The 72,089-nt window shown below is 37.2% G+C and overlaps 3 protein-coding genes across 3 annotated transcripts; 1 reads left to right on the top strand and 2 right to left on the bottom strand.

Annotated features, from left to right (window-relative positions):
- Positions 1-27,049: 27,049 nt before the first annotated feature.
- LOC132561650 (temptin-like) lies at positions 27,050-35,266 on the top strand. The gene is made up of 3 exons (XM_060226352.1): positions 27,050-27,259; positions 27,520-27,679; positions 35,172-35,266. The coding sequence occupies exons 1-3, from the start codon at positions 27,050-27,052 to the stop codon at positions 35,264-35,266; spliced, it is 465 nt and encodes a 154-aa protein (XP_060082335.1).
- Positions 33,508-34,576, bottom strand: LOC132561648 (uncharacterized). Its single transcript, XM_060226350.1, has 2 exons — positions 34,082-34,576; positions 33,508-34,034 (listed from the first exon to the last, which is right to left on the bottom strand). The coding sequence occupies exons 1-2, from the start codon at positions 34,437-34,439 to the stop codon at positions 33,508-33,510; spliced, it is 885 nt and encodes a 294-aa protein (XP_060082333.1). The 5' UTR covers positions 34,440-34,576.
- A 6,744-nt stretch (positions 35,267-42,010) lies between the features above and the next one.
- On the bottom strand, positions 42,011-46,952 carry LOC132561649 (evolutionarily conserved signaling intermediate in Toll pathway, mitochondrial-like). Its single transcript, XM_060226351.1, has 5 exons — positions 46,889-46,952; positions 44,724-45,430; positions 44,148-44,371; positions 43,380-43,593; positions 42,011-42,915 (listed from the first exon to the last, which is right to left on the bottom strand). Exons 2-5 carry the CDS (start codon positions 45,400-45,402, stop codon positions 42,656-42,658), a joined length of 1,377 nt encoding a protein of 458 aa, XP_060082334.1. The 5' UTR covers positions 45,403-45,430; positions 46,889-46,952; the 3' UTR covers positions 42,011-42,655.
- Between the last annotated feature and the right edge of the window lie 25,137 nt (positions 46,953-72,089).

The following is a 72,089-nucleotide window of genomic DNA, read 5'->3' as shown; positions in this document are numbered from 1 at the left end:
CCCAGCAGACCGCCTTTGAGACCTTGAAAGAGAAACTGTTGAATCCCCCAGTTCTGGCGTATGCTGATTTCACTAAGCCATTCATCCTCCATACTGATGCCAGCGGCCTAGGTCTAGGCGCGGTTCTGTATCAGAAACATGAGGATGGCAAGAAATTGATTGCGTATGCTAGCCGTTGTCTAAGGCCAAGCGAGCAGAGATATTCGGCACATAAGCTGGAGTTTCTTGCACTCAAGAGGGCAGTCACGGACAAATTCCATGATTATCTCTATGGTTATTCATTTGAAGTTGTGACCAATAACAATCCTCTCACCTATGTGCTTGAAAAGGCCAAGCTGGATGCCACCGGCCACAGATGGGTCGCTGTCTTGCTAATTACAATTTCACCATGTCGTATCGTGCTGGGAGTAATAACACAGATATGGACGGTCTCTCACGCATATCCCAAGCCATTACTGATGTTGTCAATGCTATATGCCAATCAGCTGTCAATGTCGCCCCACTTGTAGAAAGTGTGTCTGGGGATCCTGTGCCTTACCCGGCCAGTGAGAGTACAGGCTCCACAGACTAACTTGCTACCATAGACTGGGCCAAACAGCAACATCACGACTCCGATCTTGCGAGTGTTCCACACCTGAAGAGAACCGATTTTCATCCCAGGGGGAAACGACTCAAGGATGAAAGTCCATATGTCCAGAAAGTGCTCAGAACTTGGAACACCTGGAGTTTACATGACGGTGTCCTGTTTAGAACCGCTTCTCTTGACGGTCAGAAAGTTAAACAGCTTGTCCTCCCAAAGCATTATTACCATTCCCTCGCCCTAAAGGGTGTCCATGATGATGTGGGTCATCAGGGAAAGGAAAAAACTCTTTAGTTGGCTAAGCAGCGTTTCTATTGGCCTGGCATGGAGAAAGATGTGAACGAGAAGATAGAGACTTGTGGTCGCTGCGTAAGAAGGAAATCCCCAGTCAAGCCTACCGCAGCTTTAGTACCCATACAGACGACAGATGTGAAAATATTCCAGTGATAACCGATCACTTTACCAGGTATGCCCAAGCTGGGCCTTGTAAGAACCAACAGGCTACAGCTTTTTACGAGACGTTTATAGTGTACTACAGCTTTCCTGAACGGTGACACAGTGATCAGGGCCGCAACTTTGAGAGTAAAGTTATTAAACAACTCTGTAAGTTGGCCGGGGTTAAAAAAAACTAGAACCACTCCATACCATCCTATGAGGAACAGATCAGCGGAAAGGTCCAACCCCTGACCATTATCACAGAGGGTGAGTTAGGTCAAAGCACAGACATAGCGGAGTTACTGGGCGACTCAAGTACACCTGAGTCTGAGTCAGGGCTCCATGAGTCAACAAGGGAGCCTGAGTCAATAGCCGGCCTTGATTCGAGCCCACCAAACTCTAATCACACAGATAGAGTCAGTCCTGAGGTTCAGGAACGCAGACGGGTCGGTTACGTTAACCACCTGACTTGTATGGGCAATGTGTGTTTGTCCTGCAAAGTCATTCAGCAGTCTGGTGTAGACCTGCCGAAAGTTGTACTCGCACCGGTAAAGTCATTTTATTAAATATCCATTTTTCATTGTTTTAAACCCATATCAAGGAATGTTTTTAACTTATTGACTCAGTATTTTCATGTAATCCGTGAGGGTCTACACCCCTGATGGTATTGGATTAACCAAACCTGCGGTGCAATCTTTACGGGTTATCGAGTATATTGTAGCGACGCGTGGGTCGCTTCGTGTCGTTTTCCGGAATTTAGTACAACCCTGTCCGAGGAAGCGAGGAACTCTGGGAGAAAAAGTGACGTCACAGCCTCTTCCTTTGGAGGCCAAGATACGATAGGTCGGTATTGAAATTCGGGCAGGGTAATCTGTTAGATTTTTGCGTTGTCAGCGCCCATCTCTTCCCTAAAATGTTATAAAATGGTTTACTAAACATCAGTTGCCACCTACAACCCGATAGGTTTGATTTCCGACCGTGTATTTTGGTATATATTTCGATTTATGCGGACTTAAGTTTTGGCTGGAACCTCGTGTCGTGATTGAGGGGAACGTTCGCTAGCTGTTGAAATTTTGTTAAATAGTGGATAATTCGAGAATTAGTATTCTCGGGGAGTAGTTTTCTCTCGTTCGGTGAGGCTGATTTTGTGTGCCCCCCTCGCCAAGACGAACGTAGGAGAAGGCGGTAGTGTTGAGTTGGACTTTGTAAATTTGGAGTCGGTCACGTGGCGGAGATTTGTCCGTTCGGCGAGGTTTGAGACTCGCCCCGAGGAACGGTGTCAGATTCCGTGGGCCGAGAGTTAATTTAGCTAGAGAATTTCGACAGCCACGACATTGGTTCCTGCCTGATAGTTAGTTTAGGTAAAAGTTTGTTTATTTCAGGTGGCTTCTGTACATTGTTATGGTTAATTAAAAACACTCACTGAGCCGGTTAAATGTCTTTCATGCTAAACTTTACTCTTGTAAAATATATAATAAATTGTTGAATCTGTTTAATTCTTCTCGTCATTATTGCCAGTACTTGGTCGAAATTTGTTTGTGAAATCTGCAAGCGAAAGCGGCAGTCGAACCCATTGGGCACTTTTATTATTGTAACTACAGAGGTGACGTCCGCGGGGCGGCCACTAGCGGGTCGCGAGACGTCGTTCGTTACAATATATTGTACAATTAACATATAATTTCTTATTTTTAAACACTTCATAAGTCTTATCAAATCAGTACCCAAGGGTTTACGTACGATTTTATGTAGCGCCAGGAGGCTTTCATCAAACTGGGGGAGTGTGTAATCCATGTACCTGGTACCCTCGATGTGTACTGGATCCACTGTACTAACACCTCATATGTCACGTGTCATGTTGTTTACGTTCACTTTGTATACAAGTGCGTGCGTGTGATGGTTGAATGGGGTGAGAGGTGTGAACGGAAGGCACGCGCGGACCGGAGCCCTGTCACGTCCCCAACTCAGCACTCGTGAGTCATTCCTCTCCTGGACACTGAGGAGGTCAGGTCCAAGCCACATCTTCATGTACGTCTGTGCCCTGGTTTTACCGTGATATATTAAAGCATTGACTACAACAAGACTTTTGACTATTAATTAAACCAACAACGGTCTACACATGCCTATTGCTATAATGTTCTTAAATGCGCATATTTCGTTTTTATATTGCCATAGCTGCTGGGAGGACAAAATCCTTACCACTGTGATACCATCTGTGACTTAAAAGTGGGATGGATTTTCCCTCTTTAGTTAGTTACGTAATATCCCTTGTATATTAACCCTTGTTTGTTGATGTGAATTTTACGTATGATTATTTTTTTGTTGTTTTTTTCACCTTGTATACGTTTCACTCTTTGTTGATACTGTCCAAATGTGCTGACACCGTTGCATAATTTTTTCTTGTGTCGATAACGTCATCTTTTTTCTCCTTGGGTGTTGATGACGTCATCTTTTTTCTCCTTGGGAGTTGATGACGTCATCTTTTTTCTCCTTGGGTGTTGATGACGTCATCTTTTTTCTCCTTGGGTGTTGATGACGCCGTCTTTTTTCTCCTTGAGTGTTGATGACGTCATCTTTTTTTCCTTCAGTGTTGATGACGTCAACTTTTTCCTCCTTGAGTGTTGATGACGGCATCCTTTATCAGCTTGTGAGTTTATGACGTCATATTTTTTTCTCTTTGAATGTTAATGCAGACCTCTGTTTTATCAGTTTGCGTTGATAAAGTTTAATACAAGTATACATATGAATGTTTAACTTTTCTGAAGCAGAAGACGCTTACTCTTCCGGAACGCCAGGTCTTATTCTCCTTGCACTGTATCAGGAGTCTCCATGTTAAACTCTCTTTTGTTCATATTTTGTCTTAGTTTTATGGAATTCGAGTTTGAATTATGATTATGTTGCGATGTTGCCCGGAATTCTGCGAACATATATATATGATTCACCGTTCCAACTCCGTCCGTCCGTCCGTTTGTTCGTCTACCTGCCATGTATCTTTAGACCGTCCCTATATATTTCTGTTACCGTTACTTGTTTAATGGTGCTGATCTTTTACATTGGATTTACATTAATAGTGTGTAACTAAGTGTGGGTAGTATTTTGATTTACCAATTTATGATTTATATCATGATGTTGAGACTTTCCGTACTGCGGCATTCTATTAATGGTGTTATTTCTAATGGTTAAAATTCTCACAATTTTTCTGAAATGTTATTATTTTACCATCAAAAATTGTGTGTAGTATTTAACATTAGGCGATAGGAAGCCTCTACATTTTACGATAAAGAAGTACAAGAAATTTGTTAATTATAACGAAGATGTCGTTGGTAGACTCCATGTTACGTTTCAGGGGTTTTAGTGTTTGCAATGTCATGCTGACATTTCTATCAGTCGATTCTTGTTTATTTCCTACTTTTTTTAATGTTCCATTGTACAAGTTAATTATATATGTTAATTTATACATAGCTAGTATTAATTAACCCAAATTGTTTGATAAATCACATATGTTTCTACGACTTAATATGAAAATATTTTTACATCCGACAACATCTATAGATTTATTATCATTGGTAAATCATAATAGAGTATAGTCTCAATTTTTATATACTTCCAGGCTGATACACAATCAATCCGTCTACCATTGTGTAAATATAGAAGTAAATGACGAGAGAAAAACAATGTCTGACTCATTTCAATTTCACACTTCGCACGACACCAAGCCGTCTAGCCAAGCAACGCTGAAAGCCTTTGAACCGCTCAGTCTTGGCGACACCTCGAAACCACACGTAAAAAAATTCAAATGGACGAGATACTGACAAAAAATCTAACCCAGGCCTATGTATCCCATGCAAAAGTTAGCTAAACGTGTGTACTTCATTTAATTAGTGTGCTTGTGACGATTATATAGACAATGGCGAGAAACTCCTAGAAAAGTTACTAATGAAGTGGAAAAAAACACTTGGTGGGTCTTCATTAGGCTTCATATGCCGCAGTGCGTGGCTACTGATTGCAACGTATTACACGTGTGCCACAGATTACTCTGCTACACAACAGTTTGGTGTTCCCTTCATTATAATATTCACATGCTAAGCAAGAGCAGCATCTGTCAGTATCTCGAATGTATATTAAACTGTTCTATGATATTATTTGACATAAGTGAATAAACTTCCAGACTTTAAAAATTTGTAATTTTTGTAAATATCTATGATTTTTTTTAGCTACCGTATCTCTTGTTTATTTCTTTATCTATTTATTTCTGTTACCTGTCAAACGAGTAAGTATATTTTACTTACTAGTATTTCAGTCATAAAGTTTGGCTCTTCTAAACATGCTGAGTATCACATTATAAATTTCTATGTACATACCGTAAAATTGTATATTTTCGTGGGGTTGAATTGTTTTTCAGTTTGTATATACTTTGTATATATCTTTTTAAATATCAAACATTTTTATGTCTTTCATTCTGAAGTGTCATTGATGTTTGGGACTAAAACATTTGAGTTCTGGGCTTGTGCTTTTCTTGTGGGACCCACTCGAAGTAACTGGAGACGTCAAGATTTTAGAAATGATGATCTGGACTCACCAAGGAAAAATTCTACAAAAATTACCGAGTTTAATATACCCCCATTGTCATCGACAACACACTTTATCTAGTGTATTAAACTTACGTGTCGTTAAGCTTATTAAAATGATTTTAGACAAATACAAGTCCATTGTGGGTCGTATACCGTTTTTTCAATAATTTTGCTTAAAATGTTCGATGGTAAAACATTTGATCTGATATTAAATGTAAGATACTGATATAAGTATATTGAATTTACAATATTCTGACATTCTAGAAACGATTTGAAAAGATACAAAGAAACTTTTTTTTTTCAAATGAGTGCTATTGTTTGTTCCAGAATTGACAACAATACCAAGTACATCACAACAAATTTCTAATCAAATGGACAGCGTTTAACAGTGAAAAGGTTCAAAACCAAAATCACGTATTGAACATCTGAAACTTACTTAGTGTTTCATGAGTGTTCACACAATATACAAAAAAAAAAACACTTTTCAATTTAATTCTCTTTTTTTGTTTGTTTGTTTATTTGTTTGTTTGCAATGGTTAAATGAAATTAAGAATATAATCTGCAATAAAAATAAATTCATTATAACGATTTGTTTTCTTCTTTCTTTTAGACTAACTCGTTGAACTAACATTTACACAAAGACTCGACTGATAGGCCGAATTTTGCATGTTTTTTTATTTCTACTTAAAGCCTAACATAATTACAAACGTGTATCAATTCGGTATTAAGAACCATAAGGACCAATATCATTTAAAAAAGGAATACAGTTCATTCTGTTTTTAATTTGAATTAATCTTGTGTCATAAATCATAGTTATTTTGCATGCACTTTATCATGCACTGAATATGAAATGCTAAATTATGTAAAAATGTCAATGTTAGTTGAATATGTGTTGAAGAAAAGTGGAAAAAAAATGAATATGATTTGTATTGGAAGTTTTAGTTGAGAGAACCTAGCGAGAAGGCATGCAGTCCATGGATAGGACATGTTTTGTGAAAAGGAAAAGGAAATGCAAACGTCTTTATCGTCAAATATCTAACGCGATTGAAATCTTGATCACAATGTTAGTCAAAGTATCTTAATTCAAATTCTGCATAAATCTTAAATGTCCCCCTTGTCAACCATTTGCAACACGTGTGCACAGCGATTTTAGATTTCCAAGATTTAAAGTTATATCAGTGTTTAGTCATGTATAACGTCAGTATAGTATAATGGAAATAAGTGTGATTTAGGCTTGTTCGCACAAAATTTCTCTTAACTTTGCATTGAGATTGCGCCAAGACAACGGTTTATTTATTGTTTATTCAAATGGTTTGATATTTAGCATGAGAATTGATAAACCAAGAACAAAGACAAACAAAATGGCGCTAATATAGCATCCATTGCACTTTTAGCATGTATACTTACATAATCAGATCCTCGATATCTTAGAGTGGCAATTAGAAAAACGGAATAAAATGCACAAGAATAACAGTGTCTATATGACTTGTAACGTAAAAATGATTTACACACAACGGTGGCCGTCTTTCTTTATACACTAGATATGTACTAACCTAGCCGGTACTTCGGTAGATATCATCTTCCGATGATTAGCTTCACACTATGTACAAAGCAAAGACATAAACGTGCAGAGGATACAAAAACGTACAGAGGATACAGAGAATACAAAAACGTACAGAGGATACAAAACCGTCAGAGGATGCAAAAACGTACAGAGGATACAAAAACGTACAGAGGATACAAAACCGTCAGAGGATACAAAAACGCACAGAGGATACAAAAAGTACAGAGGATACAAAAACATACAAAGGATACAAAAACGTACAGAGGATACACAGATGATACAAAAACGTACAGAGGATACAAAAACGTACAGAGGATACAAAAACATACAAAGGATACAAAAACGTACAGAGGATACACAGATGATACAAAAACGTACAGAGGATAAAAAAACGTACAGAGGATACAAAAACGTATAGAGGATACAAAAACGTACAGAGGATACACAGAGGATACAAAAACGTACAGAGGATACAAAAACGTACAGAGGATACACAGAGGATACAAAAACGTACAGAGGATACACAGAGGATACAAAAACGTACAGAGGATACAAAAACTTATAGAGGATACAAAAACGTACAGAGGATACACAGAGGATACAAAATCGTACAGAGAATACAAAAACGTACAGAGGATACACAGATGATACAAAAACGTATAGAGGATACAAAAACGTACAGAGGATACACAGAGGACACAAAATCATACAGAGGATACACAGAGAATACAAAAACATACAGAGGATACAAAAACGTACAGAGGATACAAAAACGTATAGAGGATACAAAAACATACAAAGGATACAAAAACGTACAGAGGATACAAAAACGTACAGAGGATACATAAACGTACAGACGATACAGAGGATACAAAAACGTACAGAGGATACACAGAGGATACAAAAACGTACAGAGGATACAAAAACGTACAGAGGATACACAGAAGATATATAAATGTACAGAGGATACACAGAGGATACAAAAACGTACAGAGGATACAGAGGATACAAAAACGTACAGAGGATACAAAAACGTACAGAGGATACAAAAACGTACAGAGGATACACAGAGGATACAAAAACGTACAGAGGATACATAAACGTACAGACGATACAGAGGATACAAAAACGTACAGAGGATACACAGAGGATACAAAAACGTACAGAGGATACAAAAACGTACAGAGGATACACAGAAGATATATAAATGTACAGAGGATACAAAAACGTACAGAGGATACAGAGGATACAAAAACGTACAGGGGATACACAGAGGATAAAAGAACGTACAGAGGATACACAGAGGATACAAAAACGTACAGAGGATACACAGAGGATACACAGAGGATACAAAATCGTACAGAGAATGCAAAAACGTACAGAGAATACACAGAGGATACAAAAACGTATAGAGGATACAAAAACGTACAGAGGATACACAAAGGATACAAAAACGTACAGAGGATACAAAAACGTACAGAGGATACATAAACGTACAGACGATACAGAGGATACAAAAACGTACAGAGGATACACAGAGGATACAAAAACGTACAGAGGATACAAAAACGTACAGAGGATACACAGAAGATATATAAATGTACAGAGGATACACAGAGGATACAAAAACGTACAGAGGATACAGAGGATACAAAAACGTACAGAGGATACAAAAACGTACAGAGGATACACAGAGGATACAAAAACGTACAGAGGATACACAGAGGATACAAAAACGTACAGAGGATACATAAACGTACAGACGATACAGAGGATACAAAAACGTACAGAGGATACACAGAGGATACAAAAACGTACAGAGGATACAAAAACGTACAGAGGATACACAGAAGATATATAAATGTACAGAGGATACACAGAGGATACAAAAACGTACAGAGGATACAGAGGATACAAAAACGTACAGAGGATACACAGAGGATACAAAAACGTACAGAGGATACACAGAGGATACACAGAGGATACAAAATCGTACAGAGAATACAAAAACGTACAGAGAATACACAGAGGATACAAAAACGTATAGGATACAAAAACAGAGGATACACAAAGGATACAAAAACGTACAGAGAGGATACAAAAACGTACAGAGGATACAAAAACACAAGGATACAAAAACGATACAAAAACGTACAGAGGATACAAAAACGTACAGAGGATACAAAAACGTAAACGTACAGAGGATACACAGAGGATACAAAAACGTACAGATACAGGATACAAAAACACAGAGGATACAAAAACGTACAGAGGATACAAAAACGTACAGAGGATACACAGAAGATATATAAACGTACAGAGGATACACAGAGGATACAAAAACGTACAGAGGATACAAAAACGTACAGAGGATACACAGAGGATACACAGAGGATACAAAAACGTACAGAGGATACAAAAACGTACAGAGGATACACAGAGGATACAAAAACGTACAGAGGATACATAAACGTACAGACGATACAGAGGATACAAAAACGTACAGAGGATACACAGAGGATACAAAAACGTACAGAGGATACAAAAACGTACAGAGGATACACAGAAGATATATAAATGTACAGAGGATACACAGATGATACAAAAACGTACAGAGGATACAGAGGATACAAAAACACAGAGGATACAAAGGAACAAACAGAGGATACACAGAGGATACAAAAACGTACAGAGGATACAAAAACGTACAGAGGATACACAGAGGATAAAAGAACGTACAGAGGATACACAGAGGATACAAAAACGTACAGAGGATACAAAAACGTACAGAGGATACACAGAGGATACACAGAGGATACAAAAACGTACAGAGGATACAAAAAGACTACAAAAACGTACACACGATACAAAAACGTTCAGAGGATACACAGAGGATACAAAAACGTACAGAGGATACAAAAACGTACAGAGGATACACAGAGGATACACAGAGGATACAAAAACGTACAGAGGATACAAAAACATACAGAGGATACAAAAACGTACAGAGGATACACAGAGGATGCAAAAACGTACAGAGGATAAAAGAAAGTACAGAGAATACATAAACCCAAACTTTTAATTGCGTGACTTATCACACGTTGTAACCCGGAAATGTACATAACTTTATCTACTCAAGTGTCAAATCGTCGAGTCCTTGATTTAAATACTGTGATTTTTAATCAATAAAGTTTCTTATTCGCATTTTAACTCAGCAATTGAACTCAACGGGGAATAGATATCAAGATTGAAATTAAGAACAGAAACAATCACAACAGTATGAGCAAAAGTATTTGTTGAAAATGTTTCGAAAAGAAGACAAATGTTTCTCTGCAATGTCATGACTGCTACTTGTCTTAGGGGACAATACACACTGTTAAGCATAGTCGACAAGTCGTTGACATCTTAACTCAGATTGATACGCACCGACATATTTCATACCTGATTTAAAAAAAAAATAGAGCATATTAATGTAAACCGTTTATTGTACGGTCCATCTGCCGTAGTGCTACTTAACTATTCCTTTATAGTCCATGTATATGTATACAAAACCTAGCGATCCTTGTGTAACTGATCAACTGGTCACAGTACATCACCACCACCTCTAAACACATTACTGCTACATCACCACCACCTCTAAACACGCTACTGGTACATCACCACCACCTCTAAACACGCTACTTTTACATCAACACCACCTCTAAACACGCTACGTGTACATCACCACCACCTCTAAACACGCTAAGTGTACATCACCACCACCTCTAAACACGCTACTGCTACATCATCACCTACTTTAAACACGCTACTTGTGCATCACCACCACCTCTTAACACGCTACTGGTACATCACCACCACCTCTAAACACTTTACTTGTTCATCACCACCACCTCTAAACACGCTACTTGTACATCACCTCCACCTCTAAACACGCTACTTTTACATCACCACAACCTCTAAACACGCTACTTGTACGTCACCACCTTATCTAAATACACTACTACTACATCACTACCACCTCTAAACACACTACTGGTACATCACCACCACCTCTAAACACGATACTTGTACATCACCACCACCTCTAAACACGATACTGGTTCATCATCCCCACCTATAAACACGCTACTTGTACATCACCACCACCTCTAAACACGTTACTTGTACATCACCACCACCTCTAAACACGCTACTTGTACATCACCACCACCTCTAAACACGCTACTAGTACATCACCACCACCTCTAAACACGCTACTGGCCCATCACCACCACCTCTAAACACGCTACTAGTACATCACCGCCATCTCTTAACAAACTACCTGTATATCACCACCACCTCTAAACACGCTACTGGCACATCACCACCACCTCTAAACACACTACTGGTACATCACCATCACCTCTAAACACACTACTTGTACGTCACCACCACCTCTAAACACGCTACTTGTACATCACCACCACCTCTAAACACACTACTTGTACATCACCACCACCTCTAAACACGCTACTTGTACATCACCACCACCTCTAAACACGCTACTTGTACATCACCGCCACCTCTTAACAAGCTACCTGTACATCACCACCACCTCTAAACACACTACTGGTACATCACCACCTCAAAACACGCTACTTGTACATCACCACCACCTCTAAACACGTTACTGGTACATCACCACCACCTCTAAACACACTACTTGTATATCACCATCAGCTCTAAACACGCCACATGTACATCACCACCACCTCTAAACACGCCACTTGTACATCACCACCACCTCTAAACACGCCACTTGTACATCACCACCACCTCTAAACACGCTACTGGTACATCACCACCACCTCTAAACACGCTACTGGTACGTCACCACTACCCCCCACCTCTAAACAAGCTACTGGTACATCACCACCACCTCTAAACACGCTACTTGTACATCACTAAACACTGGTACTACATCACCACCACACTCTAAACACGCTCTACTTGTACATCACCACCACCTCTAAACACGCTACTTGTACATCACCACCACCTCTAAACACGCTACTTGTACATCACCACCTCTAAACACGCTACTGGTACATCACCACCACCTCTAAACACGCTACTTGTACATCACCACCACCTCTAAACACGCTACTGGTACATCACCACCACCTCTAAATACGCTACTTGTACATCACCACCACCTCTAAACACGTTACTTGTACATCACCACCACCTCTAAACACGCTACTTGTACATCACCACCACCTCTAAACACGCTACTTGTACATCACCACCACCTCTAAACACGCTACTAGTACATCACCACCACCTCTAAACACGCCACTTGTACATCACCACCACCTCTAAACACGCTACTTGTACATCACCACCACCTCTAAACACGCTACTGGTACATCACCAGCACCTCTAAACACGCTACTTGTACATCACCGCCACCTCTTAACAAGCTACCTGTATATCACCAGCACCTCTAAACACGCTACTGGTACATCACCACCACCTCTAAACACGCTACTGGTACATCACCACCTCAAAACACGCTACTTGTACATCACCACCACCTCTAAACACGTTACTGGTACATCACCACCACCTCTAAACACACTACTTGTATATCACCATCAGCTCTAAACACGTTACTGGTACATCACCACCACCTCTAAACACGCTACTGGTACATCACCACCACCTCTAAACACGCCACATGTACATCACCACCACCTCTAAACACGCTACTTGTACATCAACACCACCTGTAAACACGCCACATGTACATCACCAGCACCTCTAAACATATACTTGTACATCACCGCCACCTCTTAACAAGCTACCTGTATATCACCAGCACCTCTAAACACACTACTTGTATATCACCATCAGCTCTAAACACGTTACTGGTACATCACCACCACCTCTAAACACGCTACTGGTACATCACCACCACCTCTAAACACGCCACATGTACATCACCACCACCTGTAAACACGCTACTTGTACATCAACACCACCTGTAAACACGCCACATGTACATCACCACCACCTCTAAACACGCCACTTGTACATCACCACCACCTCTAAACACGCTACTTGTACATCACCACCACCTCTAAACACGCTACTTGTACATCACCACCACCTCTAAACACGCTACTGGTACGTCACCACTACCCCCCACCTCTAAACAAGCTACTGGTACATCACCACCACCTCTAAACACGTTACTTGTACATCACCACCACCTCTAAACACGCTACTTGTACATCACCACCACCTCTAAACACGCCACGTGTACATCACCACCACCTCTAAACAGGCTACTTGTACATCGCCACCTCTAAACACGCCACTTGTACATCACCACCACCTCTAAACACGCTACTTGTACATCACCACCACCTCTAAACACACTACTTGTACGTCACCAGCACCTCTAAACACGCTACTGGTACATCACCACCACCTCTAACCACGCTACTTGTACATCACCGCCACCTCTTAACAAGCTACCTGTATATCACCAGCACCTCTAAACACACTACTTGTATATCACCATCAGCTCTAAACACGTTACTGGTACATCACCACCACCTGTAAACACGCTACTTGTACATCACCACCACCTCTAAACACGCTACTTGTACATCACCACCACCTCTAAACACGCCACGTGTACATCACCACCACCTCTAAACAGGCTACTTGTACATCGCCACCTCTAAACACGCCACTTGTACATCACCACCACCTCTAAACACGCTACTTGTACATCACCACCACCTCTAAACACACTACTTGTACGTCACCAGCACCTCTAAACACGCTACTGGTACATCACCACCACCTCTAACCACGCTACTTGTACATCACCACCACCTCTTAACAAGCTACCTGTATATCACCAGCACCTCTAAACACACTACTTGTATATCACCATCAGCTCTAAACACGTTACTGGTACATCACCACCACCTGTAAACACGCTACTTGTACATCACCACCACCTCTAAACACACTACTTGTACGTCACCAGCACCTCTAAACACGCTACTGGTACATCACCACCACCTCTAACCACGCTACTTGTACATCACCACCACCTCTTAACAAGCTACCTGTATATCACCACCACCTCTAAACACGCTACTTGTACATCACCACCACCTCTAAACACGTTACTTGTACATCACCACCACTTCTAAACACGCTACTTCTACATCACCACCACCTCTAAACACGCCACGTGTACATCACCACCACCTCTAAACACGCTACTTCTACATCACCACCACCTCTAAACACGCTACTGGTACATCACCACCACCTCTAAACACGCTACTGGTACATCACCACCTCTAAACACGCTACTGGTACATCACCACCATCTCTAAACACGCCACTTGTACATCACCACCACCTCTAAACACGCTACTGGTACATCACCACCACCTCTAAACACGCTACTGGTACGTCACCACTACCCCCGCCCCCCCCCCCCCCCCCCCCCCCCCCCCCCCACCTCTAAACAAGCTACTGGTACATCACCACCACCTCTAAACACGCTACTTGTACATCACCACCACCTCTAAACACACTACTTGTACATCACCACCACCTCTAAACACGCTACTTGTACATCATCACCACCTCTAAACCTGCTACTTGTACCTGTCGTCCGGGCGTTATGGGACTTCTATACTTGGTCCTGTGGTATGTGCGATTGAGGTGCGAATAAATCACAGGTCAAATTTGTCTCTGTAGGTCATTTCTACGTCATTAAGATAATATACAAGTAAGTTATGCATAAAAAATCAATTCATTTTAGGCCTCCTGTTCAGAAACAAATACTTCGTTTTTATTGATCTAAGATCAAAAGAACTCTTTCGAAGTAAAAATAAAATGGTGAAAAGCATCATATTGTGAAAGTGTAACATCTTTTTCAGAGTTAAATGTTACTGTTTAAAATGCAAAGTGGTTTTTTTTATCATCCGGAATTTTTCGAAAAGTAATATCTTCCTTTTTTTAAGAATGTAGAGAACAATTCCACAGGTGTTCCAATTACTAGAAGTGATAATACAGCCCGATTATCAGCATCGTTTTTACAAATACAATACACCTATATAGATATAGAAGATAGATCGAGTGATATATAACCGACTCACAATTTCATTCTGGGAAGTGATAAATTTTTAGTTTATCACGTCTCACTTGATGCGATATCAAAGGCTAGAAAGATACGGTATATCAGTGGACCATTATACATATCTGATGATAAAAACATATACCGCAGATGTTCTGCTTGTTTTCCTAACAGCTATGATGTAAGTCTTCCATTTGGATACAACTGAAGCATGTAACCTACGTTTTAGATATTCAAATAGATATATTTAGTAAATTATAAAACTTAAAACGATAAGATTTCTTTTTTTTTTCAACTTTTTCATTTTAATATAATGTATCAACTTTTCATACTATATGATCTGTCAAACGTGGAAATATTTAAGTGCTTTTGATATCACTTTTTACACAACTTAAGATTGAAACTGATTAGACCATCTGGCCGGTGTATATAATCATATATATATATATGTTAATTCGACAGGTAAAAGAATTTAATAGAAGGAATAAAATGTAACAGCATTATAATTCTTTAAATTTTCATAGCTTCGAAAAAAGCCTTAAACATTTATATAGTATTCATAGCTATATCTACAAACCACCTGAAAAGATTGTAGATTCTTTCTGATACCATAGACGTGAACGGTTTTCCCAGCATATAAAGTGTTTTACATGAGAAGCTCAGAAGATTGGATCAGCATAACTATTAACGGAGAAACACTTAAACGCAATTATAAATATATTAATCGCTGTGTTAATTTATCACGTTTTAATCAACGATTAAGTCAACACTATCACGATATCAGGAAAACTTTTAAACATCGTGTGTGGAGTTTTGTTGACAATTGCAATAACCTAACGAAATAAATGTCTTATCTAACGTTAAAAGGTGTGCGGCAACCTAGACTTATTGATCAGTTTAAATTAAAAAGATTATGCCGGTGTGCAGCACTGGACAGAAAGCTACCGTTCATCTACTAATTTGTGTAAGTGATTTTACGTCCTCTTAGACAGATCTGTCGGCAGAGGATCAGACATATGAAACATCATAGGAAGAACCGAGATGTATGGTTCGATCCCTACCTGGGTAGTTTTGTCTCTCAGGGAACTAAAAGCAAAAATCATCCTGTGCTGTTGTGTCCTTGGGAGAGACATTTTACCCATATTGTTCGTCATATCATGTGGTGGATCTCCCGCATGGTGTTCTGTTATGTAATTTACCATTTACAATAACAGTCAAGTGTTGTATGTTAATACGTAAGACATCGCATCATCTATGATATTTATGACGTCATATGAAACAACCCGATGACGGCAAATCATTGTTAGATAGCGGTGAATAGAGCATTTCGTACAGAAAAATGCAAGAAATTCTATCAAGATCAAATATTGGTAAAGATGCGAGAATCTTTCTTTTAAATGGAAATTTTAAATGGCAATAGTAACACCACTCAGAAGAACAAAAACTCATCATATTGGCTGTAAATGTATTTGGTGTAAGGCATGCTGCCAAAAAACAATCTCAATCGTCATTAAAACTTGCTTTCTGTACAGTGACAATATATTCCAATTTCAGTGTATCGTCAAACTCTTTTTGATAACGCGGAAAGTTCACTGCCAGGTATAGAAATCAAGCATGTATAAAGACAGCGTATGATAATAACTGATATATCTAAAAGTGCCTTCAAGACCACAGCTACACGCGGTATATCACCGTAATGACAGCGTAATTGATTGTTAAACAGATGTATTAAATGTTCAATCAAATAATTTGACAAGTATAAACGGTAAAAGATATGACTCACAACCTTGGTATGGTATATAGACAATTAGGATGTCAATGGTATAAGTAAGACGTCACATTTAAGACCGATGTGCGCCGACGTTAACGCGTGCGTAATGAGGAGATACTATTTCAAAAGCTACATCAATGAAATCGATAATATTATACAGAACTGTCGGCGAGAACGTCATCCGCTTTTGTTTGAAGGTGTTGGTAAAGTCTTGACAGTTGACAGACGATTGAGAACATGAGACAATACTTCACAAAACATGGTAGATTGTTTCAGTAATAAAAGCAATGCGTAATTGATTATTTGCATTCTATCAATTCTACATCAAAGGACACGGCATTGACTTTAATTAGACGAGGAGAAACAGTGGCGAGTTTGACAAGTTTAACCACCATCGTTGTCAGAACTGTTATTTCCGCATCACCTAAACGTTTGTTTTGTATAGCTGATAACTTACATTGAAAATAAATTTCCGCATCACCTAAACGTTTGTGTTGTATATCTGATAACATACATTGTGAATTAACTATATTACTGTCTAAAGTCTAGTAATTATTATTTAATTGTTAGAGAGCGGGTTTTTTCACCATTGAAATATTGTCATGCATTTGAAGTGCGAAAAAGTGTCAATGTTGAAAGAGATGATACATAATGATCAATGAAATTAACTCATTTCACCATTCCTAGATTAATTTGCTTTATAAAAAATGAACGTGTAGTAAATTAACAAGCGATAAGGTCACACAGAATGAAATAATCGAAAACAGGTCAAAAGTTTTATGAAAGAACACGGGAACAAAATTGCGTCCAAAATCGGGGAAGTCATGTTACTTTATTGCTAACAGTGTGTAAAAGGAGCGTGTCGTTGAGGTTTGTGTGTAATGTTAAATACAATCAGATGGTAGAGCCGGTCGATCATCATGCCAGAGACCTGAGTTCGATTCCTGGATGGGGTTCTTGACATGAATGTGTATTTTCCCTGTTCGTTCACAAGTTTACGCAAATTCATATACAGATGTGGGTATCCTAGAATAAGTGTAGACATTTCTATGACGTAATACGAATTTGAAAATATAGATAGTCTTTCACAATAATGACCTACAGAAAGACCTTTTTCTATCTTTAACCGTATATGTATGACGTTGATGTTACTTAAGATTCTCTGTAAAATGCTGTAATTAGATTCCTAGCCATGTTTAGTACTCCTCAATCTCTATTTATCTATATATCGTTATAGTATCGCTTATATTTGATCCATTTTATTGTTCGTTTTCTCTTCAGTCATTCCATACATCTCTATTACCGTTTCAATTTCTCGGTCAATACTGTGTATCTGTTTCTCGGGTTCACCTTTCCACATATCTACCTCAACAATACATCTATTTTGCCATAGCAAAACAATAACGTGATCACTGCAGCTGCAATGTTTAGTGAATACACTAAAACCTAATCATAACATCCGCCATCGAGCCATCATATTTTTTCTTCTGCTATTATCAGAAATAAAAGTGAGATGAATTTGGTATATATATTTGAAGAAGTCAACATATTGGTAAGTAAAGCTAAAACGAATAAGATTCATAGGATAAGATGTTGTTGATGAAACTAAATTCCTTGTGTTACAGCTTGTCACTGGTTTACCGTCCTACACTAGTAGACAATCTTTATATGATGAAACCGGTTTGGAAACTTTGGTCGAGAGGAGATCCCGTAGAAAGCTCGAAGTATTTTACATTATGGACTCAGAAACGCTGAAAATTATATCCTACCTAACAATAGACTCCACTTGTCTAATGCTTCTTTTTTCCGTCTACTATTAAGCTATGGAATCAATGACCTATCAGTGCTATTCAAAGTGAAACACTCTCATCGTTCAAAAAATATGTTCTAGACATAGATCGGTCACGAGTTCCAAATCATTTTCTACTAGGTGATAGACAAAAATAACATCTTTCAAACCAAATTAAGAAATAATGCTAGTGCTCTTAAAACTGATCTATTTCGAGTAAGTCTATATATTAACGAACGTTGTACATGTGGCTCGCCTGTTGAAGATACCTATCATTTCTTTTTTTATCTGTGATAATTATATTGACCAACGAATACAGTTGGTTCGTCAACTTAATGAATACATACCCTTACACTTACATTTACTCCTGTTCGGTGACAATTCTCTTTCTGAACAAGAAAACCAAACCATACTTTTGCATACTCAGCAATACATCCATGAAACAAACAGATTCTTGCAAGCATATTTCTGAATTTCTCTATCCCGCTCTTCCTCACTCTTCTGAAGTCATTTATCTTCTTATTAATACTTGTGAATGATATCACTGATATCTTCATAAATGAAATGCGATATTAACGTCTAGAATTAATGTAATTATTATAAGGGAAAACATTTGTAGAAGTGTTCCATGTACCTGCTCCTTCTATATTCCAGAAAGCAACGAGTGACAAGGAGAAAGTAAACAAAGCATGGAAAGTGATAGACATGGACAAGTTGTGAGTTTAGACATGTGGACAGTGTATCGCCTGTTTCGCTAGCATGGAGAAGGAGCAGATACATGATCTACATATATACAAAGTATAAAGCTCGTGTCATATGAGTTTTCTGTCGTAGAAATAGGTTTACTGGTCGAAAGGTCAACTGTTGCAACACTCGATGCAAAAATTCTTGTATCTTGTCGTGAGTCTTAGCCCATGTGATGTGACAGGGTGGCAAGCCCTGATCCTGATATCGCGTCCAGGTTAGGAAATGGCGCGTCATTCGTAGAGACACTAATTTTACATGACCTTGGTTATTTCATTAGCGTAAAACACGTGTTTAACCAAATTGAGTAGTTGGAAACAACGGTAAAGAATTCATGAAACGGTCTTGAAATTAAATTATCACGTTCACATTATAGTTGAAATATTGGGTGATCTTGCTTTATCTTATTTTTTGTTTTCTTCCAAATAAACAGATCGTTTTATAAAATTTTTAGTATTCAGCAAAATAAAAAGGGAGAACTGCATGTCTCGCTCTATCAGTTATCGTAACCTTGTTAAACATATCAGTTACCGTAACCTTGTTAAACGTATCAGTTACCGTAACCTTGTTAAACATATCAGTTACCGTAACCTTGTTAAACGTATCAGTTACCGTAACCTTGTTAAACATATCAGTTACCGTAACCTTGTTAAACATATCAGTTATCGTAACATTGTTAAACATATCAGTTACCGTAACCTTGTTAAACATATCAGTTACCGTAACCTTGTTAAACTTATTTTGTTTAAGCCTTATGAGATTTGCATTAAAAAAGAAATATGACAACACCCCTTGACTGTTTTTTACACTTCAAAAACACTTAAAAATTACACACTCATTCATGCATTGATTTAAATGTCAGGGGTAAAACTGGATCTACACTTGAATAATGTTACATTTTAAGGAAAAACAAAAAGAATAAAGCACAGGAAAGTCAGATTTTACAGGGATCAAAGAAAGACAACCCTCAAATATGTTTTACTTGTATTTTATTTTGGTTTTTTGTCGTTGAATTATGATCGAAGGGAGATTACTCGAAAAATATACGGTAATGTAACAGCTTAAATTTCTTTGTAGCAGAAGCCAACGAATATACCATTCTTTGTGAGATTTTTATCGAAAATAAGCCTCAATGGACCGACAAGAATATTATTTAATTACTCAACTCGAAGAAATAAATAAGAAAAGTTCAGTTTCATGACTTCCAAGACCTTGAAGCTTTACAAGTTGAGCTATTAAATTGCCAGTGACAATCGAACCCAGTCTTTCTACATAACAGGAAGGCGTAACTTACAAAAATAAAAGAAAAATTCCAAAAAGAAAACTTATATAGGTTTAGACATTTATAAAGAAAAAATTGTTTCCATTTTACACAACAATGAAATTGTCTTTTTTCGCAGTTTAACAAAAACTACAGAAGATTCAACATCACAACATTATTTATACCCATCCAATTTAAGATTAAAAAGTCTATTTTAGTATTTTTAACAATCAGCCCTTACATTAAGGAAAACAGGGGCCGATAGAAACTAAGATAACTCTTGTATTTTTTAATCAGATGGTGATGCACATATTTTGTTGGACATGATGCAATACAAAAAGGTACTTATAGTCAACGAAACACACATCAAGTTACATCCAGAACAATCATCGTGTTCAAACTGTTTTCATTACGCTGATAGAAAGAAAGGAAGACACTTAATGTTTTGTTTCTTGAAATCATAAAAGAGTAATTTGAACAAAATGTCGATGCCCGAGCAGAATGGCTCATTCAAGAGTTCAGATATGAGATTATTTAAAGTAAGAAATGAATGAAATATTACACTCCAAAACATAATGTCTTTCGGCCTGACAGCGGAACACGAAATATACCGGAAGCAACGTCCGTCCATTTGTAACGACATACAGACTATACCGGAAGCAACGTCCGTCCATTTGTAACGACATACAGACTATACCGGAAGCAACGTCCGTCCATTTGTAACGACATACAGACATCAAATCGTTCGCAAGAAATGTTCAACTTTAGGAAGAAACAGCAGTTCTTAAGCATGATAACGAAAGAGACCAAACATTTTCATGGGGTGGAAATGAATTTTGCTCATGCTGGACAAACACCAGTGTCTCACACTTCGCTAGGGATTAAAATTTGTTATTTGTCGAACAATGGGAATCTATCCTGTACTAACGACTTTATCAGATTGTCGAACCTTTGCTTTGAACCATGTACTCGACAACTTGAGTAGCATAAAACTTTACCAGTATAAAAATGAGAACGTTAGTTCGAATTCCTTCTCTGGTGCTTTTTTCTGTTTCCATGGACAGATGTAGCACGATACACTTTTAGCAGCGTGTGATTTCCTTGTTTCACCTTAGGGTTGGGAAGGGGAAATTCCCGTTCATAACTAAAACCTCATGTCAACAATGCAACGAAAACATATTTGAAAATAGCTTAGCCATTGGCTTTCTATTCGTTGTTAGAGGGGAGGGGGATCTCAAACTTAGGGGTAAGATTATTATTACCCAAGTCCCGTGTTGGCAAACATATAATTTTTTCTTTCAAGCTTCATTATTCTCCTTCACTACATTGTATTTTTCATCACGACATTTTCTGATTCGGTAAAAAACCTGATCAATTCATACCTAGGAGATCCATGTCCGGATAAAGTTTATGAAGGCATAAGTCATGCCGTATTTCATCGCTGTAAAAACAGGATACGAAATTTCATTACTAATTGTTACCAATGTATAGTTCCCCCGTAACGTCGATGCCGATATTGTAGATATTCATCTGGAAACGTTGACGTCTAATGGAGTTTCACTTTAATAAGGAAATCTTTATATAATTACTTTGAGATCATGTGATAACTTTAAGCACAAATATCCTACTAACCTGTCAAAAGCAAATTAACAAATATCAACCAAAAATGATACAAAATATGTATGTCTTTCCTCTACCATATACATTGTACGGAAGCAAATCGATCTAGTGAAACATTAAAATTGTTACTATGAATACAGAAATCCTTTATTTTAATGACGTTTTGATGCGAGTAAACAAAAAAACATACCTTTCTGTAATTATTTCAATTCATATACGTCACTAGTTAGAAAGAAATGTACATGTTTCGCTGGACAGCTGAGGCACGTGCACGGTCTTAACATTTGTGTCGTCTGCTTCATGGAATCACTTGCCGTATCTTCTTTTAACAGATCACATTGAACGACAAACCTCTCAACAGTATGAAAAGTTAATAAAAACAAACAGTAAATAACTAATACAAAACATGTAAAACATATTTTATCATTACAGAAAGCAAATCTTTCCATGATCAAATTTTTAAAAAATGTGAAAAAAAAAAAAAAAAAAAGATAACAACATTGGATCATTTTCAGATAAAATTCATGAAATAATTAAAAGAAATCAAACAGGAAAAAAGGAACTTTTAAATACGTGCTGAAATTTTGATACAGTTTGGTTAGTCTCTATTAAAGAAGTATATATTTCGTTGAACAGTGAAGCACTCACTTTCAGACGTCCTCCTCGAAGAGACGTACTTCCGGTGTCGTAGATATTCCTTACTTCAAATGCCATCGGAGAGGTAAAATTCTGTGTTGGATAGTGTCACACTAAATTCAAACAGCTTTGATATCAACAATGGTAAAGGGATACTGCAATCCGGAGACGAGTGTTCTGATCCACGTATGTGGGCGTGAGTTCGAATACCACTTCTGACATTTTAAAACACGTTTTAAATCACTTCACTGTTGTTTTTGTTTTTAGTCATTCAAGACTAATTATATTACGATTAATGATAATCGCTATTTCCATGGCATCACCATAGATAAGTCTTTCTAAACGAAAAGTGTAACCACTTTTTCTCGGGTTTATATGTCTCTGTACAGATATTTTCGAAAATTCTACATTCTTGTTTTCAGATGATAATGATGGATTCTTGAATTTTTTTTTTTTTTTTTTATCATAATTAGATTATTTTATCAATTCTTTTAAACAATATGCCTTTATCGACTTATTTATCAATATAGACGGACTTCCGTACACAACAATGTAAAAGTCATGCACGAAGAAACCATGGAAAGATCGGACGTTCGAGTGTCTTTTTTCACTGCAAACATTTTATTGACTAAGACAAGACATAAATAACATTACAGACGTGTCCACACGCAGCAGTGCTTTCACACTTACACACATCATTCACACTTTTCATATTATCAGTGTCAATATGAAATACATGTACACACATATACACACACATTTTTAGCCATACATGTTCATATTTCAAACCAAATAGTGAATTACAAGCACTTTCTTGACTAAGAAGCAAAAACAATATCAGTCATTTCCTAGCCATGATAAAAATAATAATGTAATTTATAACAACATATCACATGAACAATAATAAAATACTTCATTTGATATATATATATCATATATCACCATAGCTAACAACGGAAATTAAGTGCCTTAATTATTCAGTTATTTATTATTTATTTATTTATTTATTTATTTTAACGGGTTTTACGTCCACTATTACGACCTTTCGGTCTCTCAGCGGTCGATAATTATTCACATTCCTTGTCGCCTTAATATATCATCTGTTACCTTTGATATCTACGCGGTCAGGTAAGAATGGTGTCATTAGCTATCTAATTTACAAACATGAAAACAGGAGGTGCGCGACCTCTTCCATCAACATTTTAAGGATAGGTCGTGTCGCTAAGACAGTGTTTACTGTTTGTACGAACTGAAAAAAACAGCGGTCGCTGAAATCAACCAGATGCTGTGAAAATCCAAAATGTTCAAATAGCAGGTTTTAATTTTCAAATAAAACTTGTGTAATGCCAGCAAAGCCATTTATGTATGACATCTCCTGTGATATAATGAAGTCTTTAAACATGATGTTGGACACAAGAATAAAAACAATGAAAAACAAAAAACAAATTAAATGATAATAACATAACGAGAACAAATCACAAAAACAAAAAGGATGAAAACAATTCAAAAAACAAGAAAAAACGGCTTTATCATCGATAAAGTTCAAACACCTTTCGAAGGGAGGAATGACTGGAGAAAGTGGGGCTATGTAAGAAAGGAAAACGGCTTGACGGAATGACGGAACAATTATCGAAGGAAAAAAGATTTAAAAGTGGAGAACCCTTAAAAGATATTCATAGAGAGTTGTTGAGGAAGGCATTCACGGAAACAGGGATCAATTCAAGAACATTATCTTTATAAAAGATAGGACCTAACTGAAGTATTATGGATATATCAAAATGATACAAACATCAGTTATGTCATAACCACAATTTCTTTCATTTGACAATCCGTTAAACGGCCCGTATATACTCATCAATGTCAGACGAACGTAGTGTTCCAGTGGTTTAGGAAGACATTTTAACTGAAACATGAAAGTATTAATGGATTGAAGTGTTAAAATATCAAATCCATTAGGTTCACAAGAATCAAACGTTGGTTAAAATACTTTATTTATTTTATTTATTTACTTATTATATAAGCCATTATCGATATAGTAGACAGATAAGACAACGTTCTGCGGACAAAAACATGGAATTCTAGTGAGTGACGAACAGATGTGGACTTGCTGACTTTCTTATGAATAATAAATATTTATCTATGTCTAAAAACGGGAGATTTCTGAAAACGTACATCATATATAAGTGCCAAACTTGATTCAGAGAATAAGTCCGATGTTAATGTTCGTCTTGGAATTTATGGACAAGCTTTTTGGTAAAATACAATAGTATGTCCTCGTTATTTCTTTCTATCTGAAGTCTTTATCATGTTGATCCAGAAAGAGTGACTCATCGTCGAGGTGAAAGAGCTTTTAAAAGACGAAATAAAAAGGAAGCAAGAGGGAAGAATCAGTCTATTTGCTTTCTTAATTGTCTCTTCTAAGCATTTTATAACGACGCTTTACACACAAAAAATATGATGGCTGGTTTGTGCATCTATATAGTTGAATTTACATATGCACAAATCAGCAAATTTTCGAATGACAAAATGTCAATGTACCTGTTGTATTTAAAAAATACGGCGACAAACATGACAACAGAGATCACCTATTCCATATATATCATTGTCTATGCTAAGTGGTATTTGCAATATATATGTATACACAATGTGGTTTATGACTTACATATTAATACGTTGTAAATCTTTTTCTGCTTGTTTACCGGAAATGTATTTCGTCTTGTTATGATGACAAACTTGATAAAGACATTAGCGAAACAGATTTTTTGTTCCTTGAAATCACAATTTTAAATTATTTTCCAATCACATGTCTAAAAAGCGCCCCAGAGGATGGGACCTTTCAATTGACTGGTTAAAACTTTCTGACGTCACCGAGGTCTTCCTTTTAAGTGACAACCACTTCATTACTCACGGGACTGTGTATTTTAATCACAGCATTGGAAATGGGCGGAAGAAAAAACATTTTTAATGAGCAGTTAATACATATGTTCGGAATATCATTATGTACGTTAAAAATGCATTACAACCATATAAATGCTTTTCTCACACATTTTAAAATATGTACGGAATGACATTAACGTTATCAATGGTTATCAGTTCCGACAGATAATCTGTATCGATCGGAAATATTAGGAAATTTTCGTCATAATTCGAATTGAAGTCGCGTCGAATTTTGGCTTCCGATAATTACAAGTACACAATATCAGGGAGAAATCCGCTAAGGTATAACAGGTATTAATGTTGTTGGAGGATACTAAGTTAATATATGCCTTGTTTATTATCAAATGATTAAACAATATAAATTGTAACGTGTACTTACATATTGTATAAGCCGTTTCTCAAACTTTCCGAATATCAGCAATCAGCCGACGTTTTCCGGTTTGTTTTTATCGAAAAGGATAAACATTATATATATATATTGTCAGTATATTTTATAAAAGTATGCACATTTCTATTTACTAATAGGCTAATTTAGTAGTACATTTACATTATCAATACTGAGAAAGAGGGAGAGCGCATGTGATTCACAACTGCGTTGTATAATATATATATTTACAATAGCACAATAATTTGGAGGATTTGACTTTTGTAAACATGACAGAAGCTTAGAAAAATACACAATTCGACTTCAAGTCAAATTCATTTCATACTGAAATATGAAAGTTAAAAAGAAATGATAGTGTTCGAAAGTCTTCAATTTGAAATTACAAAAGTATCCTTTTTCTGATACATCGATTTCAATGTATACCTTCCCATCCAGTCATCTGTTGTTGTAATGAAATGTAGACGAAAAAAATCCACCAGTGATGTCATTATCCATTCATCGAGAATGTCAATTTCATTTGCGTCAATTTCAATATCAGCACACGATACTATTAATAAAACATTGTGAAACAGACATCGAAGTTCATTTTAAAACAGCAGCAGTAAGGATGACTCCTCAACAACTTGTTCTCCATTTTCTCTGCTGTATTGTTATAGGACTATGTGTAGCTTATCCGCCGTTTAAAAATTATATACCGAATTCCAGGCGTGTACCTGATCCTTGTCGTACAGAAATAGTTGATGGGAAAACTGAACTTCACTATGTTAAAGCTGTTGGCCATTATGGAATTAATTCGGCTAGAAATCCTTTCGGATTGGTAAGTTTTAAAAACTTATTTTGAAACAGAGAAAGAGAATTTTGGCAATGTTTACTTAAAGCAGCAAATACATCAAAATGCAAATTTGCCGGCAGAGAGACAGAAAAAAGGGTCGATTTGCATTTAGTAGTGTATATTATTATTAACTTATTGCAAATTTTTAACTGTCAGTTAAAGAATATGGCAATTCATCGTAATCATCATTATAAACAAGTACTTTTGTATATATAGTTTCATTAAATCTGTACGGAATATTTCAGGATTTCAGAAGGACAAGAGGAAATTGGACTATTCTGTGTCGATTGGATTCTGACGGTGATGGCTTGTACAATGGTTACGAGTTGGGAGATGTGAGGTGTATGTGGAAAGCATATTATCCAAGATCATGGAGGTCACTCAGAGCCCCATTCAGCCATCCAGGTCAGGCCACTTCCTGTACACGTTCCTATTTCCAACAGGTCCAGTGTTCTACTGGAAATATTTTTGAAAGTTAATTAGCTATTGATCATTGGGGTTTAAGAAGATGTTTCACACACCAACTTTGATTACATAAATGATGAAAACTACTAATCCACATCAGCTATACGCTTTCATTAACATAGTCTTTATTCCATACCAAAAAAAAAAAAAATAATGACATAATCTGTTCAAACAACTTTCAAGAATGTTTCAGTTTATTGCCGACACTGACTCGCCTTGAGACAGAGTGGAAACTGCAAGTACATAACATGCATACATTTCGAAATACGCTTTACATAATTGTATACAGAAGTTCGGCAGCATGCGAAAATACATATTGTTGAAAAGAGCATGATTGTCATGACACAAATTGAAGTTATTTGGAATGTTCTACCATTGATTTACAAGATTATATATAGTTTTACTAATTAATTACCCTATAACGATCTGCAGGCAAGGATTTCTTGTGGAAGCACATGTTGTTTTCTTACATTTTTCATAAACCGGAAGAAGATGGTAAGTGCATATGAGTAGAGCCGGACGGACGAAATATCCGGAAAGTGTGACGGCACATAATCAGTCGATAAAGATACAAAAGAAATTGGTTCCGGAGACAAATAAGGATAACTTTCATAAATCTTGCCTGCAAAGATATGTATACAACGCCTGGTCGATTTCAAATTTGTATTTGTAGACTGGACAACATCTTACAAGTTAGTCAGAACATACTGAACATACGAAATATCCGGAAAGTGTGACGGCACACTCCCGCCCCATTGCTGCAGCAATACTTAAAGTTCTTGTACAATACAAATTTAGAATTCTAACTATAACAAATAAACACAGTAATGAGTAGATCAATATGACTAAATTCACATATCCAAGTTCGTAATCAACACCGTGAAATGTTCTAGGTTTAACACAACTAGAGTAAATGATCATACAAATTTCAGATAGCAATGTCACATCTTTAGTAAAAACACAGTCAATTTAATGGTAGCGAAGATGGCCATACTTGAACCACTAAAGGTTCACGAAGCACTTAACAGGTAGACGAGTTCCGAGACTGGTCTAACAAAGGTTGTTGGATTGTCCTTTCGAGTGATCATTACCTCAACCTTTCTAACTAGTCCATCACCACTCGGGAATGTATTCACAACACGTCCGATTGGCCACTGTCTCCGATGAGCACATTTATCCTTCAAGAGAACGACGTCATCCAGTTTCAAGTTGTTGGTCTCATGCTGCCATTTTTGCCTAGCTTGAAGCTGATTGAGGTACTCACGAGAGAACAACCTCTTCCAGAACTCATTGGCAAGAGCTTGTACCAGAGACCACTGTGCCTTATACATGTCTTTCAGCGTCAAATCACCAAATGGTTCATGCGGATTGCAGGTCTTTTGGGTGAGCAAGGAAGATGGAGTTAGAATGCTGGGACACTCCGGATCTGATGAAACTTGCGTGATTGGTCTGCTATTAATGATTGCAGCTACTTCGTACATGAGTGTAGATAGAACATCATGGGTGATGCACTTGTTCTTATGTTGAAGAAGCATGGAGTCAAGAATTCGTCTGGACATCCCGATCATCCTTTCCCATACCCCACCCATATGAGATGAATGAGGGGAGTTGAAAATCCAGGTAATTCCAGACTGATAGAGGTGTTGCTTAACGGCACCATCCTCCACGTTGATTGCATTGATTTTCAGGTGGTCAGTACAGCCAACAAAGTTTGTTCCGCGGTCAGAGAGGAACTGGCATACTTCACCACGGACGGAAGTGAATCTACGCAGTGCGTTGATAAACGCACTTGCGCTCATGTCCTCAAGTACTTCAATATCGACTGCCCTAGTAGAGAGGCAGGTGAACAACGCCGCCCAGCGCTTGGAATTTGCAGCACCTCCCCTGGTTTGCCTGGCAGTCACTTGCCAGGGGCCAAAGACATCTACACCAACATATGAAAATGGAGCGGATGGTGTTATGCGAGAGACAGGGAGATCCGCCATCTTCTGCGTTCCAAGACTGCCTCTCATTTTACGACAGGTAACGCATGCGTGGATACATGAGGCGATAAGCCTCTTTCCTCCAATTATCCAGTACCCAGAGGACCTAACGACCCCTTCTGTAAGATGGCGGCCCTGATGTTCTACCTTCTGATGACAGTTGCGCACGATGAGTAGACCAACATAGCATCCTTTGGGGATGATTATCGGATTACAATCAGTCGAGAGTTGGGATTCATTGGCCTTGTTCAATCTACCTCCAACACGAAGAAGTCCGTGGCTATCAAGAACAGGTGTCAAGGAGAGTATGGAACTGTCCTTGGGAAGTTTCCTGTGTGACTGAAGGCATTCGATCTCCTTCGTAAAGTGTTTCCTTTGAACACTGAGAAGAATGAACAGTTCTGTTTCCCGTTTGAAGTTCGCTTTCTTGTGTTTGGAGCACTTGTGCCAGCCTTTACAAGGGTTTTCAGATTTCTTGAATGACCTCGCTAAGTGAATGAGGTAGGAAAGGCCTTGCACGAGCGAATCCCATTCTGAGTGCCTCTCAAAGAGGGTCGTAACGTCGAAGTTTCCTCCATCTGTTACCGAAGTTTTGGTCACTTTCACTTCGGGCCGGACGTCCTTATCTGATACTGGGTTGACAAGAGGGAATGATTCCTTTGCGATGGCGTTTATCTCACCTGGGCTTTCTTGAAGGAATTTGGGTCATAAGTCCACTGCTCTGGTTCAGTAGAGTTTCTTATCCTCTGGACATGATTTGCAACAAACACATAAAAGCGCCTTGTCGAGTTGAAGATGTAGCCCAGTACTATACGGCTATCGGTGTACATTTTAACCTTGTCAAAGTTTATCCCAAGACTAGAGACAACTATGTCCTTGATCTGCGTTGCAAGTACGGCGGCGCACAGTTCCAAGCGTTGGACGGTGTGTCCTCCTGTTGGTGCAAGCTTAGCCTTCCTAAGCACAAAGGAGACCTCCACGTCTCCTCCCTGGCTGACAGTGCGCAGAAAGGCTGCCGCAGCAATGGCATTTGTTGAAGCATCGGAAAACACATGTAACTCTTTTACCACCTTTCCTTCAACACCAGTGCCGTAGCATCGAGGAATGTATAAGTTCTCTAGAAGACTAAGAGAGGACCTCCACCTTTGCCATTCCTTCTCCAGTCCTGTTGGCAGAGGGTCATCCCAGGCAATTGTAAGATCCATAATTTGTCTGCAGAACATCTTTCCTTTGATCGTGATAGGCGCGAGAAGGCCAAGGGGGTCGTAGAGACTTCCGATAGAGGACAAAACTCCTCTTTTGGTGAATGGTTTTTGTTCCTCGGATACTTTGCAGGTAAACGCGTCTAGCGCGATATTCCAGAAAATGCCAAGACTACGTTGAAATGGAATGTCATCTGCCTGGAGACTAAGGTCCTTGAGGTTTTCGGCGATATCGTCAGAAGGGAAGGATTCCATAAGGTCTTGACTGTTTGATGAAATTTTATGGAGACGGAGTCGACCTCCCTCCCAGAGCGCCTTTTGAGTTCTTTTGAGGATATCTATAGCACACTCAGCATCAGGTACAGACAATAGACCGTCATCTACATAGAAGTTGTTATGAACAAATTCGCAGCATCCTCTCCATAGCCTTGTTTGACCGAGTCAGCCGCCTTGCGTAAACCGTAGGTGGCAATGGCGGGGGATGGAGAATTTCCGAAGGTGTGGACCTTCATGCGGTATTCGATGATCTCCTTATCCAGATCATTGTCTTCATGCCAGAGAAATCTCAGGAGGTCCCTGTCTTCTTTCTTCACATAGAAGCAGTGAAACATTTGCTTAATATCTGCCATAAATGCCACTAGTTCTTTTCTGAATCTTAAGAGGATAGCAAGGAGGCTGTTCGTAAGGTCTGGCCCTTTAAGCAGGGTGTCATTTAAAGAGATACCTTGGCATTTTGGCAGAGGAGTCAAAGACAACTCGGAGAGAGTCTGTTTTCTTGGCGTGGTAGACGCCGAATATTGGCAAATACCATCGTTCACTAGCACCGTTAGCGCCAGCGGCTGTTTCTGCATGCCCTTTAGACAATATTTTCGTCATGAACTGTACAAAGTGCTCTCGCTTTTTAGGGTTTCTTTTTAGGCTAGCGGTCAAGGACTTGGCTCGCTTCATGGCCTCATTCTTGTTATTCGGAAGGGCTTGTCGTAGAGGTTTCAAAGGAAGAGGGGCTTCCCAGTGCCCGTTGTCATCTTTAACCATTTCTGTAGCCATGATGTTGAGAAACTGGTGGTCCTCTATAGATAGTCCTCTAGTTTCATTCGCGAGGGTCCTTTCAAACAGGCAGTTGGCTTCCAATGGTGCTTCTTTTGTGCTGAAGTAATTTCTGCAGGATTCAAAGACTGACGCACGACCGTTGATAAGCAGTTGGGTTTTGATGACGTTGACCATCTCTGACCAATGTGTACCTCCTCCACAAGATTCCCCGATAAGAACCCATCCTAAGCCTAGCTTTTGAGCAAAGGGGGTGTTTCTAGGGCCCAAGCACCCTGTAGGCATCAACCATGTCCCTGCCAACGAGGATCGCGGTAGGGGCGTCGTAAAGGTGAGGTATCTGGTGTGCAACATCGATCAAATGAGGGTAGTGCTGTGCTATATCAGGTACAGGGATTTCTTCCCGATTGTTCGGTATGTCGTTGCATTCGATCAGGGTAGGGAGGTCCATCTTCGTTTGGCCATCTGCTGATTCAGCAACATAACCATGGACTCTTCTTCCAGACATAGTAAATACTCCAGCACAGGATGTTAGGGTGTACTCCATTTCATGTCCCGTCTCACCAAAATGATCGAGGAACTCTGATGTAGCGAGGGACTTGTTGCTCTGGTCATCAATAATGGCATAGATGTACTTAAAGTTTCCAGGAGATGTGTTATGATAAACCTTGATGAGCACAATCTTAGCACAAGATCTTCCAGAGAATTCCTTGCAATTCAGTTTAGTACACTTTGTCTGGACTTCCTCACTGGAGCTGACTGACATGGAAGTAGGTGTAGACGTACTATTGGATGGAACATCTGGTCCTGACATGTGCAGCGCTGTGCAGTGCTTTGGACTCTGACATCTTTTGCAGGAGACTGACTCCGGGCAGTTCTTTGCAATGTGCTGGTTTATTGCACAGCACTTGAAGCATACACTTTTCTCTTTCATAAACTTCTTTCTCTCCTCTATAGACTTCTTTTGAAAGGCTTTGCAATCGTTCAGGCTATGGGAAGTGTATTAAGTGGGCAGAGAACTTCTCTTACTTCCTTTTGGGTGACCTCTGTCTTGTGGACTGCAATGGGCTTTGACTGATATGAAGTCACCAAAGGGTTCTTTCTTTTCTCAGTACCGCTTACTGCTTTACTTTCTACCTTAGCTGCATAGTCGAAGCTTGGACCATTTGCTCTAATGGCGTGATCGCTGATAAACTCAACAAATATGCTGAATGGGGGATACATCACACTGTTTTTTCTTTTATGACGGCCAGCATGTTCAGTCCATTTGTTTTGAAGGTAAACAGGAAGTTTGGTGACTATCGGGTTGACTCCCGCTGATGTGTCGTAGAAGGACAACAGAGTTTTGTAGGTGTCTTGTTCCTTAATGGAGAGCACTTTTGTCTAAGCGACAGTTCTACCAGCTCTGGAGATCCGTACCGCTGTTCAAGTCTAGTCCATATTTTGGACAGCGCAAGCTTAGGATTGGCTGCATTGGCTATTCGCAGGCTCTCTGCGTGACGCTTGGATTCCGGGCCCAGATATTTTACTAGCAGGTCTATTTCCTCATCAGCACTAAAGTTCCTCGGATATTCCTTTGAAGGGTCACAGGAGGGAAGTAAGCAAACATATCAGGAGGGGGGAGATAACTAGGGATGAACTCTGAGGCCTGAGCTCGCAGTTCTGACTCAAAAGGTGTGTCATAGTTGGTTTCATGGAGTGAGCTTACACTAGGTACTTGCTTACTTCTCAGATTCTGGGATGGGCCTGGGCTCTGCACATAACTGAATGGTTTTGGTTGGGATGGTCCATGGCTGTCAAGGTATAACTCAACCTTGCTGCGTGATGAGAGCTGTTCACCTGGGAGTTCGATACTTGGTGGGGGCAAGTTTTCATTAAAATATTCATCCAACACCTTAAGCTTCGCTGTTGCCTCTGTGTATTCCTTTTCTGTCTTTATAATCTTGAGCTGTGCTTGTTTCTCAGCTGCCTCTCTTTCTAATAGGGCCTCTTTCTCCGCATACATAAGCCTGACCTTTGCGGCTTCGGCCTTAGCCTTAGTACGAAGGTATTCTGAGCTGACATCTGACCGAGTTGAACCCTGTGATGATCTATGAGATCTGTGTTCTAACCTGGTCTGTGGGATGATCTGTGTGGTGAGTACTGGGACCATCTTTCATCTCTATCAATTTTCTCTGAAGGTAGTGTTTCTGTGTGTTTCTCTGGGTTAGTCGTGGATGGGGGTGCAGGTTTCAGCAATATTCTCTGTTGTACAATAAGGTCTTTTCTCATTTTAAGAGTATTTAATACATATTTGTGTGTAGCAAGTTCCTTTAGACTTTCTTCTGTTCTAGCTCTTTTCAGGAAGTTCATAAAGTCTGAAGACAGCTTTTCATAGTGCATGAATGTTGAGTTGATATCTATAAGAGGGGATGTTGGTTCATTCAGTAGGGCGTCAATACAGCTTCTTGTTTTGAGAAGGGATGTCATGTGCTTCTGGATGTGGATTTCATACAGTTCCGTCCCTCCACCCGTAAGGTTTCTAACCCTGGATTCATTAAAATCTCGACTTACCACTTCATCTGTCTTTTTTTTCTGTTCGTTTCTGGCCGCTTACAGACGATCGCAGGTTTCCACTGTGCAAACAACTTTCAAGAACGTTTCAGTTTATTGCCGACACTGACTCGCCTTGAGACAGAGTGGAAACTGCAAGTACATAACATGCATACATTTCGAAATACGCTTTACATAATTGTATACAGAAGTTCGGCAGCATGCGAAAATACATATTGTTAAAAAGAGCATGATTGTCATGACACAAATTGAAGTTATTTGGAATGTTCTACCATTGATTTACAAGATTATATATAGTTTTACTAATTAATTACCCTATAACGATCTGCAGGCAAGGATTTCTTGTGGAAGTACTTTCTTTCATTTTTCATAAACCGGAAGAAGATGGTAAGTGCATATGAGTAGAGCCGGACGGACGAAATATCCGGAAAGTGTGACGGCACATAATCAGTCGATAAAGATACAACAGAAATTGGTTCCGGAGACAAATAAGGATAACTTTCATAAATCTTGCCTGCAAAGATATGTATACAACGCCTGGTCGATTTCAAATTTGTATTTGTAGACTGGACAACATCTTACAAGTTAGTCAGAACATACTTTATTGCAAGTCTTGTTTTCTAAATTGTTTGTTGTGTGTCGTTTCAGGAATCACAGAGGTATTCAATAAAACATCCAAACGTTACGAAGTAGTTCCTCAGCTACGGATGGCGCTTTGTTCAAGGAGATTTCCGTTAATATAATATAATGGCTCAAGCTCAAGGAGATGTAGAATTGCTTGGTGTTTCTATAAGCAACAATATCAACACGAAAGAGTATCGGTCAAGTAACAGCCCATATAAAAGAAAGGAGTATTCTACAACAGAATGGAAAATTCACGACATTCGGCTTCTGTTCAGATTAGGAATGTTATTGATATATCATTTAAAATGTACCGTCTGTCGGAAAGGAAAAAAGATTCAACGGGTTATTTCACATTGTTACATTCTTTATACCTCGAGGAGAACAAAACTCGACGAGAAAAAGACAACTAGAGTGAAGTCATAATGTTTATTGGTAAAATCGGATCACTGGGACATCTAGTATAGGAAACAACAATTGTATTTAGTGTGTGGAGATCAGTAGTTTTAGCATTCTAAGGGAAGATGAAATTTGTAAATGGAAAAGGACATAACAATAAAAACCCTCATAAATATTTCCAGTCTTCTTAAAATGGAGTGAATGTTTATCATTTGACTACAAGCGGATTACAGACAAATTAATTAGTGCTAACATCACATAATTTACAGTTGTTAGCATAATTTCTGTTTCGTCTTCTACTGAAGAACTCTGTTTCTTTCCTGACTATCCTTAAATCATTTTCTGGTTAACAGTCTTACATCTTTGTTACAACTCTATGTGATAAATAAAAGACACCATATACATTTGTGTTTACAGAGCACATGTTTCTTCCTGAGCCTCCGAGGAAACGAAGATAATAGTCTTTGTAATATAACATATAACATTAATTAGATTAAATTTTAAATATTATTTCTTTTTTATGTGTCCGATACTTCTCGAATGTGATCTGAAACTGTATGGGTAGTTTCCTTTTTTCACTTTTATAATTATTATTTGTTTGCTCACTTTTTGTCATCCAAACCTTAAACTTTCAATTGTCCAGTTCAACGAGACCATGTATGCTGTATAAAACTTCGATACCATTGTGATAACTTATAATTGACATTAAGCTTCTGATTTTTGACAAGACGGCTATTGTTAGCCTTCAAAAATTGCGAGAGAAAGATAAGGATGTTGTTGATGAAAACAAATCTCCAAACGGCATGTGACTGTAGAATATCCTATCTCACAAAACAAAATTGCGCCAACATTTCAGAACATTTCGCAGGTCATATGTAAAAAATCATTATAAATATTTAACTGCATTGATAGAATTAAATATTTATTTGTGAAATAAAGTGTATATATGAAGTGTAATATTGTCAGTAGTCTCACTATCCCCAATTGACAAGGGGAGGTAATCAAATTGTCTCATTTGATGTCAATCGGGAATCTACGGAAACTGCCGAAGGTTCCCGGTTAATTTAGTGTCAGCAAGTTAGTCAATAGGCGAAGGAGTGAGTCAGTGTTAATCACAGGATGAGTTCATGAGTGACAAGTAATATAACATTTAATGTGTTTATGTAGATTTGGTATATAAGGTTCAATACAATAATACATGCATTGTTTGTGCTCAGGTAACTACGGCATACCCCCCCCCCCCCCCCCCCCCCCCCCCCCCCCTCCTCCCCAACACACACACATCAACACATAGAGAGACACGCCTCCTGATAAATCATCTTACTTTGATAAATCATCTCATACTATTTCACAACATTCCTTTCCTTCGCTAGGAAAGACAGACGACCATCAGTCAAATGGAAAGCTCGATTCTTACTGCCATTCTTCGGAAAAGCCTAATAATAACCGGAAAGCACGCGATAACCTGAACAAATCAGTTTATCCAAACGCCATTTTTGTTGTTGTTGTTATTTACATGTATTTGTTTGAAGCTAACTTTACAAGGTTCGAATAATTAGCGGGAAATATGACAGCTAATTAGTTGTCACAGTTAACATGTATTGGTGGATTTTGTGCGGTACACAAGGTAGATGTTAGCGGAGTTTTTGTGAAGTGTGTCACGGTGTGTGTGTGAATAAGTCCGACTCACTTTGCAGAGATATCTTAAAGCAGTAACTGGTGGTTGCATCACTGAACAGTTTGCCTGAAATCTGTCAAGATAATCAGCGATCCCACATTTTGGTTACGTCAGCAGCTCGTGTAACTATCACATCCTTGTTGTCACGCTGGTTTGTTTGTTAGACGGAAGACCTGTACAGCCTGAGGGGCGACAGACGTAGACCACCAAGAGTAACTGTCTACTGTCACTATGTAATAGCTATCGTTTTTGCTACCTACTTTGTCATTTCAACAGTCTCCCGAACCTTGCTAAGTAAGTCACCAGCTAAGTTGTGAGTTGTAATTTCAGCATGCCCGGTATACTGATCAAGTGATTAATTAATCAAACTTTCTAACGATGGTATCCTTTAATAATATTACTCAGGACTTAGACCAAAGGATAGGCATTTTGACTAACATATGCTCAGATCAGACACCAGCCCGTCAGAATGTTTCCTGTATGAACGAAATGAAGGGAAGTAACTATTGCGGATCAGCATGAGCTATACTAGAGGATAGCTTTCAACTCCCTACATGACATAAAACGTAACCGGGTCACCTTCCCTACTACATCTGGATTTTCTCCTGGTCCAACGGTTTCCTCACACAGATGGATATCTCTATGCTCGATGGGTAATTTAGAGTCTAATTAGTTGGATAATTTTAGTGACCAATGATAGCTGGGATACAGTTGGACACAGAGAAGTCCGACAAATGATATAAGATTGTGGAAATTTCCATTTGTCGTGGCTGTTACCGCAAAACAGATGGTGCAACTAGCTTGACACGTCAGTGTCAATACGACGAGATCAACATGAAGGCATTCCGCAACAAGACCTTTTTGACGCGCTGACGGGGTGCATTACTTCATCGGGGTGCATTACTTCATCGGGGTGCATTACTTCACCGGGGTGCATTACTTCATCGAGGTGCATTACTTCACCGGGGTGCATTACTTCACCGGGGTGCATTACTGCATTACTTCATCGAGGTGCATTACTTCATCGGGGTGCATTACTGCATTACTTCATCGGGGTGCATTACTTCATCGGGGTGCATTACTTCATCGGGGTGCATTACTTCATCGAGGTGCATTACTTCACCGGGGTGCATTACTTCACCGGGGTGCATTACTTCATCGGGGTGCATTACTGCATTACTTCACCGGGGTGCATTACTTCACCGGGGTGCATTACTGCATTACTTCATCGGGGTGCATTACTTCACCGGGGTGCATTACTTCATCGGGGTGCATTACTGCATTACTTCATCGGGGTGCATTACTTCACCGGGGTGCATTACTTCATCGGGGTGCATTACTTCATCGGGGTGCATTACTTCACTGGGGTGCATTACTTCATCGGGGTGCATTACTGCATTACTTCATCGGGGTGCATTACTTCATCGGGGTGCATTACTTCACCGGGGTGCATTACTTCATCGGGGTGCATTACTGCATTACTTCATCGGGGTGCATTACTTCACCGGGGTGCATTACTTCATCGAGGTGCATTACTTCATCGAGGTGCATTACTTCACCCGGGTGCATTACTTCATCGAAGTGCATTACTTCACCGGGGTGCATTACTTCATCGGGGTGCATTACTTCATCGAGGTGCATTACTTCACCGGGGTGCATTACTTCATCGGGGTGCATTACTTCATCGGGGTGCATTATTTCACCGGGGTGCATTACTTCACCGGGGTGCATTACTTCATCAAGGTGCATTACTTCATTGGGGTGCATTACTTCACCGGGGTGCATTACTTCATCGGGGTGCATTACTTCACCGGGGTGCATTACTTCATCGGGGTGCATTACTTCACCGGGGTGCATTACTTCACCGGGGTGCATTACTTCATCGGGGTGCATTACTTCACCGGGGTACATTACTTCATCTGGGTGCATTACTGCATTACTTCATCGGGGTGCATTACTTCATCGAGGTGCATTACTTCACCGGGGTGCATTACTTCATCGAGGTGCATTACTTCACTGGGGTGCATTACTTCACCGGGGTGCATTACTTCATCGGGGTGCATTACTTCACCGGGGTGCATTACTTCATCGGGGTGCATTCTCGCAATGTTGATAAGCCAGCATAATATGGTAAATGTACATCCAATGGAGTAACCTATGTATAATTGTCGATAGAGCTCGCTAAAAAATCTAAACCAAACATGTACGTTATGTAAGGGTATTCAATTGACACCACATATTTAAACCATGCCGTCATCCTCAAATTATCATTGCCCATTCTTAATTACAAAAGCAATAATCTACTTGAAAAGTTAAAATTTATTTTTAATTTATTTCAATTCAAAGGTTATTTATGAATGAAAATAAAACATACGCTTTAGATAAATTGAAAACTTTGACACACTTATAATAAATTATAACTGGTTTTTTTTTTTTTTTTGTCTAATTAGCATAATTGTTTTAGAAACTATACATTTGTAAATATCAAACAAATGTTTTGTGTTGTGTATACATATTTTACTACATAAATGTCTTTTTTTCACATGAGATTATATATGAAACGAGTCTTAAAACATTTTACGCCGAGCCTTAGCGAGCACAAATTAAAACTTCGCGACGACTTTCATAGATAGCTCATTTGAAAATCTCATCTCAATCTTATAACCTCGAAAAGTTATTTTAACAGGTTTTAAAGTCAAATATGCAGAAAACTAAGGAAGAGTACATTGCAGTATTGTGACTGTTAAGTAACGACAACTCCGGTAGAGATCGCATTACAACATCACAAACGATTTCTGAATAAAACAAAAACAAGAAACGCTCCAAGGTATTTTACATTAGTGATATATGCAAAAACAGTATGTTTCCTTGATAACAGGCCGATCATAGATAGATATACTAATCAAGTAGAATGTGAATAAGATAAATCCATATACAAATGCGATTTCAGAATCTTAATACTTGTGTCAACGAGCTTATCATACTTATAGCATAAATTAACATTTTCAATTAAGCATCACAGACAATTGCCAAGTATTTAGACTAATTTGCACAGGTAATCAATCATGTATTTATGCGCGCTGTTTTCTGGGAATACACATTATCCTCGATCTTATATTAAGTAAAAGCGTTCACTTGGTGTAAAATGAAAACTACGATCTTTCTTTGTTGTTTGTTGGTGACTTCTGTCTCGCCCCACCCACAATATCATTCCTATGTCCCTAACAGTATGCACGTGCCTTACACGTGTCCAGGGGCTGGGCCCAGCGAAACATTTCGCAGGATTGGACATTGGCCGAATCTCTTCGACAGGAATTCATTTGGACAGGTATACTATAGAAAACCATGCTTACATTATCTAATTGTGGAGATCGTTCGTCCAGGCGTCCGTTCTGTGTACTGTAACAATTTTAGACATAATATATCAAAATCAATATGCTAGTATAGTTCAGTTCCACCATCAGGCTATCACACAAATCGGAATGAAGGGGCCCACAGACTCTAACATAACAAATCCTGAAAAAGCTGAATCCTATCATCAGAACATAGGTTTACAGAATACACTTTCATTTGTTTTCAATTTGTCATATATGTTATGAAGGAAAGTTCCTATTGACCCGTCGCACGGAAAATATTCATCAGTTTTTTTATAGGTTTTCTCTAGTATTATGATAAGCTTAAAATCTATCTATATGATTCAAAATATTTTAAGTAAATTTTCCTGAGAATCCAAATGATTGTCAGTCTTTCCAATCGTGTACTACAGACTTTTTCCTTAAATTGGACGGAAATCTGTGACCTTGACCCCGACAACGACAACAGAACAAATGGTGAGGAACTCGGTGACCCGAAATGTCAATGGTTCCGTGATGACGTCACCACTGACAAATATCTTATCAATGCAACAAGCCATCCGGGTAAGTATCTGGACAAAAATTCTCAGGTTCAAGGGAAGCAACTCCCAATAACTTAAAATTTACCAGGTAGTACAACCTTCAGTTCTTGCCAAAATAAAATTAGGAAAAAGTCATTAATCTTAAATTGGATTACCGAAATTTGCACCCTATATCAATGTCTTGGATGTTATCAATGTGCTATTTGTTAATTTGAATACATATTTGAAGTTTGATCAATCCCGAGCAGACAAAACGAGACTGGATACATCCGCTGCATTGGATTTAATTTCAGAACGGATTAAACCAATTAAGTCGATCTTTCCGAGCAGATGAAATAGAAAATGTCATGTCTCACAGTAGATATGTGCGAGTATTAGCGTACATGGTTGTTTCGGTCAACACATGCCGCATAGTACTGATGTTTGGTGTACTGTCAAACTTTACATGTAAAGAATGTAAGTACATACAACATGCCATTTCCAGATAAATGAAGCTTCAACTATTTTGAAAACATGAAAGAATAAGGTTTTTAATGTATTTAAAAATGGAATATTAAAAATGTTATTTTTTTACTGTAAAAATTCCAGCCCTTTGAAAAAGTACACCCTCTCAAAGATGGAAAATCCTGCATTATAATGAGATGTTACCTAGTGTTATAATTTAAATTCCTAAAACGCTTGCTTCACTTCTATTTATTCATTGACAACATGTACTGATGTTGCAGGTATTCCAGAAAAACTCATTGATGGTAAATACCTAGTGTTGGAAGAGCTGAGGACCAGGGCTTGTCCAGTTGCTTTCTTTTTCTTCTAAACATTCCAACATCAAAACTCTTAGACTAGTTTCAAAAAGAAAAATGAAAAAATCAACAGAAGGATTACTCTTCAAAAAACTTTACCAATACACAATGCTTTTTATTGTTATCATTGCTATGTCCTGATCACATGATTATTTTATAGTGTGAATTTCACAGCTGCATTCCAATAAAATTCTCTAAATAGATATGCCTCATTGTGGGACATATTTTATTGTCTTGTTTGCCACGATTATCTTCCTTTGTAAGAGGCTTATTTGCATATGACATTTGACTTAGAGCTAAAAGAAAGAAAAAACACTTGCAGATGTATTGTCATCTCAGCAAGGATTTATATACAGTGGAGAAATGACCCCCAAATATTTAAATATGTCAGCAGTTTCCCTATTCACATCTTTGATCCACAATCAATTTTTCACCCGTTTCACCTTCGAATGATGAAACATATGACAATCATTATTTTAATGACCACTGGCCATGGTGGTTACATCAAGCTGACCTGTGACTTATGATATCACAAAATAAATACTTCTGACTTGACATCCACAACTTCCTTAGTTATCTTCCCTTTTTTCCTTGGTTAACTCCATCCAGTTGTTTCTCTAGGAGATCCTAGGACAAGATTTTGAAGATCTATCTGACATATCAACATCAGATGACTTCATTTCTGGGTTATGTCCCCTTCTTTCTTTACTAACCTTCATTTAATGTTGAACACTAGTCACTAGGTAGGTTGTTGCTCCGCTACCTGACCTGTGTGTGTTTTTATTGAGAACAGAATTGGGATGTGTTCTAGTTTGGGATTGGTTTTCTGGAGGTAACGCACCCATGTTACAACAGAGTCTCGAGAAGTGGTTCCTGTTACACAAGTAGCCATCACTATACCAGTGTCCTGACTATGGATGCTGGGAGAAACGAAGATGGAACAATCTTCCTCATTTTCTGTGAAGTAAGGGTTCAGCCCTGACCAGTCAACCTCAGAATCTGACCAAAAGAAAATTTACAATTACTGATCTAGATCCCTACAAATAGAATGATGGACTGTACAATAGTGTAATTATTATTTTTTTCTTGGTGATAATTAACTAGAAGTTGGTAACAATTATGAAAATTGTACCACAATAACCATTGCAACTTCAAAATCCAAGGGTTCTACTTTCAATATGATTACTGTTTAGTCAAAAACGCTGATTAACCAAAGATAATAAAGCTATTATGAACACCTAGCCACAGTGGTAGTCACTTTAATCTGTCTCTACTTTAGTTAGACACAGAATGTGTGCAAGAACCGGTCTACACAGGTACTTCCATGACCTTTGCGAAAATTCTTTCCAGAAAAACAGTGCTGTGGTAAAGAATGGTTCAAAGACTGTTCTTGATGAAATTTTTTTATTCAATTTTCTTCCTGTGTAATGTTTCTTCCTTGAGAAATTTTTTAATAATCTTACCATCATCTACATCTCCTGCTGGTGTGTGAGGTCTACCTTGGTCAGATTTTAACACGAAGTAAAATAGTTGTTTATCTCGAAGCCAGATGCTGAAGCTGCCTTCTACCACTAGAGGGATATCTGGAGGATGAGCATTAATGAGATCTGCCTGTTCGGGACTCTGTGCACCCACAATGAAAGTGTCCTCCAGGGGGTTTTCTTCAACTTCCACAGTCTACAAGTGGAGATTGACAGGCAATGTGTATTTATACCACCAATTTGAAAAGTAATATGTATTTTACAGTTGAACAGAATAGACTTGTTTTTCACATTATCAGAATATCAGTGAAAAACATCCATACAATCAATAGATACAAAATTTAACAAGGAAATCATTGACAATTCTTTTTATTAAATTTTGAAGTACTATTACCAGTATATCAAAAAGATGTAAAATTTCACAATGGAACCATAAAGAAACCATTAAAAATTTCCTTTTGCTAAATCTTTTAAGAAATATTACATTCAAAAGAAGTGAAATTTACAGCAGAAATCATAGAAATTTCTCTATATTAAATTTTCTAATACTGAAATAAATTAGTGCATCAATTTAGAGGGAATATAGCACTTTCCTTGACACAATATTCTACCTACACCAAACTTTACAGGTAACATGTATATCATGGACTCCAACTGAATTTAGTAAAACCACTTGTTATAAATCACTGTATGTTCGCAGAAGTTTAGACAAATTAGTATAAAATCAGGATTGGTTGTTTGTACATTTACCTTCCAGACAGTTATCTTGTTGTTGAGATCAACTGCCATACGTCGTAGTGCTAAGATGGCCAGCTTTATAGGGTCATCCGGCAGGTGGAAGGGTATCGGGTAAGGATTAGCATGGCGGAACTTTGGCATCCAGTACATCATACGCAGGTACTTCCTGACCACATAACTGCTACTTCCAAATCTCTCGTCTATCATTTGTTCCATCTTCTCATCTGGTATCACACCTTAAATGAAAAGAAAAAAAAAGCATTCCTCATTCTTTAGAAGATTATGATTCACTGTATATGTTGGTTGGCATATGCTCAACAACATGTTTTATTCTGTTACAGTTTCCTCTATGGCAATCACAACAGACTCATATTTTGATGGTACACTGGAATCAACTCATCGTAATATTGGATATTATGATATCCTGGTTATTGCGATATTTTTTCCATGTTCCAAATATTCTTTATGTATTGATTGTATTAATGAATGGTAAGTCAACAGGAGCTTCTTAACTTTATTATAAAAAAAACCCCAAAACTTTTGGAATTATCTTGCCAATGGTCAATTTGTAATTTGTATCAATCTTACCATTGTTCTGCATTTTTTCCAGTATATCTATGGCACACTGCTGTTGCTTTGGAAAGTGTCCAAGCTCTGCCATCCACTTTGACTTTGGAAGATACTTCTCTTTCGGAAAAGTCGCTAACATGGCCTTGTAGACTTCCCTATCCTTATGTACTCCCCACTCTTTCATAATATCTAAACCGGTCATCAAAAACTCTACAAGGCCTCTTTGGTACACTTTCTCCCGTTCTTCATATAATTTCAATGCTTTCAAAAAATTGGTTTTGTTTCTACCCAATTCTCCCACTTCTTTGAATATATAGGTAGACAACTGAAACATTTTCCTTTCTTGATCAGTTATTACAAATTTTTTTGGCAGAATTCTCATGTCTATTGGATTTTTCCAAAGGTCTGGGTGTTCTGAAGGTGTTTGTGTTTTAGGTTTTACAGGGGGCAATTGATCTTCAGTGAGAATTTGGACCTGTCCAGAATCGTCTTTCTTAGATAACTCTGCATCTGACGACTTCTTCTGATGGTCATCTTGTCGGATTTCAGGCTGATTGTCTTGTTTTTCTAACATCTTTTCACCCGAAGCTAATTCTACAGATCCTCTGTGAAACTGACCTGTCAGTAATTTACACCGTTTCAACATCATGTGAAACTGTGATGCACTGAACTTTATACCAATACTACGTGGAAACATGGTTGATCTGCTTTTCTGCTAAATAAACCTGTAAATAGCAAGATTTAAAAGAAGATGACAACAAAAACAATTTTACAAAAACATTTAATCATGGTGAATACCGAGATTTGTCAACATATAAATGGCCAAGCATTCACTGAATATCACCTGCAATCCACCGTGAAACAAATTCACAAAAAGACTACAAAGTGGTAATGCTGTTTACACTAAACAGTAGGAATATCAAATGAACTTTTATAAGTTTATTTTATTTTACAAAATTTGATGGTACCTTCATTCAATCCCCCAATTAAAAAAAAATTAATGACCCTTAGATAGCAATACAAAAGACTGATTACATACATGCAGGTGCAGCATATGTTTTCATAAAATTAATTCTATCATGCTAATGTGGCCAAAACAAAATTACAATTTAGTACCCTTTAACCAACGAAATATAATACAGAGGGATAAGAAACTAGGCCCAGTGGAGACATCTCTGGCATCAGCTTTGAACTTTTGAACTGTGAAGAAAGCTAAGACCCTTTTCCATCACACTTTAAATTTATGTTTATCTTACCATGCCACATACGTTATTTAGTGTGGACTTTCCAATGGCCAGCCATTTTTCAACCAATAAGAAGAGAATCTCATTTTCATAAAAAAATGATAATACTAACAAAATGAAATGACATCACAAAACGTACATGAGTCAACCTGACAATGTTAAGAAGGATTATTTTCATATTTCTGGCTGAAAGTGATATACAATATTGGGTGGTATTTCAGCTGTAAAAAGCCGAAAAATGCATCTTTATTTTATGAACATCAAATGGTATCATCCATTGTCACAAATGATTGTCCAGTCATTTTAAAATTATTCAGTTTTCTACTACTGTTTATTTTGAAAAGATTTTGTTGTACACTTTTGCTGAAAAAAAATATTTATAAAGATAACTTATATAATCCATACGTCCTTTTTTTTTGACATATACACTATTCTATGTCTTGTACTGTGTAGGTGATATTTACAGAATGCTGACCTCACCTCCCCCCTACCCCCCAAAAACCAAAATTCTATCAAAACAAATAATTACACCTATATTGCGTTCTCATGATCACAGGGGCACACAACAATAAGTGTTGAAATTCATCTATCACATGGTACATGTACAGATTAAGATTAAATCATACGCAGATATTCCTTTGTCAAACCTAGGGAAATCCTGCATTACGTGTGAGGGACGACCCCGCTCTAGGACGAGGAAACTTATACATGTAGAATATTTGAATTAGTAGTCTCACTCGTCACAATGTCAATTACCATGTACAAAATTACAAATGTGCACATATTGACAGCGGAGACTTTAGCAAGCCAAGACTCCTCGTCCGCCTCAATAAATGGCAATATAACTGACATCAAGTCTGGATTCAATCAAAAATTGACATCCCTGTACAAGAAAGATGATATATACAATTGCGTCAACCGATGCAAAACTTGCATTACCTCAGAAACAAGCAATATGTTGGCGATATATCCTAAACAACATGTGGACTTTAAGGTCAGCCGGCTGTCTAACACCATTCTCTTCCTTCACGCAAAAGATTCTCATGCGAGGGGAGACTACTCGTGTTTCGGATTTGACGGTCGCACTAAGAAAATCTAATCCTTGAACGGACCTACGCAAGTGCGGATTTGGCAGCAATAAATAAATAAATAAATTCATTATTCAGTAAGCTCATTTTTTAAATTGAAAATTCCATACACGAAAACGACCATTGCTGACGTTTTTGTCACAAAACCCACATTAACATATGATTATGAGATACATGTATCAACTTTCGAGCATACAGAGGTTATGTCACATTTTTCACCATTTAGAATAATGTAGTACATTGTATCGGGCGAGGTTTTCTACGAAGAAACTTGGACATATTCTTAAAATGCCACTTTCATCTATTAGTGTTGATATCAAGCAGTTGCCGACGCAGTGTTTCTTTTCATTCAGAGATAGTAATTATATGTCCCAGATTTATCTATTTTATTTGTTTACTGGATTTTTTGTTCGACACTCTCAAACGGGCCACCATTTTAAGTTCCCACCAACAAACTGGAATGCTATGATTAGTAAAGGAATTGTGATATAACTTGTTAGTTTTGGTGTCCGTACTTGGGTCATCTTCCTATAGCTGAATATAATGCTCTGTAAAACTGCTCTCATTAAAAAAAAAAAACATATGTACTGACTTAAGGACATTTCTCCACATTCCGATATTTTAGGAGAGTACATTATATACAAAGATGGAGTGAAGTAAAATTACTGCAACTCAGCATTGCTGGTCAGAGTTTAAGTTTGGGTGCTATCTTTAACCGTTGAATCCCACATTAGTAGCATTTGCATATTATATCAAAACACCACTTTTCAAATCAACCGAGTATATAGTATTTTCCATTTTGAAATGCAACAAAAACTTCTAAAAATACCTTCAGACCAAGAATGATTTCAATTCATATGGATTTTTTTCAATACATTGAGTGATACTTAATTTTTTTTTTTTTAAATCAATACATTTACACTTTTATTGTCAAACCTCAATAATACACCAGACGTATAACTGTAGTCGTTAACTCTAAAATGAGACACAATAAGTGCTTTTCATTATTGTCAGGGGAAAAAAATTCCTCGACATTGCGTTTTAGTTTTACCTTTCCTTCTCATATCTTAGATGTATTCCAGATTTTAAATGTTTAAAAAGAAACACACATGAGACAAAACGAACGAATGATTTTGTTGTAGTTTTAACCTTGATGTTTGCGCAATGACCCCTTTCTGGTGTAGGGCGACTTGGCCTGCCACACAATATCCCACTACGTGACGTCATTCCAGGTAACAAGAAAGAGGAAACCGAAAGTAAAACCTGTTTTGAAAGGTATTCATTGGAAATGCAGCCATCGATTTTTAGAAATCACATACCTTTCTGGTGTGTTAGTGCCAGAATATTTTTAAAGAAGCTCGGAAGATTATATGTTCTGGATCACGAAGGCCGTTCAAGATATTAGATAGATTGTATACACTTCAGTGACGTCCTGGGCATGTAAACCTGCAGTCTAATATGTAGGTCTATATTACACAACCTGCGAGGTAGGTGATTGACTATGTAAACTCACCTCATAACAAGGGAGGTCATATAGTCTTGAACGTATATTTATGCTTATTTTCATAAGTTGTATCGTCAACAGTAAAAGAAACATGTTTTCTCTAGTCCAGACTCTTCCTCATTTCTAAGGACTTAGTTCGCATGACATGTAAAAATGATTACACCGCCAGTTTGAATAAGAGGGAGCTACTGTGTCAGATATTTCATGACACATTTTATGTTCAAATGACACCGGAATTCATTCTGATTGTAATAATATCTTACGGAATTTGGCCGCTGGTACGTTTTTTCACTCTGTATGGGCTTGTAAATGTGGTATATATGACATTATAATATATAATATTATACTTTAATTAATTGTCCAAGTATTTTACATTCCTACATGGAACCATGGTTTTAAACATAAAGCTTATTCAGTGTTTACTTATTTACGCGTGAATTTATCAGAGTAGTTATAAAGCAAAATAATGCTGTTATCAAAGCAGATCATAAGACTATCTCGAGTTTACAGCCATGTTTGATAAGTGCACGAAGTCCTTCAGTACACTGATAACCTAGCCTTAAGGCGGAAGTGAAGGGATGTTTACGTGTACATGTATGTGTCAAAGAGAAACTGTTATATAATCAGTTTACGACGGAACACAATGTATGAAAACACAAATAAATAAATTAATAAATAGTACTATTACGGGGCATGATACAGAGACGTACAGAATCAGGCTATGTACCATACCACAAAGGTTTAGCAACCATACGCAAAAGGATTTTCTTGCAAAATTTGTGCAGCCCGCTTCATGAACATCATTTTATTTATTTATTTTCTTTTTTAGTTTATTTCACAATATTTGACAATTTACACGTGTCCCTTTTCCATACAAAACAAGAAGATACGTGCGAATTAACCATAATATAAAATACAATTTTACAAAACGTAAAATCATCCATTAGTAACAGATCTAATAGTTAACGAAATCTGAACTTCCATTAGTCTCATAGGATTTTTTCAAAATGATGCCAGATTCTATATGTGTGCTATGCCAAGTATCAGTGTACTTGAAAAGTCAGCGAAGAAGCATTCAGTTGGGGAAATTGTTTGGGAATCATACTTTACCATTATTACAGGAACCCGGATGTAACATGGCGGATCTAAGATAATTTTACATAGATGATGGATTCTGATGATGAGTATGACTACAATTCTAGCAGGTATGATGCTGTTTGTAACATCATGATTCTACACCTACTACATAAGTAACCATCGTGATGCTGTTTGTAACATCATGATTCTACACCTACTACATAAGTAACCATCGTGATGCTGTTTGTAACATCATGATTCTACACCTACTACATAAGTAACCATCGTGATGCTGTTTGTAACATCATGATTCTACACCTACTACATAAGTAACCATCGTGATGCTGTTTGTAACATCATGATTCTACACCTACTACATAAGTAACCATCGTGTGCACAATGTTTACAAAAGAGTATATCCATTTAGGTTGGCAAGTTTATTAATTCATAAATTACTGATTCTTCTTTGAAACAAACTCCATTCGCTTCGTATCTCAAGTGTCATGATAGACATAATCTGTATTGGTTTAAACAACATATTTTATATCATTTGACCAGCAATATTACACATACACATGGTTTGTAATCAATAACTTTTTTTGTGGATACATCGTCGATAAATTCACTTAAACCCACGAAATAAACTAAATTATATTCCTCACGAAAATTAATGATTTCATATATTACTTACAAGCACATTTTCAACCAAAAGGATAATTGTTATATATGACATTTTCAAAATTAGTACTTTTCAATAAGAATTTTGGACAGTTACAGTTTTGCCTAGTAGACAATTTGGAAAGTCTCTTCGTTAACTGAAAGCAAACATGTTTTTGTAACAATCTACAAGAAATTTGTAAATAGTTTTTCAAAACTGAAGTATCTACTATATCTATATTCTAACATTTCAGCAGAGCAGGGCCTCTAAGAATCATCGATTCTGATGAAATAGGTGATGTAAATGACACAGAAAGTAAAAAGAACTCGAGGGGTCGTAGAAAACGACCAGAGATAGGTACATACTTCCCTCAGAGCAGAGGTGGAATAAGGGACAGAGGTGGTAGAGGAGGAAGGAGTCGAAGAGGAGATGACCGAGGTCGAGGCAGTCGTGGAGGAGGTAGGGGTGGGACTAGAAGAGGATCTGCTGGTGGACATGGTCAAGAAGGTTTTGACCTCAGAAGGTATTCTTCCCTCGGCCAATTGGATACAAGATCAAGCATACCGAGTGAAGAGGATGCAAATTCTATGCACCCAAACAATGCAAGACAAAGAAGTGCTTCCCGTCCCAGGCAAGATAGAATTTTTGGATACAAAAAGCTGGAAGAGCTTTCTAAAAAGACCAATTCGGATGATATTCTAATGGAAATATTGTCGGAAAATAGCGGATTTCAAACTTTACTTAAAAAACACAGCATGAATGACGACTGGAGTAAACTGCTGATATCAGTACTAGGGAAAGCCTGTTTCTCTTCTAAAAGCCATAGCAAACTACAGTTAGTGGGAATACTCGTAAACGAAAACGTCATGATGCTTCATGTGAGTGTGTTTCTTGGTAAAATCCAGTCCAAGATGGTAGAGATTTCTCCTGCCCAACTTGAGTGCCTGATTCGAAATATTTGCAAGATAATGAAAGAGTTGATGCAACGCATGCCCCGCGAGGCACATTCTATCAGCAGTGCTGTAGTGATGCTGAATATCATTGCTCAAGACTCTTCATTCAACATGCAACATAATCAAGAGATTTTAGAGTTGATAAATGAAGTATCTTTAATCAAAGACACCATTGTCAAGGACACAGACAATTACCGAAAAGAAAGAAATATGCAATCTGGCGGAAAACGGGGTTATCGAGATACAGAGTCGATGCCACCTCCCGACGATTTCAAACACCTACCGATTCTGCCTAATCTCAGTGATCTGCAGTTAAATGAGAAACCTTTTCTACGGAAGAACAAGGTTGATGGCAGCTATGATGACTTGCACCATTACTTGGACATTCAATTCCGTTTGTTAAGAGAAGATTACATTCAGCCACTAAGAAACGGGATATCAGAATACCGGAAAGGCAAAAAAGATGACAAACAGAGATTCAATGATATTCGTCTGTATCGGAATGTCAGGATTATAAGACCATCCTGTTCCAATAATGGAATTCTTCATGTCATACAGTTTGATGTGTCTAAGATGGCAAAAATGCGATGGGAATCTTCACGTCGACTTCTACATGGTTCACTCGTTTGTCTCTCCAGAAATGACTTTGAGACGATATTTTTTGCCACAGTAACAAACCGTGATGTCAAGTTACTTCAACAGGGATTAATTGAAGTCCAGTTCAAGAACAATTTACAAAGTGTATTTGAGATCAAGCCAAGTGAGGAATTTGTCATGGCGGAAACAACAGCTTACTTTGAGGCCTATAGGCATATCTTGAGCGGACTTCAGGAGATTGAAGATGGTTTGCCAATGCAGCGGTATATTGTAGAATGCAAGCAAGCTTTAAAGCCACCAAAATATTTACAAAATGAGCTTCACTATTATGACTTTAGTCCTCTCCTACATAGGGAACATTCCGGTAGATCGCATTTCCCAGTTATAAACACGCGTCAGTGGCCTAGTGAAGAAGCACTTCGCCTAGACACATCTCAATACCGAGCGTTGCAGATGGCTGTTACCAAGGAGATGGCACTTATCCAAGGTCCTCCTGGTACCGGGAAAACTTTTGTAGGATTGAAGATCATGCAGCTTCTTCTCCATAACTCTGATATCTGGAGTCGGTCTGAAGATACAGAGGAAGATGACGTTCCGAATGACTCTATATTAGTTGTATGTTACACAAACCATGCACTTGACCAGTTCCTTGAAGGAGTATCTGAGTTTTGTGATAGCATTGTTCGTATTGGTGGACGTTGTTGTAACCCGACGTTGGAACCATTCATGTTGAGCAATCTTCGGAAGGAAGCTAGAATGAAGAGACAAATCCCGAAACTAATTTTGGAGAGAAAAACAGATTGTAAAAGACAAATGAATCAGCTCAAAGACAAAATTGAAGATGCAAGTGCAAAGCTTGACGCCTCCAGATTGGGTCTTATACACGAGAAAACGCTCGAACTCTTTATAAGAGAGGAACATTACAGAGAACTTGTATCTGGACGTCTGAGAAATAAGGAACTCTCTGCAATTCAATATTGGCTGTCCAGCGATTTGCATACTGTCCTTCCTCAAACAAAAGGAGTCACCTCAACGACGAGCACAACTGATGTTGGATGTGAATCATATTTGAAATGGATTGACAATGTCATAAATGGTCCTTCATTCGAACTTGACACGGTCGATATTCTACATGGAGATTTGTGGACGAGGGAACTTGTTGAGCGTTTATACATATACAAGCAATGGATTCGCTCATATGTAGATTACAAGCAAAAATGCATTGACGATATCAATGAAGAAATCCAAGCGCTTGTTGAAGGGAACAAGAAATCGGACAAAGACAAACTACAGAACTTGCAGTTGCGACTTGGAAGCCTCCGAAAAGATGTCCAAATGGCAGAGACAAGTGTTATGTCTGAGAATGCTCTGAAGGATGGACTCCGCTTGGAGCCGCGCCAATATCTCGATCGTCTTCTCAAAACAAAGCCACAGACACATTTCAATTGTTCTGTGGTGGAACATTGGTTGCACATAGATGATACGTCAGATTCAAAAGGACTTTTTACAGATGCCCTGGAGGTTATGTCTTCTGTATTGGAAACCATAGACACATTAGAGGAAGCCGAAGCCGCGGAACTGGAACGGAACATTGTAGATAAAGATGACGATGAAGAAATCAGCCGATCAAAAACTCGCGAGTTAATGCTGTCAAGAGCAATGTCCGATCTATCATGTACATTTACTGGAGAAGACAACATGACTGAAGTTCAAGGGTCAAATGGACAATGGAAGATGGCAGTGTCTTCAAAAAACACCAAGCAAATGATGCATAGAATGCTAGAACAAAGTCAAGCAATGTCAGAAAAGGAGGAGGCACGTCAACCTGTCGATGTATGGACTTTTTCGGTTGGGACAAGGTTTTCCCTTTACAAACTTTGGCTTTCAAGGTACCAAGATTCCCTCAGTGCCTCTATTCAAGATATCGTGCAACAATATTCAAATATATGTGATGTATATCAAGAGGTCATGGATATTGAAGATGTAGATATCATCTCAGGGTCACGGGTTATTGCCATGACTACAACCGGTGCTGCAAAATACAGAAACATCTTAAGATCTGTTAACCCAAAGATCATAGTGGTAGAAGAAGCAGCAGAGGTATTGGAATCTCACATCGTGTCTACCATTAATTCTAACTGCCAACACCTGATCCTTATAGGAGATCACAAGCAGTTGAGACCAACACCCACTGTTTATCAGCTAGCTGTTCACTACAATTTGGAAATATCATTGTTTGAAAGAATGATAAAAAACGAAATGAACTATGTCACGTTAGAACGTCAACATCGAATGCGACCAGAGATTTCGAAGCACATGAAACATCTCTATCCAAATTTACGCGATGACCCATCTGTATTTGGAATGAAAAATGTTCTCGGCGTTGATAAGAACATATACTTTATTGATCACAGTTTTCACGAGACATTTCTCAGCGAAACGAAGAGTCGATCAAACAGTCATGAAGCAGAATTCATCGTGGCCTTGTGCAAATATCTACTACAACAAGGATACCTGCCAACCCAGGTCACCGTTCTTACAACGTATACTGGTCAGGTATTTGCTTTGAAGAAACTCATGCCTAAGAAAGAATATGAAGGTGTTCGAGTGACAGCCGTTGATAACTACCAGGGAGAGGAGAATGATATTATTCTTCTCTCTTTAGTCAGGAGCAACAGTGATGACAATATTGGATTTTTGAAAACCGACAATAGAGCCTGCGTTGCCCTTTCAAGAGCCAAGATGGGATTTTATGTCATCGGTAATTTCTCTCTTCTATGCTCACAAAGTACTTTGTGGACTAACATCATTCAAACTCTCAAGGAAAATGAAGCATTTGGCTCATATCTGGTGCTGAAGTGTCAAAACCATCCAGATAAAACTATCAATGCGTCATCGAAGAGTGCTTTCAGCAAGGCACCAAATGGAGGTTGTACCACGCCATGTAACATTCGTCTTTCTTGTGGTCATGTATGTGAGCAGTTCTGTCACATCATGGACAATGATCACAAAATGTACCGCTGTCTGAAACCATGTGCAGTGACAGTCTGCAAAGCAGGCCATGTCTGTACAAAGAAATGCTGGCAAGAATGCGGAAAGTGTTTGAAAATTGTCACCAAGACCATCCCATTATGTGGACACAGTCAGTCAGGCCCATGTCACCAGGACCCCCTCACTTTCAAGTGTAAATCAAAATGCGTGAAAACACTGCATTGTGGACATAAATGTGGCGGTATATGTGGGATATGTAAAGAAACCAAAACACACCAGCTTCAATGTCCAGAGCTCATTGAGCGCAAGTTGATTTGTGGACACTTGATACAATGCAAGTGTTTCGAAAGAAACTTAAACATTTCTTGTACACAGAAGTGCACGTCTACATTGAATTGTGGTCATGCCTGTTCTGGAACATGTGGAGGCTGCTTTCAGGGTCGCTTGCATTTTCCCTGCCTCCAAAAATGTAGCAAAATGTTGATATGTGGCCATAGGTGTGGTCAGACGTGCGGTGAACCTTGCCCACCATGTAAGAAGAAGTGTGGTCTCCATTGTGAGCACAGTAAATGTCCCCTTTCTTGTGGACAGCCTTGTCGCAATTGTTCAGAGTCTTGTCAGTGGAAATGTGATCACCAGCGGTGCACAAATCTTTGTTATCAGAAGTGTAATAGGATACCATGTGACCTGCCATGCCCAGAAAGGCTTGAATGCGGTCACCGTTGCTCTGGTCTGTGTGGAGAGGTGTGTCCAGCTATATGTTATGTCTGTGACGCAGCAAAAGTGAAGGAAATCTTCAAAGACGTTACACCAGTAACTAAATTCATTGTTTTGGAGGATTGTCAGCACATAGTTGAAAAGAACACCATGGATCAGTTGATGTTTACTGATATCCACAGTTCGGAAACATTTAGTCCTCTAGAAGTTAAGAAATGCCCCACCTGCAGTAAACCTATATATAACAGCAGGAGGTACGGCAATGTCATCAAACAATCACGTGATCTCATTAACGAGGTGAAGCAACAGCTTAATGGGAGTGAAAGGAAAATTCTTACCCGATGCCAACAAATGAAGAGTGTGGTCGCCAAGCTTCAGTCTGTTGATTCTGAAAGCTTCAATATGTTGATGAGAAAACTTGAACCTGTGTCTCAGGTGACGATGGCATCTCTAGAAGTGGTGGATATTCAAAGGAAACTGATACAGTGTCTCAACGACAAACTACAAACTCTTGACATGTTAAAGGTCTTACAATACCAAAGGATGGGTATGTTGATCAAGGTTGAACTCAACATATTGAAAAACTGGGTAGCAGAAACAAAGTTTAAACCTAATAAGACAGATATCAGGTCTAAACTCAGGCAAACTTTTACACCGCAAGAGCTAGCAGAGGCTGGAGAAGAGATGCTAAGACTAGCATATATGGTAGAGGTGATCCGCTGCGCAGATCATAGCCACATGTCAGGACTACATAGTTTAGCAAATCAGTATGTCGATATATACGACATACTGAACGAGCGACGACCGATGACCCAATCCTTAAATGATGAACTAATCAAGGAATTCAAAAGTTTGAGCAGTAGAGATCCCTCATGTCAGAAAATCAAAGAAGAGAGATGTATACCTAAGTCGATGAATGATTTTGCTCAAAACGGACGGTGGCTGAAATGTAATGAAGGTATGATGTACTTTCTAATTAAACCGTGTTTGATGCTTATTGAAGTGACATAAAACTAAACCAATTTTAATACAAAAAGAAAGAAAGAGGAAGAAATCAAGAGTTTAAACTTTTTAAAGTGTCTTAACGAGGTAAATTTTTGCAGGTTTTGTTCTATTCAACAGTTTGTAATAGCCACTAGTCTTAAATTATTATTTATCACAAGTATTGCGTTCCCAGGAATAGATGTCTTCTACTTTTGAATTATCTGAAGCATAAAATCTAGTTTCTATCGAAATGTCACCATAAAACATTCTGTTTATTCTATCATTTGAATCTATATATTCATCTATTTGAATACTTTCCACATTATTTGCATTCCAAAGGATATTATATATATATTAACGGTTAACCGTTAAATATGTACTAGTATATGTCTACGAAATGATAATATTTTCTTTAATGGAAAAACAAATGTGTGTGCTGGGAAACTGTTTTCGGAACATAATTCATGTATTCAGCAGTTTCATCAGGAAATATATATATATATAACGTCCAGCTTAAACCATAGACACTTCTAATCAACACACATTTATTTCACTAACATTATGGTTATGAATACTTGTGTATGACCTTGACCTCGATCTAGGATGTAGACGTTAAGACATAATTACGTAATTAGAACGTTATTCTCTAAAAAGCAATCATAAACTGAAATGTTTTTCTATACGATGAACAATAGAGATACTATGATTATTTTTAAAATAAGTTTCCGTAAGTTTACATAGTATCTTGAACATGTTCTTTCGCTTTGCAGCCAACCATTTGCAAGCTTATGATAAAGCATTGGGAACTTCGTGTCCTCGGTGTATGCAAGTGAAATCAGTAAAGAGTGATTTTGGTCCACAGCAGAAACCATCTCAAGCGAAAAACGTGCTCCCAATGACAGAGCAGGTAATTGTTCAAAGAACAACGGAGACAGTATCGACGTCCAAAAGCGAACTTCTTCTAGCTTGTAAAAGAAATGAATACACAGGCAATCCGCAAGTAGGTCTTCAGATCGAACATGCCGATGGTGTCAATATAGGACGAAGCAATAACAATATTTCAGAGTATACAATTGAAAGACCATTTTACGGTTCCAAACTCGGCAGAGGAAAGGAAATAAGAGATGGATATGATCTACCAACAAAGGAAGTATTTTCTAAAATTCCAAAAGCCTATGATATTGTAGACTGGGAGTCAACTCCTCCAAAACCTAGAAAGAGGACCAGAGAAGGCACGCAAGAACATAGAAGTGGGGTTGTAAGACTTCCCGAATCGCCAGTGAAACAAATTGAAGATATGGGCGATGTTGGTCAAACCCAATTTTCCTGTGATGCTATCCGCACGATGAAAATGTCGGAAAAAAGTGTACCACGACCCATTGAAGGTATGGTTCTTAAAAATCATAAGCAGGGAAAACACATCGCTATTGAAATATTTCACGAAAACATCATTTTAAGGCACATTTTACACATTTATTTGCTGTGAATCAGTTTTTTGTTCAACGCTAGGAATCTCTTTCGTGCTATATATTGTCTAGAAATTATTCATGAAATACAAATTACATCAATGTATATATTTCCCGCCAGGTATCACTAACCACTTAATGATATGGCCAATAATGATAACATGATAATATTGAATTTCTAGAAAACAATGTAAACCATATAGATTTCGCGGACACTTTATTTCGCGAATTTACCTCTTCAGATATATTCACGAATACCTAATTTCTTGAACGGCTTTAAATTCGAGAATTTTAAGCTATGCGATATTTTCGTACAAATAATCGCAAGTGATTTGAATTCGCGATCGACTCTCTTCGCATATCAATGCTAAAGTAAATCCCATGCGAAATCTAAGTGAGTTACAATAAACTTTTTTATTTATTGACATTTGATAAACAGATGGATACATGTATTTTCTTTGGGTAGACTCATCATCCAGGATATCTTACGACAGAGATTCTTTGATAAGACTAGGATCCTCACCCCATTCTCATGTCTTCCTGCCTTGCCTGCAAAGAGACGACCTCCCTAAAGAAGTATCTATATTTCACACAAGAAAAACGTTATTCCCAAAAACAAAAGGTATTTTATGCTTGACTTTAATTATCAAAATGAAGTTTAAAATATTTGCAAATTTTCTTTTCGACAAATTTAATTTCATGATATTTTTGTTTTAATTTTTCATACGATATTTCCTGTCAATATTTTAGTACAAACTTCAGGGACGGAAGATAAGATGGGAAAAATGGCCGACTCATTTAAGTTGCAGTGGACCATCCCCGAACCTGTAATACCATTTGTGCAAAAGCCTCCTTCATCACAAGAGGAAATCGAAGTAATCAGCACAGAATTTACTTCTCAAGTAGACACTAAGATGGGTAGGTTTTAATGTTGCGACACTCTCATATGTTGCTGACGCAACAATTACGACGGCCTTTAAAAAAGTCTTCTTATAAGAATATTTATGTTATTTCCGATTTTTTTTTCAATGATTTGCAGATTATTTCACATCAGAAGACGGTATGAGATTCAAAGCTGGGGTAAGCAGAAAACCAACAGTCCCAGTAAGAGAAACGGTCGGCAGATCACCAAACAACACAGTTGACTTACGCTGGTCTGACTCGAAACCTGTTGTTCCTGGAGAGCAGAAGATTTCTCATCAAGCCGACGCCATCATGGGTAGGTCGTCATCTTCTGATTACTTTTGGGGGATTTTGCAACCTTTAAGTATGATGTTGATGTGAAAGTTAAATACCACTTTCGTTCGACTTGTTTATATTATTATTCTACAGCTAAGAATTAAGTTATTTTAAACACGATTTCTTCAAATCAGCAGTGACGTCAGTGTTAGGAGAAGATACAGAATTTGATCCAGAGGCGATCATAAAAGCAAAGGAAAAATACAGGAAAGCACCAAACAACAAAGCCGAGCTGCAATGGACAGACCTCAAACCAGTTGTACCGACGCGTACGGCACAAATGTCTTTTCCACAAGAAGACAAATTATCGAAAGATTTTTTCTGTTTTTATTGTGATATATTTCTTTCTTTGTGTCCAAATTGATACTGATAATTTAGTTATACGTGTAATTCAGATACCGTGAACATTACTAACACATTCACCTGGACATCTTGAATTGAATCCGTAGTTATCTATTTAAAGCTTTATACCCTATGGGAATAGGATATCCCGTTCCAAACAAGCTGGCATGGTGATCATATCATAAAAAGTCCTTGTTGCTATTTCAGTATCCGAGTCTTCATTTGATTGGCCGTTCAAGACAAAGAAAGCTACAGGAGTCCTTCACACTGGTGGCGGAAACAAGGGAGTCGAGTACCAGAGAACAAATGCCATGTTTGTGAAGCCGGGAGAATCAAAACCCACTCATTCTGTTTTTACAGGATTGGAAGAAAGAAACCATGCAAAATCAGAAAGAGGCAAGTCTTATTCCACATTTTTTCTTTCGTTGAATGACCTTATCGTGCTATGTTTGATTGTTTGCTTCTTTTTGTTGGCCTTGATATTGATTTCTAATTAACAAAATAATCTAATTCACTGTTATTATTTCACTATTATTCTCCGTGATCCTATCATGGCGGTAGGTAGTTTGCTTATTTGTTTATCTTGTGGTTACTTGCATCTGTCCATTAAATCAAAACGACAAGACTTGGCTTTGGTTAACACCGTGAATGTCGTCGTCGTGGAAATGATAGACGGTCCCACATTCAGAGCGTCGATATTTACAATCCTAGTTCCATTCGATAAAAGTTTGTTGTTGTCTCCTCGATTTGAGTACGATTTGTCAAATTGGTATTTTCTTGTGGTGTTTATTGGAACAACGAAAGTAAACAAAAGAAAAAAAAACGTGACAAGGGGATTGTTTGTTTAATTTCCAAAACGTTTTCAAGGATATTTTTTTCTACTTAGATGATGGAGAGTCCATGGCCACTACCAAACAACCTCAACGTAAATCCGAGATATTGTTCCAGTGTATGGAGCCCGATTGCATAGAGTTGGAGGCACCTGGACTGTCTGGGCGATGTCAAAAACACTATGATAATCACCAAGTGTGCTTGCTGAATAGGATAAAAAAAATTATAACAAAATAGCTGTTCTTACATGTGTGACGTGAAACTCGTCAGTGACGCCCGACTATGAGGATAATACCGCAGACCTACTAGTAGATATAGCATCGCTCATTTTATCGTTTCTCACTTTATATTTTACTATGGTAATGGTTTTGCATTCCTTATATGTTGTTTTTGTGCGCTAATTTATCATTGCGATAATTTGCAAAACAGTGATAGTCCGCTAAAACTTGATTGTCTCAGATTAAGTACATGTTTTAATAAAGTAAAACGAAGCTTTTTAATCATCTATCTGACCAGGCATTTGCAAGGTGATTTGTTGCCAATTTCGTATACGGCAGCACCTTCGAATGTTTTTGCTCTTCTCGTGGTTATTCTTAGCGATGTTTTATGATGAAGCCATTGGTAGTATGAAATAAAATTTCGACCACAATACTTATATTCATTATAGATGTGTATCCCGAACTCTCAGGTTCAATAGATTACATTAATCTTTCAAAACCTGAATCCGGGATTTGTTCTCTTTCGCTTGTAAACAGAGTGGTAATGAAACATTATTAGAACCATATGTCAATGACAATATAAAATAATGCAAGTACATCAACTCATTTTGCTAGTTGTGATGAACGACCTTGAAAATTTGACATTTTCCCAAAGATGAAGGATTGATCCGTGATATATGTTACGGCGACCTCGCCTTAAGATGTTATTTTCAATTAAACAACCGTTCAATGTCAGTCAACGTGTTTCAACTGAATTATCTACTTACCAGTTTATTGTAGGTCATATTGAAGACATTTTATAGCCCTGCTACAGAAATTACAATAATTAAACACGTTGCTGCTTTGAGAAATAGCTATTATATATAGTGTACATATGTATATAAAAGTTTAACGTACAGCTAGTCATTTTCACGGGTTATATATTTTCGCGATATTCTTTTAAAACGATATAATTATCTTCTAACAAATTAAAATTTCGCGATCTGGACGTAAAAGGACATCTTATAAACAAATTTCTCATAACTTCATGGATTAAATTTTCGCGATCAAGTTAATGTACTGTCAAAAAGCGAAACTCTCATCCCCGCGGAAATAACTTGCTGTATGGTGTTTTCCTTATAAGATTGTATGTTGCATCTCCATGACCATATTTTCCAGATATTCGATAAAAAAATATGGCGTACAGATGTGAGGAAGCGGTGGTGTGAATAATAATAAAAAATAATTTTGTTATTAAGGAATCGGTGAGTTTGAAATCTTTACATTTCACCTTTGAAATAACCCAAATATATCAGTTATGTTCAGTGAGAACTACCACTAAAACGAGAACTAAAAATATATGCTCTTAACTATCGTCTACATATAAATCTCATTTTTGCAAAATCATCCATTTTACGGCATATGTTAAGATGAAATATATGTCCCACCATGGGTCAGTTTTCGTGGTTGATTTTTGTGTATAATATTACGAATGTAGATTAACAGCAAACTTCACCTTGCTAAATCATACCTAGTTTACACGGGTATTATATAGAGGCAGAAGTTTCACTAGAAAGTTGGAGGGAAATTTTATAACCATAAAATGATCAGTGATTGTAGATTCTGTATCACATACGATTTCCTCGTAATAATTCTTTACGTCTGCTTTTGACATGACCTGAAATATCGACATTTTGCTTTCAGCTTGTTTCTCTTATGATGGCACTTTACGATAAGGTATTGTTTTGTAAAGTACATTAACTATTTCATCAGGCCTGTTCAAAATGACATGTTAATGTTAATAATAGTTTATTTACATTTTTGATTTTTGGTATATTGAAATTCACTGTATTTATGATGTAATGGTTGATTGTCATAAGACTTCATTTGTTTTATTTTTATTTAATATCTATGTTTGGTATGTTGTATCCATGGTGACGTTTTTAAGCTATTAAGATGAAGTATTAACCAGTCAGCACTTAGCAGTATACGATGTATCTTATTGAACTTTCTTTTCATTCATGGCGAGCTACGCACTTTGTTTTCACTAGCCCTCTCTACACCAACAACGCCTATATTCCCTACATCGCTTTATCTTTGTTTGTCAATGCAGTAGTCATATTACTTTGTCCTATGTGTCAGAGCAGTATTTATTATCAGTGGTTAAAGTGTTTGTCGCTATATATGTTGTTGTAATCTATTTTTATATTGAGGTCTTATTGTCGCTTCATTATAAATTGGATGACTCTCAGTTTGATTTTATTCAAATCAACGTTTTTCATGATAACCCAGTTGACCCGATGAGTTTACAAACCGATTGTGGAGAGGTAATTGAGTCTTATGTGGTGTATATCAGTAACTTTACATTATCTAACGACATAATAACAAGGTATTTAAGTTTGCTCAAACATTGTCAAGAAAGAATTCTAACATTTTACATCTATTTTTATCAAATGGCACTTGTATATGACATGCCTCTTCAAAAATGAAGGCTAATGTTTTAATATAAATCCACAGATTACTTTGCCTGTAATATACATGACCTCAGAATGTTATCGTAAAGTCCGAAATCAACAATGTCCAAACGCAATAACGTTGGAATGAAGTATAAGAAATTTAAATACAATGTGCAGACTGTTTTTAAAAAAAGTCCACCTGATTTTTGTCCTGATACGTTTAAGATTTTAAAACTATAGCTCTATATTTTTATTGTTTCATATCTCTGGCAACCATTTAAATAGTATTGATAGACATAATCAGTCCAATAGACGTAAGAAACGTAAGTTTAGTTTATTTGTGTATATTTTATGTTTCATTGTGTTTTATCTAAGTTTCTATAAAGTACGTTTTATAAACTCAAAATACAAGGCATAGAAGAGATCTGTCGTAGCCGCCACAGGCATCGGAAATCGAATGAAATAAAATAATCACCGTAGAAACTTTGTTGTCGTGACTGAGGTTATAGAGTGGCTCACATATCGCTGAAAAGATTGCCGAATAGAAACCTTTAAACGGTAGTTTTAGTTTCTGATCAATTGTTTTACGTTTTTATGATTGTCAAATAGGCCAATGTCAATATTGCTCAAGGTTTTTGATTTTATTGGTTCATGTTGTATGACAAAAAGGCAGATTTTTCTCTCTTTTTCAATCGTTCATTATTTTCTGCTAACTAATTATATAACTTCTTGTAAGGTAAACATGCTTTTTGTACCATACTTGGTGCTTGTAGGTCTTTGTGAGAAACAGAGTGACGCAGACGACAACAGAGGAAGAACAGCACACTGAATGTTTTTTTTATTCTTCGTGAAAAATTACGAAACTTAATTACAGTGTATAACGATACAGATAATAAACAATAACTATAGAATTGAAAAACTGTGTTTAAAGTTCGCGAATGTTGTGAAACTGAAATCATAAAAGTTAGTTAACACTTGTTCCTGTAAATGTCGCGATGAGAGTGAAAATCACCAACATTTCTTGTCTGTTTAAAGTGTTGATGATCTTGCATGCGAAATCGCAAATTAAAATAATCAAGATGTATAACTGCAGAGCCCTTGATTCCTGATAAAATATATACAGTATGTCATTCATTTGATAAATCCCGTTTTAATTTAATCAGCTTTGTTAAAACAAATGACGTTCTGTTCGAAAGTTCGTTCCGGAAATAAAGATGATTTCTATATATATATATTATGGAAAAAAATATTTACTTAAGTAGATTTCGTATTCTTGAATGTTTTCCTTCTTGCAAAAAAATATTTCAAATATTTACCGAATATTTTGACATTGTCCAAGTTATACTTACATTCCTGGTGTATTTTTTTATGATCTTAATAGGATGTTTAATCATTATATCAATTAATACTATTTTATTACATCGATTCAATCTAACACTACATTATGTCATGTGTTTATCACACTGATTCAATCTAACACTACAGTATGTCATGTGTTTATCACACTGATTCAATCTAACACTACAGTATGTCATGTTTATCTCACTGATTCAATCTAACACTACAGTATGTCATGTGTTTATCACACTGATTCAATCTAACACTACAGTATGTCATGTGTTTATCACACTGATTCAATCTAACACTACAGTATGTCATGTGTTTATCACGCTGATTCAATCTAACACTACAGTATGTCATGTTTATCACACTGATTCAATCTAACACTACATTATGTCATGTGTTTATCTCACTGATTCAATCTAACACTACAGTATGTCATGTGTTTATCACACTGATTCAATCTAACACTACAGTATGTCATGTGTTTATCACACTGATTCAATCTAACACTACAGTATGTCATGTTTATCACACTGATTCAATCTAACACTACAGTATGTCATGTGTTTATCACACTGATTCAATCTAACACTACAGTATGTCATGTTTATCACACTGATTCAATCTAACACTACAGTATGTCATGTGTTTATCACACTGATTCAATCTAACACTACAGTATGTCATGTTTATCACACTGATTCAATCTAACACTACAGTATGTCATGTGTTTATCACACTGATTCAATCTAACACTACAGTATGTCATGTGTTTATCACACTGATTCAATCTAACACTACAGTATGTCATGTGTTTATTGATTCAATCTAACACTACAGTATGTCATGTGTTGATCACACTGATTCAATCTAACACTACAGTATGTCATGTGTTGATCACACTGATTCAATCTAACACTACAGTATGTCATGTCACACTGTATGTCATGTGTTTCATCACACTGATGTCATGATTCAATCTAACACTACAGTATGTCATGTGTTTATCACACTGATTCAATCTAACACTACAGTATGTCATGTGTTGATCACACTGATTCAATCTAACACTACAGTATGTCATGTGTTGATCACACTGATTCAATCTAACACTACAGTATGTCATGTGTTTATCACACTTTCATCACACTGATTCAATCACACTGATTCACAACACTACAGTATGTCATGTGTTTATCACACTGATTCAATCTAACACTACAGTATGTCATGTGTTTATCACGCTGATTCAATCTAACACTACAGTGTGTCATGTGTTTATCACGCTGATTCAATCTAACACTACAGTATGTCATGTGTTTATCACACTGATTCAATCTAACACTACAGTATGTCATGTGTTTATCACACTGATTCAATCTAACACTACAGTATGTCATGTGTTTATCACATTGATTCAAACTAACACTACAGTATGTCATGTGTTTATCTCACTGATTCAATCTAACACTACAGTATGTCATGTGTTTATCACACTGATTCAATCTAACACTACAGTATGTCATGTGTTTATCACACTGATTCAATCTAACACTACAGTATGTCATGTGTTTATCACACTGATTCAATCTAACACTACAGTATGTCATGTGTTTATCACACTGATTCAATCTAACACTACAGTATGTCATGTGTTTATCACACTGATTCAATCTAACACTACAGTATGTCATGTGTTTATCACACTGATTCAATCTAACACTACAGTATGTCATGTGTTTATCACACTGATTCAATCTAACACTACAGTATGTCATGTGTTTATCACACTGATTCAATCTAACACTACAGTATGTCATGTGTTGATCACACTGATTCAATCTAACACTACAGTATGTCATGTGTTTATCACACTGATTCAATCTAACACTACAGTATGTCATGTGTTTATCACACTGATTCAATCTAACACTACAGTATGTCATGTGTTTATCACACTGATTCAATCTAACACTACAGTATGTCATGTGTTTATCACACTGATTCAATCTAACACTACAGTATGTCATGTGTTTATCACACTGATTCAATCTAACACTACAGTATGTCATGTGTTTATCACACTGATTCAATCTAACACTACAGTATGTCATGTGTTTATCACACTGATTCAATCTAACACTACAGTATGTCATGTGTTTATCACACTGATTCAATCTAACACTACAGTATGTCATGTGTTGATCACACTGATTCAATCTAACACTACAGTATGTCATGTGTTTATCACACTGATTCAATCTAACACTACAGTATGTCATGTGTTTATCACACTGATTCAAACTAACACTACAGTATGTCATGTGTTTATCACACTGATTCAATCTAACACTACAGTATGTCATGTGTTTATCACAATGATTCTATTCAATCTAACACTACAGTATGTCATGTGTTTATCACACTGATTCAATCTAACACTACAGTATGTCATGTGTTTATCACACTGATTCAATCTAACACTACAGTATGTCATGTGTTTATCACACTGATTCAATCTAACACTACAGTATGTCATGTGTTTATCACACTGATTCAATCTAACACTACAGTATGTCATGTGTTTATCACACTGATTCAATCTAACACTACAGTATGTCATGTTTTTACAGTATGTCATGTTTATCACACTGATTCAATCTAACACTACAGTATGTCATATGTTTATCACACTGATTCAATCACTACAGTAACACTACAGTATGTCATGTGTTTATCACACTGATTCAATGTCATGTGTTTATCACACTACAGTATGTCATGTGTTGATCACACTGATTCAATCTAACACTACAGTATGTCATGTGTTGATCACACTGATTCAATCTAACACTACAGTATGTCATGTGTTTATCACACTGATTCAATCTAACACTACAGTATGTCATGTGTTTATCACACTGATTCAATCTAACACTACAGTATGTCATGTGTTTATCACACTGATTCAATCTAACACTACTGATTCAATCTAACACTACAGTATGTCATGTGTTTATCACACTGATTCAATCTAACACTACAGTATGTCATATGTTTATCACACTGATTCAATCTAACACTACAGTATGTCATGTGTTTATCACATTGATTCAAACTAACACTACAGTATGTCATGTGTTTATCTCACTGATTCAATCTAACACTACAGTATGTCATGTGTTTATCACATTGTTTCAAACTAACACTACAGTATGTCATGTTTATCTCACTGATTCAATCTAACACTACAGTGTGTCATGTTTATCACGCTGATTCAATCTAACACTACAGTATGTCATGTGTTTATCACGCTGATTCAATCTAACACTACAGTATGTCATGTGTTTATCACACTGATTCAATCTAACACTACAGTATGTCATGTGTTTATCACACTGATTCAATCTAACACTACAGTATGTCATGTGTTTATCACACTGATTCAATCTAACACTACAGTATGTCATGTGTTGATCACACTGATTCAATCTAACACTACAGTATGTCATGTGTTTATCACACTGATTCAATCTAACAACTACAGTATGTCATGTTTATCTCCCTGATTCAATCTAACACTACAGTATGTCATGTGTTTATCACACTGATTCAATCTAACACTACAGTATGTCATGTGTTTATCACACTGATTCAATCTAACACTACAGTATGTCATGTGTTTATCACACTGATTCAATGTATTCATGTGTTTATCACACTGATTCAATAACACTACAGTATGTCATGTGTTTCACACTGATTACAGTATGTCATGTGTTTATCAATCTAACACACTACAGTATGTCATGTGTTTATCACACTGATTCAATCTAACACTACAGTATGTCATGTGTTTATCACACTGATTCAATCTAACACTACAGTATGTCATGTGTTTATCACACTGATTCAATCTAACACTACAGTATGTCATGTGTTTATCACACTGATTCAATCTAACACTACAGTATGTCATGTGTTTATCACACTGATTCAATCACTACACATGTGTTTATCACACTGATTCAATCTAACACTACAGTATGTCATGTGTTTATCACACTGATTCAATCTAACACTACAGTATGTCATGTGTTTATCACACTGATTCAATCTAACACTACAGTATGTCATGTGTTTATCACACTGATTCAATCTAACACTACAGTATGTCATGTTTATCACACTGATTCAATCTAACACTACAGTATGTCATGTGTTTATCACACTGATTCAATCTAACACTACAGTATGTCATGTGTTTATCACACTGATTCAATCTAACACTACAGTATGTCATGTGTTTATCACACTGATTCATTCTTACACTACAGTATGTCATGTGTTTATCACACTGATTCAATCTAACACTACAGTATGTCATGTGTTTATCACACTGATTCAATCTAACACTACAGTATGTCATGTGTTTATCACACTGATTCAATCTAACACTACAGTATGTCATGTGTTTATCACACTGATTCATCTAACACTACAGTATGTCTAACACTACAGTATGTCATGTGTTTATCACACTACAGTATGTCATGTGTTTATCACACTGATTCAATCTAACACTACATTTTGTCATGTGTTTGTTTATCACTCTGATTCAATCTAACACTACAGTATGTCATGTGTTTATCACACTGATTCAATCTAACACTACAGTATGTCATGTGTTTATCACACTGATTCAATCTAACACTACAGTATGTCATGTGTTTATCACACTGATTCAATCTAACACTACAGTATGTCATGTGTTTATCACACTGATTCAATCTAACACTACAGTATGTCATGTGTTTATCACGCTGATTCAATCTAACACTACAGTATGTCATGTGTTTATCACGCTGATTCAATCTAACACTACAGTATGTCATGTGTTTATCACGCTGATTCAAACTAACACTACAGTATGTCATATGTTTATCACACTGATTCAATCTAACACTACAGTATGTCATGTTTATCTCACTGATTCAAACTAACACTACAGTATGTCATGTTTATCACACTGATTCAAACTAACACTACAGTATGTCATGTGTTTATCACACTGATTCAATCTAACACTACAGTATGTCATGTGTTTATCACACTGATTCAATCTAACACTACAGTATGTCATGTGTTTATCACACTGATTCAATCTAACACTACAGTATGTCATGTGTTTATCACACTGATTCAAACTAACACTACAGTATGTCATGTGTTTATCACACTGATTCAATCTAACACTACAGGCAGTATGTGATTGGTTGTTACCAGGTAATGCTTTATTAAAGTTTAATTCAGATGACTTTGTTGTGTTTTTTCTTGGGAATATCGTTGAGGTAAAAGGTTTTCTACACTTTTCCCCCGCATTTCAAATGGAAAATAATCCTCCATTTAATGAAATAGATCGCTGTGCTATGATTCAAAATGTTTTTTTTTTCTGGTGTATAGTGAGATTCTGATCAATTCAAAATGGCAGCTGCCAACCATCACTGATACAAAATCACGCTCAGAATGTACAATGAACTAGTGAATAACACCATGAATAACACGTTGGCAATAATTCTGGAGAAATAAAGGTCAACAGTTTCAGACACTACAAAAGGTCATCAAATGTCATTAAATTGTAAAATACAAAACAATGATAAGCATTCCCCTCCTGTTATAAAACAATCCAGTCAGCAGTTTTTTTGACAATAAGAGTTACAATAATGTATAAGAATTTTGTAAACATGATGAACTTATGGACAGACAGACAATCCATAGTATAAACCCAAATAATAGTGGGGAAATGTGTGGGAAAAAAACACATATACATCATTGCTGACATATTTTTTACCTCTACTCTCCATCGAATATTTCAAGCTGAGATAAAGATCTGAAGAGTTTTGTTTAATTCTGCCTCAAACCAAAGAAATGTACCATAAGGAGTTACTATCATAGCTATATTCTAATGATTTTGTTGGAACCATATAAATGTTTACTGTTGGATGTTAATGATTGGTGTGAAGATTGGTTTGGAACCTATTCAATGTGTGGATAGATATGGAGGCCATTAAATGTGAAGTCAGGTTTGTGGTACATTAAATGTGAAGTCAGGTTTGTGGTACATTAAATGTGAAGTCAGGTTTGTGGTAAAAAATTGTGAAGTCAGGTTTGTGGTACACTAAATGTGAAGTCAGGTTTGTGGTACATTAAATTTAAAGTCAGGTTTGTGGTAAAAAAATGTGAAGTCAGGTTTGTGGTACATTAAATGTGAAGTCAGGTTTGTGGTACATTAAATGTGAAGTCAGGTTTGTGGTACATTAAATTTAAAGTCAGGTTTGTGGTAAAAAAATGTGAAGTCAGGTTTGTGGTACATTAAATTTAATGTCAGGTTTGTGGTAAAAAAATGTGAAGTCAGGTTTGTGGTACATTAAATTTAATGTCAGGTTTGTGGTAAAAAAATGTGAAGTCAGGTTTGTGGTACACTAAATGTGAAGTCAGGTTTGTTGTACATTAAATTTAAAGTCAGGTTTGTGGTAAAAAAATGTGAAGTCAGGTTTGAGGTACATTAAATGTGAAGTCAGGTTTGTGGTACATTAAATTTAAAGTCAGGTTTGTGGTAAAAATATGTGAAGTCAGGTTTGTGGTACATTAAATGTGAAGTCAGGTTTGTGGTACATTAAATGTGAAGTCAGGTTTGTGGTACATTAAATGTGAAGTCAGGTTTGTGGTACACTAAATGTGAAGTCAGGTTTGTTGTACATTAAATTTAAAGTCAGGTTTGTGGTAAAAAAATGTGAAGTCAGGTTTGAGGTACATTAAATGTGAAGTCAGGTTTGTGGTACATTAAATTTAAAGTCAGGTTTGTGGTAAAAATATGTGAAGTCAGGTTTGTGGTACATTAAATGTGAAGTCAGGTTTGTGGTACATTACATGTGAAGTCAGGTTTGTGGTACATTAAATGTGAAGTCAGGTTTGTGGTACATTAAAAAGGATATTAGGTAAATATTTCTTTTAAAGGATCAGGAATAGAAAAATGTTTAAAAAAATCAACACAAAATCAACATCATCTACCTTTATTTCTTCTTTATCTATTGTCAAAAGTCAACAAATCTATTTTTAACATAAACAAATACACAGATTAGCAATTGCTACAATGCTGATTCTAACAATAACGAATGTCAGACAAATTAAGTTATTAGAGATGGGTTCCTCCCGATTTTCTGTATTTCTTCACGGTCTTTCAGATATACAGTTGTGGTGATTTTGCCTAAAGATGTAATTAATATATGATAATAATGTTATTATTGAGTGTTGTTAAAGTTTGACTTTTGGGTTTTTTGTAATCAGTACCACCTATGAATGAAAATTCTAATGTCGTTTGTGTTTGAATAGTGCTAGAGAAACTGTGTCCATCCCTATTACACTGTCCCTCACTGGTCAACAAAAGTCTCGTAACAGACATATTAAGGTATCTAATGAGAAACTGAAATTAAACATTTAGAAATTGCACATGATAAAGTATACCAAATATTACATTGACAAGTTTTGCATAATAAAGAATGTCATAATTGTTTATTACTTTGGTTAAAGATCTAATTTCAGTACAATGAATACATGATACGATATGTTACCCCTGTCCATTCACTGGACAAAATTTGGCAGTTATTGATGTAAGAGTAGAAATGCATGAGATATA

This window comes from Ylistrum balloti, unplaced genomic scaffold (genome assembly GCF_031769215.1).
Source record: "Ylistrum balloti isolate Yb309-2 unplaced genomic scaffold, AGI_CSIRO_Ybal_v1 Utg371252, whole genome shotgun sequence".
NCBI lineage: Eukaryota > Metazoa > Mollusca > Bivalvia > Pectinida > Pectinidae > Ylistrum > Ylistrum balloti.
Note: the sequence above shows the minus strand (reverse complement) of the source record. Positions and strands in the feature narration are given on the sequence as shown.

What these genes read in the sequence shown, in the direction of transcription:
- LOC132561650 (XM_060226352.1), top strand. Translation starts at nt 27,050, where the DNA reads ATGACTCCTCAACAACTTGTTCTCCATTTTCTCTGCTGTATTGTTATA. An exon ending in CTAGAAATCCTTTCGGATTG is followed by an intron (nt 27,260 to 27,519) that starts GTAAGTTTTAAA and finishes GGAATATTTCAG; the next exon opens with GATTTCAGAAGGACAAGAGG. An exon ending in AGCCCCATTCAGCCATCCAG is followed by an intron (nt 27,680 to 35,171) that starts GTCAGGCCACTT and finishes GTGTCGTTTCAG; the next exon opens with GAATCACAGAGGTATTCAAT.
- LOC132561648 (XM_060226350.1), bottom strand. Translation starts at nt 34,439, where the DNA reads ATGACATCCCTTCTCAAAACAAGAAGCTGTATTGACGCCCTACTGAAT. An exon ending in CAGATCATCCCACAGACCAG is followed by an intron (nt 34,035 to 34,081) that starts GTTAGAACACAG and finishes CAACTCGGTCAG; the next exon opens with ATGTCAGCTCAGAATACCTT.
- LOC132561649 (XM_060226351.1), bottom strand. Translation starts at nt 45,402, where the DNA reads ATGTTTCCACGTAGTATTGGTATAAAGTTCAGTGCATCACAGTTTCAC. An exon ending in GGAAAAAATGCAGAACAATG is followed by an intron (nt 44,372 to 44,723) that starts GTAAGATTGATA and finishes TTTTCATTTAAG; the next exon opens with GTGTGATACCAGATGAGAAG. An exon ending in AGCAGGAGATGTAGATGATG is followed by an intron (nt 42,916 to 43,379) that starts GTAAGATTATTA and finishes TCTTTTGGTCAG; the next exon opens with ATTCTGAGGTTGACTGGTCA.